The following is a 71,501-nucleotide window of genomic DNA, read 5'->3' as shown; positions in this document are numbered from 1 at the left end:
TTACTACCTGCCCTATCCTTTATATCTCCTAAATAACTAAGAGTTCTAAGGAACGAACTAGCATTCGGCCTTAGTATAGCGAGTAACTAGTAGAACGTTCTGCAGAGCTGCCTTATAGCTCTTTTATATACTATACCGATACCGAGGGAGGAGCCATCCTAGTACTTGATGTTGTCGAATAGTTCGGTAGGAAAGTATATAAACTTCTTAAGGAGGAGGACTTCTAGGGAAATCGATAAGTTCTACCTAGATCTAGATAAAGACATTCTACTAAGCAGTTAGGGAATTGAACCGTAAACGAAAGGATAAAATTCATACCTAAGGAGTGCAGTTTCCGAACTGAACTATAATGCCTTGTATATATGTGTATGTGCTTTTGATTGGTTAGTGCCCTTAGCTGATTGTCTATAGATTTAAGGTCATATAAGTACCTTTATACAACTACGTAGCCTGAGTAGGATTCGAAAATTCTATAAGTACTAAGGACTAAAAATGCCGGCCACGCTGCCGGCTACACTACTGAGTCTTACAAAGGGCTTGCTTAAAGCTACGTATACATTCGTACACTTCTTAAAAACCGATAAATTATATGGTTCGAACCAGCTACTTATATAGTTGCTTAGCAAACCAACCTAAACCAAACTAGAGTTTCGGCTTAGCAAACCAAACCAAACCAACCCGAACCACTGCGGGGTCTACGTAGGAATCCCTAGATAATATCGCGGATACTATAGCGCTAGACGATCTCGTAGCGAAATATAGACAAATCGAGACGAACGATAGACCTTTAGGAGACTAGAAGAAGAGAGGAAAGCGAAGAAAATAAGATAGTAACTTAGAGTTTTTCCGTAGAACGACGATTTTCGGTTTATAGATTTTACGGATTCTACTAACCTTTCGGGTTTTACTAACTTATTAGTTTCTAGGAATTGTTTTCGCTTACTTAAGGGATTTAGAAAGGACGATATAATTTAGGAGTAGAGAAAGATTTTATTTAGGTATATATAAGTATATATCGGGTCTTTACCCGAAAATAAGAAGTCCTCTTAGGATAGAAAAAAATAACACCTCCGAAACTATATAGAGCCTACTAGAAAACCTACGGAAACGTTTACTTAGTAGCTTATTATACTGCCGGACCGTTATAATAAGTTCCGAGCTTAAGAGCGGTAGGAACCCCTCTAAAAAAGAGGGTAGCGCGAGAAAACGGACGGAGAACTACGAATTACTTACGTCTAGGTCTACTAAGCTACGACAATAGCGGCTATATTCGTTACCTCCGTAGCTACCGCTCTAAAAGAAAAAGTTAGCGAGGGTTTTATCGCGGAAAAGGAAGAAAATATACCTAGATAACAAACCCTACGGCTAGAGAGACTTTAAGGCCTTCTATACCTTAAGAACCTTAAGGAGGTCGGCGTACTTCGCGGCGATATTACCGCGAGTCGCACGAGTATAGCTAGTATAGGCTACGTAGGCTATTTAAGGACTAAATAGTTAGCGAGGGTTTTAGTACGGGAATTAGAGAAACTTATAGTAGGACGTAAGCAATTCTTCTATAGGAACAATTAGTATAAGCCCTAAAGCCGGCAGGCTTAAAGAAGAGTTAGCGGATTCCGTACCGAATAAAGCGGATAGCTTATAGTTTAATAGGTATGATCCTCCCTAGAGTTATAGAAGCTAATATCGTAAATTCGACGAAAAGCTATCTAGAACAGTTAATTTTATAAAGGAAATCGCGGAAGAATAGGATAGTAACTTACTATAGTAGTAGTAGTAGTAGTAGTAGTAGTAGTAGTAGTAGTAGTAGTAGTAGTAGTAGTAGTAGTAGTAGTAGTAGTAGTAGTAGTTATTGTTATAGTAGTAGTAGTAGGGGTATATAAAGAAAAAGAAGGAAAAGGGGAAAATATTAATACCCCTAGAAAGCGATATAGAAGTAAAGATCGTATAAGCGAAGGAAGGCGCGACTATAAGTAAGGCGTTTAAAAAGCAGTTACGGCGCATTTTGGAAGGCGGTTAGCAGGTAAAATAGCGCGGCTTAGAAGTTGCGAAGAAAGTAATAGTCCCTAAAACCTAGGATAAGGCAACCCCGATCGGAAAGTAGTAGAAACCCTAGCCGCGCGGAAGGAAACTACGAGCGCGTTACTTTAGAAAGCTTAGATAAGTGCCGATCTAATATCTAAAGTAATAGCGCTAGAAATCACGAAGGGCGTTCTATCCCTATAAAGAAGAGAGAAGAGGACGGAGGTAATATAAAGGGCTACGCCCTAGGTAGAAGGTACTAGCCTTAGGCATTCGGCCTACGCGATTCTAACCTACTACTTAGCGCTTAGCGGACCGTATAAAACTATTCGGACTTACGTAGATAGACTTAGCTCTTTATTAAATATATTAAGTCTTATATCTAGTATCTACGTACGCGTTATTTACTCGTAATATAGACCTTCTTTCTAGATATTGGGAGCTATTAGTATATCCTAATAATATTCCTAAAATAGCTATAAATACTAGAGATAGGAAATAGGAAATGTTTAGTATACTATTTAGCCTAGCTAATATACTAGTAACGTTTTAAACAATAATAAATAATATTCTAGGAGATTTGCTCTAGAAGAATATTATTATATACCTTAATAACATTCTAATTTCTAGTAAAGATAAGGAGGAGTATACTAAATACCTAAACGAAGTATTCTAGAGACTAAGGGATAACGAGTTATTATACCCCCCTTAGAAGTATAAGATTAGTATTAAGTAGGTTAATTATATAGCTATATTGTTAAGTTCAATCTATATAGAATAAGGTCGAGATAGTTCCTAAGTAGCTAACTCTAATAATAGCTACCTAGGATCGAGAATTCCTCGGGCTAGTAAGCTACTACCGGAGATTTATTAAGGGGTTTGCTAAATTAGCTATACCCCTATTAGACCTACTAAAGGAGAGTAATACTCTTCTTAGAGTAAAGAATAGTAGGCCTGCTAAATAGAATGCCTAATATATAGTAGCATTTAAGGCCCTTAAGTTAAGACTATCTTCTTTACCTATCCTTATTAGGCTAAACTTTAGGAAACCCTTCTTTATTAAGACTAATATATCCGAATAGGCTATTAGTATAGCTCTATATTAGCCTAGTAAAAATAAACAACTCTACTCTATAGCCTTTAGTAGAAGGAAGTTATAAGGTACTAAGTTAAATTACCTAGCTTATAAAAAAGAAGGGCTTGCTTTTTAAGAAGCTCTTAAGGTATAGGATAACTATATTAGTAATAGCTAAGTTATTACTATCTATATAGATTATATAAACTTAAAATACTTAAACTATATAAAAGGATAAAGTAAAAGGATTGCTAGATAGGCTAAGGACTTCTAAGAATATAATCTACGTTACGAAAACTTAGGATCGTCGCGATCGGAAAAAAAGTTTTCGTAACTAGACCCCGCAGTAGTCCGGGTTGGGTTGGTTTGGTTTGCCAAGCCGAAATTCTGGTTTGGTTTAGTTTGGTTTGCTAAGAAACCGGTATACGGACCGGTTTGCCGGCTACGTGCCGGCTATAGACAAAAACCCGACCTAAAATACGCCGGAACACGTCTAAACAGCCTGAAACACAGATGCAACCGTGTAGCGTATACAATATAGGGCCCCCGGACCCGATCCGAGGTCGTCGCATGTCGTCGCATATCGTCGCAGTTTAGTCGGATTTCCTTAGAAACCGGCTTAGACTAGCGGGGTAAAAAACCAAACCGGAACCAAACCGGAGGGGTACCGCCAAGAAACCAAACTATATACGTTCTGTGGTTTGCAAACCGAACCACTACGGGGTCTATTCGTAACGTAGAAATTAGGTATAGGAAGGGGTCTAAAGCAATCGTTCCTAATAGTTTATTAAGAGGACTAGATTTTATAGGAACCGGGCTAGCTAATATTTCGTAGTAAGATAATAGTCCTACGATTAGTTAAAATAGGCTAGTAGCTTTAAGGATAAGTGCTAAAGAGGTTAAAGACTTCCCTAAAGCTATATTTGCTTTTTAAAAGCCTAGTAATCTACTAAAGAGTACCTACCTCTAGTCCTTATTTAAGGAAAGCAAAGACTAGTTTAAGATTCTCTATATTAACGGCTAAGAATATATTAGGTTTATCCTTCCTAATAATAAAGGTGCTATACTATACCTAGAGCTAAGCTAGAGAGTAAATTTTATAGAAACTATATATAAGAACTATAGCTATTTTAGACTCCGGGGTATTATAGGTTTCTATAAGACTAGGGTATAGTATCCTACTATAAAAAAAGATTTAAGGAGATATATTAAAGCTTGCTATTAATATTAGTCAACTTAGAATAAGAGTTTAGCCCCTAAGGAAATTTATTATACCTAAGTAGATATTAAGTTATAGCTACTCGAAAGGTAGGAAATTAATATAGTTAGGCTATTTCCTACCTTATCCTTTAGTAGAACCTTTATTATTACTACTATCGATATTACTACTAGTTAGCTAGTCGTAAGAGCTGTTCCCTTAGTAGACAGTAAAGAAACTGCTATATTTATATACGAGGATATATATTATTAATATAGGCCTATAAGGGAACTGCTTTTAGACAATAGTAAGAATTTCTTACTAAGAGTACTTATATACTTAAACAAGCTGCTTTAGATAGAATATAAGCTTGCTTTATTATACTATCCGATAGCAAATAGCAGAGTTAAGAACCTTAATAATATATTATGCAATATTTTAACTAAGATATATATAAGTTCTAAGGTTAGGCTATATAGGATACGAGATATAGACAATATTTAGTATACTAGTTTTTACCCTCCTACCTAGTATATAGCTAGTATCTAAGGATAGTAGTAGATAGGAACTAAATTAGACCTCTTAATACTAAGACTATATAGTCTAAATCTAGGATACTATAGGTTAAACATACTAGGCAGCTTAGAAACTAGCGACTACTTAAGAGGGCTATAGTAAGAAAGCTTATCTAACTAGAGAATCTAGCAGATAAAGCTCCTCGCCCTAAGGTTAAGACCCAGATATTATTACAAAATCCTAAACTAACTAAGCTCTAGCTAAAGTAGATTAGGCCCTACTAAATTAGGAAGGCTTATTAGCTTAGAACGTATATATTATAGATTCTAGAAGGGAGGACACTAAAGCATTTAATATATAGGAGCAGATTAGTTAAAGTATACTACTCGGATGCTACTTCTTCTTAGTATAAGTATCCTAATAGTAGGCTACTAGACGGAGAAGTTGCTATAGTATGAGATCCCTAGATTAAGTATATCCTTTCTTAGTAAGATATATCTTCTAGCTTTAAAGAGTTATTAACTATACTAAAAAGCGAATAGTTGAAACTTTAAGAGACCTAACTAAGTAGCTAACTTTATATAGATATAAGAAGGTTGTTAGTAAGGGAGGGATATTTAGTTATTAGATCTAAATAGGAAATAGTAGAGTAGGTTTTAAGAGATGGGAAAAACAAGCAAAGAAGAAAAAAGAAACAATCTAAGCTTGCCTAAGTCTAAAACTAGGTTAATTAGATATAGGCTAAGCTATAAAAAGAGGAGGATAAAGATATAGGGATTATAGAGGATTAGTTGGCTCCTGAACCTTTACTTCCTGATTCTTTGGACCTAATATGACTGGTGCTTAGGCCTTCTAAGATAGAAGCCGGGGAAACTAACTAATCTATAGATATTATAGATTCTAATCTATAGGAATAGGATACTTAGAATAAGAGACTAAAATCCTAGCTAACCCTAATACTAATATCTAAGGTTATTAAGAGTAGCTAGGAGGAAAGGCTTAGTAGTTAATAGAGTATATATAAGTAAGTATAGCTAGCTATAAAAATAAAAAGACAAGCCCTAGTAGTAGAGATCTTCTATAAGCTCGACTCGGAGTAAGGATCTTCTTTATCCGCTAAAGCTTAGCTCGTAGTTAGAGTAGTCTTAAGGTTTAACCGTTTTCTTAGTCCTATTCTTCTTTTAGCGATATCGCGGTCGAGTATAGTAACTATTATCCGAATACGGAGGCAGATTATATTTATGTCCCGAGCCGTAAAAGGTAAAAAAGAGCTTATAATACTAATAGTAATTCCTCTAACTCCTAGGATTCGAGTAAGTTTATATTATTACCTTAGCCGTAGTAGAATCTATAAATCGAGAACGGTCCTATACGAGGCAATTTCGAGAGTTCTAATACCTTATAGGAGTCTTCTCGAAGAATAGTATAAAGTTAGAATAGTTGTAATAATATATAGTAATACCCTTTATAGCGGCTAGCGCTAATACTAACTACTAGTAGTCTACGCCTTCGCTCTAATTCTATACCTAGTATCTCTAGTACTATTACTAAGCATTCTCTTAAGTTATTCCTAGTAACCTATATATTATATTCTCGTTTTCCTATCTTAGTATAGAGAGCTAGGTCTAACTATACGTAGACGCGTATAATTTCTTTTAATTATACTACTACCTACTCGGCAATTTAATAGTAGCTATATATATAACAAATATAGGCAGACCGTTACAAACTTCGAGGTTTAAGCTAATAGCCTCTATTTACCGCTAGCACTTCCTTTAGCGTCCGTATATAGGTAGATCTACCGAGTAGAGGTCTACGTATAACTACGCTATATCCTAGGAGACCTAGGGCCTATAGTAGCCGCTCTCCTACGAGGGTAGACTTCTCCCGATAGAGAACGATCGCTTAGCGCCGCCGTAAGCTCGAGGCTAACTATAAATACTATACGTAATTACCGGCGATAGGGTTATATTATTACTACGGATATTAGAAAGTAGATTCCCGCATTTATTACGTACGTACTACCTAGATCTCCTCGCCTAGAAGACTTACTTACTCTTACGATAATTCTATTAATATACTAATTTAGGCGGGAGATCTAGAATAAGAATAGCGCTTATTAATATCTTTAAGAGGCAATACGTTAAAAGTCTTTCTAAAGACTTAAAGAGGCTACTAATATAACTTGTCTACTAGTTTCTAGCTAGAAATCTATTAAACGATCTTAGCCGCTACTAGCCCGTCTAAATATAGAAAGCTTAATTTCCTCGATAGTAGTACGAGCGACTTCTACTATACTCTTATCGCTATCGTAGAGTCTCTAAATTATTACTCTTTATTTAAGATCTTTATATAAACTCGATTATTATAACGATATACGTATACCTACTTTAAGAATACTATTACCCTCTTACGTACCTAATAGGTATCTATACTAACCTTTCTATTATCTTTCATATCTTCCGGAGTCTAAACTTAGCTTAGAATTCCTTATTAACTATCTTCGGCCCTCCCTAAAGATACCTAACACCTATAGATTAATTTAGTAGACGTAGGTATTAATATACTAGTACGAGTTAAACTCTACTTCCCGCTTCCTACCGGTTTATATTAAGTTAGATTAGGAGTATCTAATACGTTTATACGTCCGCTTCTTAGTAAATTAGAGTATCTCGATATTATCTAGAGTCTCTAAGGCCTAGATTCTATACTCCTTATTAACTAGTATCGCTAAAGTATTAGATCTAAACTTTAGCCTTCTAGAGACTATTATTACTTCCCTCGCCTACTACTAACGTTAAAGAATCTACCGACTATTTCGACTTCTCCTAGTAGGAACTATATTAAAAAATATAACGACTTTACCTACTATAGGTTAGGTCGGGTTCCTACCTCCTTATTAACTAATACTACTATTTAGTTTGTCCTAGAGGCTACTAGCTCTTCTATCGTCTAGCGCTAATATTAAAGTATCCGCCGACTATTTCGATTTTATCTATATACTAGCCTTAATTATAGAACTAGGGATTTACGCTTCGAGGACTTTAGCTACTATAGAGTTAGTCTAATTATAGGCTTAGTATACTAGTAAGAATAGCAAATAAGGTAGATAGTATAGTAGCTTATATATTCTTATCTCTACTTAGTCTATCTTTATCTACTATAAGAATTAATATCGCTAAAGTACTAATCTATACTAGACTAATTATTAAACTTCGTAATTAAAGGGGTATCTAACGGAGGCTATATAGACTTCCTTACTACCTACGTAATAACTTTTAATTATACTTCTCTTTTATTATAAGGAGTAGAAAGTAGCTAGCGGTTACCGTCTACTTAGTAATTAGTAAAGTCTAGGGAGTAATCTACTATTTTAGAGACAATATTATATACTCTCTTTTAATTACGAAGCTTTAGTATACCTATACTAATACCGAATTATAAGAAGACTAAACTACGTTATACCGTAGATAGAGTAGTAAAGTACGTTTCTAGAAATGAGAGAAGAGTAGAAATCTCTATTTCTAATTTATAAGAAGAGCTAGTTTTTCGATTATATAAAGAGGACGGCGATAAGCGATTCGCCCTAGTAAGGTAGGTACTTTATAATCTTATAAACCTCTTTCGTTTTTATAGATAATAGAGGCGAGACGGTAGAAGAGAATAGATTCGTACTCGATAAGCTATATCTCTACTCTTAACGTACCCTTACTAGTAGTAAAAACCTCCCTTAATCTATAAGTTAGCGAATTAAGCCTTATCCTACAATCTCTACCCTAAAGATTCTCCCCTAGAGATAGCGTAACTCTAGTTCCGTTAACGAAAAAAGTCGTACTTTATCTATATATATAATAAAAAGCCGATACCTTATTAACGGCCCTAAATTAGAACCGCGCCTTATTTCGTAGATTATATAGGTCTAGAATCCTAATCTCCTCCCTAGCTAGATTAGCCCTATTAATTTAACGCTCGATTTCCGTACCTAGTCTTATAAGTAAGGTATCGAGATAAATACTTTACGCCGAGAAGGAGAAGGCCTTCGATTTAGATACTCTAAGTTCGTCTAAGGAGGATAGTAGCGTAGATAGAAGTAGGAGGAGCGGTAGTAGTTATATTAATACTATTATCTACGCTAGAAAAGAAACTACGTAATAGGATATAGTATTCCGTAATCGTACGAGAAAGTTTATAAAGGACCGTTATATTAGTATAATTAAGCAGGTATAAGATATAGGAGAGTTAAGCACGGAGGTATATATATATTTTAAAGAAGTCGCTCGATATATTATTTAGGTTATAGATTGCTCCGAGTAGATAGAAGGGAGGTTCTAAACCTATACGACGTAGTTCTAATAAAAGAGTTTGATTTATAGAAGAATTGCCTATAGGCTAGATCGAAGGAGAAAAGCAGGTCTATATACTCGTGTCCTAATTAGAAGCGACATAGCTATATGTAAGGACGTCGCTATTGTAGAATATAGCGCGTTAGTATATCGGAGTGAAAGTGTAGGGAATAGCCCCTGTTCCGCCGTACTGCCGCCTAAGGTTAGGAGCCTTCCGGTACTACTAATTGTAGTAATCTATACTAATTTAAGATGTCGCTGCCGAGGCTAATAAGGGAGGCTTAGCTATTAGTATCTACTATAGCCCTTGCCGACTAGCTAGCTTTAAATTACGTATAGACACTATTTAGGGCATAAAGATACCGTCTTTTAGTAGATTCAATAATATATCATTTATAAGCTTTTTACAATATTAAAGAAAGGAAGAAGGAGTGATTTAGAAGTAAGCTAAAGGTCGTTGTATAATTAGGAGTAGGTCTACGCTAGATTAAAGTATTCGAGAGTGTAATTGTAGAGGAGGCGCGGAGGAGCGGTCGGTAATAAATAGGTACTTTCGGTAGTAGATGTGTATATAGAGTCCCCTATTAAATAGTTAGCTTCTCTCTCGTTCTCTCACAATGCCGTACGCTTACTCCGACGAGTAGTACGCGCAATATAGCCGCCGAAGAGGTTGTTCTAGCGCTATTCGTACTCGAGGTGCGCTACCTCTTCGTAACTAACGACATACTAACCTTCTAGAGGTATACCGTCTACTAGACTAGCGCCGTCTAGTATTGCTTAAAGCCCTCGAGTAAGGCGAGGAATATAGAGCCTAGTTAAACCTACTTTCCGACCTTGCTAGTAACCGCGGAAGTCTAATACCTTCTATAATGCCCTTAGTCCGTTTAGTCAGTTTAACACTAGCCTTTAAACTAGCACTATTGCCTTATCGATCTAGATTACCTTTGTTGCCGCCGGCTCTATCGTAGGGTCGTCGTCGACTGCTAACTATTAATCTACCTACCCGATTTGCTCCCTATTATGTCTACTACCGCGATCGTACCCTATCGACTCTACCGCCGGTTTATAACCGTCCGCCGGAGTATAATAAATCGGAAATGTAGCTAGAAGAACAGCGGCAACTCGAAGACCAACTAAGAGGCTAAATACGTCGTATTAATATAGAAGTTATCGATTTAACTAAAGAAGAGTCTCGATCTTTAGATAATAACTTAGCCTCGGTTCGGATCACCCCGCGTGCCCGGCGATTCCTATTAGACCGGAGTTAAAGCTCCGAGGGCTTAGTAACGTTATCTAATACCTCTAGTTCCTCGACCGAGAATTTATCTTAATCGATACAATCTACTAATTTATTATACCTAATACTGCCTGCTATACTACTCGCAAATCGGCCTTCTAGATAGTTAATACTGCTATTACTCGCATCCCTTATTTTTAGGGATCTAGGTCTATTACTAACCTACGAAATCGCGACCTAACAAACTACCGAGTAGCGAATTCTCCGCCGAGCCGTCCTTCTATATAAACTACGCACTACTATTAAACAACTCTACCGTATAGCAAAATAGCCTCTTCTTCGGATCTTAGAATAGTCTCGGCGAGCGCTCTCGACTGTTTACAAGGTTGTAAATGAGCTATTTACACTATACCGTTATAGAGAGCGCCTAGGAATCGATAGCGAGGATTTAGTCTATATTCGAGAGCTTGTGCTTTACTACCTACTAACACTTCGAAGAGGCCGCAGGCTCTATATACTCGTATAGGAGCGCCAAATACTCTAATTCATTACTTAGAATGCTATTACTCGGCGAATAACTTATCGAGAAGTCCGTAACGCCCTCGGTTTAACGTATAGTCTATTAATAATCTCTCGAATCTATAGAAGGTACGGCTACCGCCGTTGTATCGCTCGCCCTCGTCCTTTTTATAACGACCGTACTCGACGATTGAGGCTCGAATAGGCTATCTTCTATATTAACTAGACACTCTCTAACTAGGCTAATATCCTTTAGAGTAACGAGTGTGCTGTCCGTAATAGCTTATACGAGAGAGTCTTCGTTACTCGCCGCCGTACTAAGCGCAACTAAGACGTGTGTTTAAGGCCTCGCTTCTAACGCCTTCTATACTAAATAATATAGGGCTATATAAGCGGTATAAGAGGCAAAGGACTATTGTTGCTATAGAATACAAAGGACTAGGGCAATATTAATAGGCTGAATTATTCTTCGAAGGTCCTTCCTATCGTTTAGGAAGAGATATCGAAGATGAATAGTCTAATCGCTAGCTAACAATACCCTCTTAGATACGAGCCTGCCTTAAACTAAAGAACCGCACTCTTCTAATAAGACTCGGCTCTAGTATATATAGCGGAATATATAGTCTATTAGCTACAGGCTCGCCGCATTCTTCTTATAGACAACTAGCCGCCTTCTTTACCTAATTTAAACCTAATTAAGAACCTCTAGCGCTGTCTTAAATAGGCGATTGAGCGCCGAAGAGACAGACTAACTAGTCGTGCCCTTAGCCTCGCTATTGTCGAAGAATACTATAAGATTTCTATAGAACAGGTCTAATAATAGGTTAATAGTATACTAGCTCGTTGCTAAGCAGTTATTAATGCCGACGGTAGACAGATAGCGTAGTAAACAGTATATTAGATAGCGCCTTCTTAGTTGTCTATAGTCTATAGTGCTTAGTCTTTAAACCTGCCTTCTATACGGCTCTTAAAACACCCTCCTTCTTAACTATAATCGTTACTGCCTCTAGCTAGAAGACTGAAGTTCCTAGCAATCGCACTAATGAGCCTTTGACACTAGCCGCCACTATACTTTGTATAGTAAGCGGTGCCGCTAAGCAAGGGCGTAGACACCCTAGAACGCATTAGCGCACTTTCACTCCGATGTGCCAATGCGCTGTAGTGCATAGCAAAAGCGGGATCCGGAAGTGGTAGCAGTCTTGCGAGGCTTCGCGATTTTCTGGTAGCACGAACGACATGCTGAGACTTCGAGTCAGCCACACTACGGTGGCGATAAAGATGCATGCCATAAACCATTGCACTGCCGTGCTCGTCAGTCTCGGGACTTGAATGCCCGCGCACCGTCGCACATTGGCGTGGGAAGGACCGCAAATGGCGAGAAGAAGCTCTGCTTGCGCCGGTAGGATCATGGCAGCATGCTGCACTGACTGGTTTGATCTCGTCTGACGACGTCGGCTTCGGCGTACTCTTCAACAGTGGAGGTGGTGGGAGGAGTTCTTCGTTCGCCATTGTAGGTGTTACACCAGATCGATCTTCATTCCGTAGTCACTGGGAGTTCCAGTGAGGGAAGTGTGCGGGCAAGCAAAAGTTGGAAAAAGGCTCGCACTTGGCTTGGTAATTTTATCGTCGGTCTATGGTTGATAGTCGGACGCCAATCAATAATGGAGTCGGAGAGTCGTCTGCTATCCAATGCAGGATTTGATGTCCTGCTTGATCTTTCGCTTTCCCCATACGCTGCCCCGGACACTTCATCGCGTCCTTTGAACCTCGGCGGCATTCAGACTGACCGCGGTCATCCATCTCACCAGTCATGGACTAGCAGCGGAACAGGTGCATTCCGCAACCTTGGCCTCGACAGAGATCTCGGTCGCATGTCGTCCAAGAACAACGTGACGAAATGATAAACTATGAAAGAAATTCCAAGAGCAGCAGAGGAACACCAAAGTACGAAGAGGAGAAACAGCAAAATGAAGGAGAGCAAGCGGGGGAGGGAGAGAGGAAAGTTGGGGAGAGAGAAGCGGAATCAGCGCAAGTCGAAGACTGGCAGGCCTGACATTGCCAGAGATGGAGAACGGCGAGGGCGAGAATGACAGGAGTACTATCACTCATCCATCCTTCTCGAACCTGTGCTCGTCCATTGCCATGCTCCCTTCCATTGGTGTCCAAGTGGTAGTACTTGCAACAAGCCACGCTGATGCAACAGGTGACATCCGATCCGCGATGGTTTGTGCAACCCCGAGGGTACTCACTGCACCCCAAATCAACGCCGACAGGAAGCTCGTAGGGTTTCATTGTCAAAGCGACCATAATGTTGGTGTTCCTCCTGGTACTCCATCCTGCAGCGCCGCCATTACCATCTCCACCTCGGCTATTGCTACCGGCGGAAGTGCAACGCGCTGCACCTCCTCGCACGGCACCGAAGGACTTCGCAGGCTTCGTGGCTCGGTTCGAAAAGGATAAGGAAAAGGGCTGGGAGTCGGTGCTAATGAACATGCTGCGCAGAGCCGTACGGCAAGGAATCTGCAGCCATGACAGTCGACATGTTCTCGAAGGCAGCAGCAACGGAGTGCGATCGCAAGGCATGTCGGATGGATGTGCGGCGCGGGCCGCGTATAAGCAGCGTCTGAATAAGCAGCGGGTAGGCTGCATAAAAGCGGCGTAGGCTGCGTATAAGCGGCGTGGGCTGCGTATAAGCGGCGTACAGGCTGCAAATAAGCGGCGTCTAGGCTGCATATAAGCGGCGTAGGCTGCAAATAAGCGGCGGACTGCAGTACTTGGACGCGTATGTTGCAGCGGTTCAGGGTAATGCGCGGCAGGGAGTTCTCGATCAGCACGGCGCAGGCAGGGAAGCGGTGAGAATGCTGACTGCTACGTTGTAGAGCGCAAAGGAACGCGCAACGGGCGCAAGATGCAGGCTTCTCGCAGAGGACATTGCGCGCTGGGTGGAAATCATAGAAGAGACGGAGTGGATGCTACTTGGCCGATAGCGTAGAAGTTGCGGCCCGCCCGAAATCCAAATCCGAGAAGTTTGTTCGGCTTCTTGCAAGAACACTTCAGCATTCTAAAGAAAGGTAGAAAACATCACTCTCGGTGTCTGTACTCGCCACTCATCATGCTGTTAGAGAATGAACAGCAAATTCTACCCTAGCGCCTCTCGGATTGTCTGCTCCCATTCGGACGTCTTACCGAATGATTGATCCTATGAGCTCCGATCAACACCATCGCCGCATCCGGTCCTTCGAGATCTCCCGTGCTACATGTACAACCCAAGGAAGAATCGCTCTCATCTCAGTGGCTGTCCCACGCATCAATCCTATGAAGAATCACTACCAAGACCATAAATGATCATGAGGGTTGAATAGTCATAAGGGCATTGACCATCCTCAGTGGCTAGTCGTGCTTTGGTCGGGTTCCTGCAGCTGTCGACACACTTCATCTCTGATCGACTGGCCATCACGCAAAGCATGTGTACAGTAAGTGACAGCAACGGCGATGCTCGACTTCGGCTAGCTTCGGCGGCTTGCTGCCTTTGCCTGCATAATGCCGAACCTGGACGACTTTCACCGACAGCTGATCACGAACTACTCGCCATTCTGGTCGATGTGCGACAACACTGACTTCCAGCATTCATCGCCAGCTGAGGCAAAGCTCGACTTTGGCCAGGTTTAGCGGGTGGTTGCTGTCGCTGAAGGACGGCCGACTACTATCGCCAGGCAATGCCGGCGGCACCGACTTGAAGTCGACAGTCGACAATGACCTGATCGCTAGTCGATGCGTGATCAAGCCCCGTTCAACATATATTACCATAGCCTGTGAACGAGAATCCAGGACCCAACACGATCAGCTTCTTTACAAAAGATCGTGGACCATTCTAAAAGACTCCTGTGAGCTCCACTTCTAAGTGCTGTCCCAATCTTCCCTTACCCGTCGCCCATTGGAGGATCTTCTACTATGGCATCAGACATCAACTACCTTCCGTACTTCGATTCACATCTGCAGGCTCCATGTTTCATGCGGCCGACCAGGCGGTACACGAAAAACCAAATTCAAAATGGACATGTCCTCCCTGGAACGACTTGCCAACGATTCCAACGATTCGATTGCGAGGGTACAGACGACAAGAAACTTCAGATCGGTCGTCTCAACCGCCTTATCACTGTCGAGAAGGCGGCGCAGAACAAGCTCGGGCTTTCGAAAGCCATCCTAGACTTGATGCAGGTCATGAGTTGCAGGTGTCACATCGCTGGCTTCTCTGCCGACACAGCCTTGGCCTGGTCACTCTCACTCGCCGACATGCTGTTGTCATGGAATGAAGTGCAGCCATCCCTGCCACCATCCTCGTTAGGCAAGCGTAAGCGGATAGAACTGCCACGTAGCGAGCCGGAAGAGCCATTGCCAAGGGTGAGCAAGAAGGGAAAGCATACGGAGGAAGCGAACTCCATTGAAACTTCCATTGTCGATGCTGACCTCCTATCACTCATGACCGCCACGGAAACACCGCCTCTTACCCAATATGGCCTGTCCGCTGTCCCGACACAGGCGTCTCTGGATTTCACTTCGCTGGACGGATCATCTCAGCTGCCTCAGCACGACAGCTTGCTTGTCCGATCAAGCACTCCACCGTCTGGGCTGGAATGGCTCAGCTTTTGCGTTTGGTGTATGGAACCCGAGTCTGAACACGCTGCCGACTGTTTTCTCGCCTTGCAGAGCACCAGTTCAGCAGGCGAAGGCTCCGCTGTCGGTCAAAGCAAAGAAGTCTCTGCACCCAGCACTAGCACAGCAGGCAAAGTCCAAGGCACCTCTGTCGGATCTCACAATAAAGAAGCTTTTGCATACAGCACCAGCACAACAGGCGAAGGCTCCTCTGTCGGATCTCACAGCACAGAAGCACTCGAGCTCCCCATCATCCCTATCAACTGTATTGAGTGTATGCAGCCTGTTGACGCACATGCGGCCGGCTGTACTTTCGACGTGTGTCTCTGGTGCAAGCAAAGCCTTCTCGAGCACGCGGCTGACTGTCGATTCGATGAATTCTTGGCCTCGATGGAACCCTTCCCAAATGCAACAGAATCCGAGCCCAAACTCCCCACTAACAACGTTGAAGCCAGGTAATGGGACACACAAGCTTTTCTTCACGCTGACGCGGACGACAACAACTTCTTCCAAGGCACATAGCCGACAGAAGGCCAGAGCGACGAGCGTGCTGAGCCCACGCCGTCTCCCGACACCATTCAGCCCGGTGCACAAGTTTGACTTGAAGAAGTGCTTGGGAGGGTGTGGGAAGTTGTTGGGAGTAGAATAAAAAGCAAGAAGGACATGCGAGACTCTCCAGAATTTTAACAATGATGTCCTTGTGCTTAGGTTGGATCTGTGCAACGCAGGGCAGTCGAAAAATTCGAACAAGCATAAATAATAACACTCACAAGCACAATGGCCGTCACTTATAACGATGGACGATGGACGATTGACGATGGACGATGGACAATTGACGATAGATTAGAGAAAAGAAAAGGAAATGAAAAAGGAAATCATTATACAATAAATAGCAAGGCAGCAAACTATACGACTTCAAAGCATCAATCAGCTGTGTTGTATGTCACGTCGCTTCTTTGGCCTTCTGTCGCTGTTATGATCCTAACCTTGTCTTGGGAAGCGGCACGAAGGAGTGTTTATGATGCTCCAAATGCAGTCATGATGTAGGGGGAGAGGTAGAAAGATGCAAAGTGACATTCTTAGCACTGCAGGTATTTGGCAAGCGAGTCTTGCTGCCTTGATGCCTCACCTTGCGGAAGAAGGGCTGACAAAAGACAGACACCCGCCTCGCTGTCTGCTGTGACATCGAGGACTGGATCTGCATCCTGTTATTACTAAACATGTATTGAAGAGCCCACTATCGCCGGCATTCGATACAGGTCCGCTTCGGAATTTGACAACGACAATAACTATCTCAGCCCTTACACTCTCGAACGGCGACTAATTAACTATCTTCGAACGCTCGCGCTCGACCCGCACTACAAGATCACTGTACCTACATCTCCGCCGGGCTCTAGTGCATGCTATGTATTAGTGCAAACGACGGACATAATCGAGTAGGATAACGGGGATTTCAGCTTAGGTATACGGCGACGTAACGAGCTACGATCTTAATTATAAATAAGGAAATTAAGGAGGATTTTAGCTTTATTATACGGAATAAGCTATAATTACAATTATAAATAAGCAATTATTAGGCTAGTATATAGTAACGATATTACGCTACTCGGTACCTTAAGCGTAAAGAAAGTTATCTAAGCAAAATACTAGTAATACTAATAGGAAGAGAGATTCGAGATATACGAGCTACGGTATTAGTACCGTACAAGGCTACTAGGATAAGGCTATTAAACTTCCCCTTAAGGACTAATCTATATAACTTCCTACTAGCCTTCTACCTCGGTATACGGAACGAGCTACGATCCTAATTACGAATAAGTAAATAATTTAGCTTATATACGGTAGTGCCGTACCTAAGGAGTAAAGAAAGGCATACCGGCAAATTATAAGAGATACGTATAAAATACTGCTAATACTAATACTAATACGAGCGGAGATTTGCTTCTATATCGAAATATACTAGGTACGGCCCTTAAAATCTCGAATAGGGCATAGTATAGCAGCGACTAATCGAGTATCCTCTAATATCTAACCCGGATAGGACGACAAGATTACCTTACCTATATTAAAGATTAAGTATATACTATATATTAATATAGATAGCGGGAAGAGGAGAACTTCTATTTCCGCTTTAGTATATAAAATGTGCTACGATCCTGATTACGAACAACTAAATCAATATCGAGAGCAAAGGTATCTAAGCAAATTATTTAAGATACGGACAAAATACTAGCAATGTTAATAGGAGGGAGGACTCGTACTATACGAGCTGTAGTATTATAGTCGTATAATAAAGGCTATTAAGCTTATATTAGGCTATCGAACTTCTCTTTAACGACGACTAAGCTATACTATTTTATAGTAGCCCTCCGCTTTAGTATACGGAACGAGTTGCGACCTAAATCGTAAACAAGCAAAGTAAATAGCCGTTATGTCGCTCCGTACCTTAAGAGCAAAGGCATATATAAGACTCGGATAATATATCGGCGATACTAATAGGAGATCTAATCCTACGAGCTGCCGTCTAAGGAAATTTAGTAAGCTAAGGCTAGGCGATCGAACTCCTCCTTTACGACGGGGACTAAGCTATTAAGTCTATCGTAAGCTAAGCCTATATAAGTTCCTACTAGCTACCCGAAATTTCACATCCTCCTACGCTCGCTCCTAAGCGCCTAACTAGGAGTAGAAGTCTTCTAGCCGTAACGCACGGTTAGCCTTAGCGCACGCTGTTTCCCTAGTTAACTCGCCAACTTCGCGAATCTATAACTTTATAGATAAAGCTAGCATAACCTTGAAACTTAATATAGTAAGAGTTTGTATAGTAAAGATAATGTATTATAGATATTATCTACAAATAGTCTCTGTATCTTATATAACATAGCTCTAAAGTTAGCAGAATTTAAAAAATCTCTTATATCTTTAATAAATAGACTAAAATAGAGATCATTATAATAAAATTTAGATATAATGTAGATTAAGTAGTATACTCTAAAGAAATTTATTTAAGAAATATAGTCTATATATAATTTCTATAGTAAAACTAATTTCAAGTATATTAATAATTTTACCTATAACTACTAATTATTCTAGTAGAAATAATATAGAACATGGTTAATATATCTTGTATATACTATTGAATACTATTAAAACTTTAATTTTTATTGCTGAAAATATAGTAAGGAAGAAATATAGTTTTCTTTTATTTTAAAATCTAGTACTAATTATTATAGGATTCTAGTAGATAATGTTAAGAAATTTAAGCTTACATAGCTTTCTAGAACCTCCTTAAATAGTAATATATAGTAGTAATAAGTGTTTCTCTATATAGTAGTTAAATAATTAGAGTTATATTAATTATTAAAATTTAGCTTAAATAACTATATTTTAGTATATATAAAAATATAATTCACTATTACTAGTGCCTAATAGAGTAATATATATCTAAATATAGTATATATAAATTTTTAAAGAAAAGTATAGTAGACTTATAGAGATATCTAGCTTTAAAGTTAAATTAACAAAAGTTAAAATATCTAGCTATTATTTTCTAACTACTAGTACTAGACCAATATTTTCTTTTATATTTTTCCACTTTATATGTTTGTATAAACCAACATTAAGTATAAATAAACAGCTATATTACTCCTTATTAACTACTATCTTTAAATAAGTAATATTTAGAAAAGTTAGAAAATATCTATAATTTAGCTTAGATATTAATTTTATTTTTTATTTTCTTAATGTTTATTCTTTTTTAGGGTTAAAACTTATACTATATAAATTTTCAAACTAATATAGTATAGCGTTATAAAGTTATACTAAAATCAAGGCGGATAGAAAGCGTATACTAAGGCTAACCGTACCTTATAGCTAGAAGACTTCTATCTAGTCTTATCGATCCCGTAAACTATCTACCTTTATCGAGGCTTGGCTTTATTAAGTCTTAACGAGCTTGCGTATATAGCCTATATATGCCTAAGATTCGTAATAGGAGTTGCCCGCTTTAGAACACGTTATACTTATTCTAGCTTATAAAAGGGTCTAGACTAAAATTCCGCTAGGATCGGGGACTACGTACCTATATAGAACTCTATATAACAACCTTATTATTATATGTTTAGATACGCGATTTTCGCGTAGAATGTATTATAATACTATCTCTAAGACTTAGTCCAACAGCAGAGATATTATTACTATAGAATCTAATAGTATACCTAGTAGCCCGCCCGTAGGTTCTTCGTAGCTACCTAAACCGCCCTAGTATATACAAATACCCGATTTCTAGTACGAGTCTCTACGGCAATATATATAGTATCTACCTAATACAATTCCTTTTAATAAACAAGTCTATCGTTAAGAAGTCTTTAGTCTATATACTTAAGAAGTCTTTAATAACCTATTTATATAAGACGACGGCGTACGATTTAGCTAATTCCTTCGTTCTTTATATAATAACGACGATAATAACGACAAAGATAAAGAAAATAGATTGCTAGGCGAAGAGATAAGGAATAAAGAGCCTATAATACGTACGAGATCGAAGGGTATAGCGGAAGCTATACCTCCTAATCTAGAAAGGCCTTTCTAAGAACCTCCTCCTCCTATTACTACTAAGGCCTCTATCCGTAGGAAGACGCGTTCGCCGAAACTAATAAATATACTAAAGCCCTTACTAAAAGTACGCCCTCGCGAAACTCGTATACCCGCTAAGAAGAGCTAGAGTAGTATACGATAGAGCATTAAGTAAGAGCCGGAAATCTTGGAGATATTAGCTATAGGCGCGAAGCTAGCTTCTATATAGAAGCGTAAATCGACGGAGGGTATAATACTACGAAAGAAGGTACGTAGCATATTATCTAAACGGTAGAATAATCGTACCGACCTATCTAATAAACCTTCCGTTTAGACTATATCGATATCTAATAGCGTTATTAAGAAATCGGGGTTAGAAGCTAGCTCGAAACGCCGGCTAACTTTACGTACGCCTACGTAACGATAAAAAAGCGACTAACTTCGAACGATAATAAGACAACGGCTATTGCTCTACTAGAGGTACTAGTCTATAAGTAGAATGAACCGACTAATACGGACTAAAAAAACTAAAAATTACTATAATATAACTACTACGAGTCGAGGTATAAAACGATAAAGACATCTACTACTAAGACGACTATCGGAGCGGTAAAGGGAGTTCCGTAACTTACTACCGAGAACTATACTATCTAGATCGATCTAATTTAGGACTATTTATCCGAATAAGGCCTTTAGAAGTGTATAAATAATATACCGGAATCTATAAGACGAGATACGACTAAGCTAAGAGAAGCTAAACAAGAAGATATAAAAGCTATTACGTTTATCAAGTCTACGGCTAGGGATAAGCGTATATACCTCCTAGGACTATATACGACTAGAGTGGTAATCGATAATATAAAGAAAGTAAGCGAGGTATAGGTAGGGGAACGGGTTCCGACGCTACTCTCCTATTTCTATTACTTTAAAGCCCTTAAGGATATCGATACTACGGCTTCGACCCCCACGTAGATCCAAACGGAGATAAAGGCCGCGGATAAAAATAAATCTCCGTTAGAGGCCCCTAAGAAGGCAGTCCTTTTATCGTCTTTAGAAGAAGAGTATTCGTCTACTATATTTGCCTTAAAGGCGGCCGGTTTATCTACTCTTTCCTACGAGAAACCAGTTTAACGACTTTAGGACGTTAGATCTACGATTACTACTTTAAAAGGAAAAGAAGTAGTAGCCTAATATACTACGGATTCGACGCGAAGGGCGTCGAAAGATAAGGCTTTTAATAATAGAAAGACGAAGATTAATATAGCGAATAAGTTTAAAAGAAAGACTTATTACTATTGCTAAAAGGATAGGCACTTAAAGAGGGACTATAGGAAGTATAAAGAGGACCTAAAGAATAGGAAAGTAAAAGAAGAAACTAGGGAGGAATCGAAGATCGCGGCTTAGATAGCTATCGACTCGATAGCTCTACTTTCGAATAAAGATTAGATTCTCGACTCCGGATATATAAGATATATATCTGACGATAAGAACTACTTTACGTGCTATAAGAAAGAAACCGGATACGTTACTCTAGTAGACGGTAAAAGGATAAAGGACGCGAAATCCGGCATAATCCTCGTCCGGTTTTAGGGAATTCCGCCTACGACTCCGGACGTTATATACGTTCCCGAGTAGACCCCGTAGTAGTTCGGGTTGGTTTGGTTTAGTTTGCTAAGCCGAAGATCTAGTTCAGTTCAGGTTAGTTTGCTAAGTAACTATAGGAGTAGCTAGTTCGAACTATAGAATTTATCGGTTTCTAAGAAGTATAAGAATACACACGTAACTCGAAGCAAGCCCTTTATAAGACACAAGAGTGTAGCCGGCAGCGTAGCCGGCATTTTTCAGTTATAGGAAGGTACTTACACAACCCTAAATCTACAGACAATTAGCCAAGGGTACTAACTAATCAAAAGTATATACACATACAAGCTATTACAGGTTAGTTTAGAAACTGTACTTATTAGATACAAATTTTATCCTTTCGCTCGCTATTTAATACTATAACTACTCGGTAGAATATTATTATCTAGATCTAGGTAGAACTTATCGATTTCCCTAGAAGCCCTCCTTAAGAAGTTCTAACACTTTCCTACTAGACTATTCTCTAATGTTAAGTACTAGGATAGCTCCTCCCTCGGTATTAGTATAGTATATAAAAGAGCTATAAAGCAGCTCTATATAACGTTCTACTAGTTACTCGCTATACTAAGGCCGAATACTAGTTCGTTCCTTAGAACTCTTAGTTATTTAGGAGATATAAAGGGTAGGGCAGGTAGTAACTTCGTATTATATAAGGAGGTAGAGGCTGCTATAGAGGAGTCCTTTAACCTATAGAAGATAGTAAAAGATATAGAGGTAGCTACAGGTCTAGGTACCTAGTTGAGTTTCTAGTAGGTAGAGTATAAGGGTATTTAGAGGGAGTATTAGGTAGAGTTACGAAGGCAGGTATATAATATAGTCTAGAAAATAGGGATAATGCCTATAACTATAAGTATTAGGCTCTTTAACCGTCCTTATTTTTCCCTATTTTCTTTTTTAAAAAATCTAAACTAATATAAATTAACTAGAATGTCTACCTTCTTTTAGTTCTTTAAAAGACCTAGTAGCGTAGCCGGTAGCGTAGCCGGCCTTTTTACTCCTTAGTACTAACGGGATCTTCGAAGACTTCTATTCCGTACGGCTAATAAAGTATACTATACTATATATATATACTTAGAGCCTATTTAGAGCGCGGTATATAGCGCCGTATAATAGCGGCTTCTTTTGTATATAGAAACGCTTATAGACGATACTACGAACATCCTTCCTACTAGAATATCTATCCTACCTAGCACTATCTCGAATATAGACATTCTAGCCTTTAAGGATCTAATCGAGGGCTTTAAAATCCTTATCTATAATCGTAATACGCTTCGCGTAGATAGCTATAAGGTTAACCGCTAAAATAGTATTAGTATAGTTCGAAAAGAGGTAGAAGAGAAATAAATATTTAAAGATACGAACTAGGTAGGCTTCTAAAGCCTCTTAAAGGGCGTCTAGTACGGAGGCTTAGAAGCGAAGGTTTAGTATACAATACTAGGCAATTTTGCGAATAAGTCGTCGGAAAGGAGCTCTATAGAGTAGGCGATTATAGTTCTTCTAATACTTCCGAATCTTACGAAGGGCTACGGCTAAAGAAGGATTAGTAAAAAGATAGTAAGAATGCCGGCTACGCTACCGGCTACGCTACCGGCTACAAATAAGACTTACTTCCTAGGCACTATCGACGCTTTATACGATTATTACTACTAGTAGTAGAAGCGCTAGTCGTCGTCTTACGTAGAGCCTTACCCGCCGTCGTCTTACGTAGAGCCTTACTCGCGACGCCCTTTCTAGTACTAGAGCTAGCGGTAGTAGTAGTAGCCTTTTTACGTTAATATACTATACTCGTTCTACTACTTCCGGTCTTATTACGACCCGTAGAAGTAGTAGCCTTTTTACGTTAATATACTATACTCGTTCTACTACTTCTAGTCTTATTACGACCCGTAGAAGTAGTAGGTCCCTTCTTACAAAGCGTCGTAACTTAGTTAAGTAGACTCGGTATTATAAAAGTCGTCGAATTAAGGAAAAAAGTACGTTACGAAGGTATACGAAGGCGCGCGCGGAGCGAGGGTATTACGGAGGTAGTAGATATAGAGCGTAGAGGTACAGGTATCGATACGAAGGTTAAATATAGCGAGAGAGGTAGTATCGCGGTATCGCTAGGTAATAGAGTAAGCGTCGCGTAAGCCTATACTATAGTAACGTTAGAGCAAGGAAAGAAGGCAAGTACGGCTAAAAAAGGCAGGTACGGCAAACTTTGAAATATAGCCGGTATATATAGCCGGTATAGTAATAGGCGAAAGACTCCTTTTAATAAATAGTCGGCGTAATAATATTATCCTACTATAGTATAGATATTTAATAGTAATTCCCTTACTAGCTATAGTAATCTTATAAGTAACCTAGGCCTATTACTAGGAAATATAAGAAATATTAGGTAGGCTATACTAAATAAGCTAGTTATTTAGTAGGAAAAGGCCTACTACCGTCTCTATATACCGGCTACGAGTGCCGGCTATCGCTCTAAATTCAACTCCGCCCTATCTCGGAGGCTAAGATACCGAGCGGAAACCCTTTAGCTTATATTTACTCGGTTGTCGCGGAGCGCTTATAGGTAAGGTATTAGAAAAGAGTATAAAAAGTACGAGAAGAGTATCCTAGGATAGTGGTAGTAAGTAAATAAGAGTAGTACGCCTAGTTATTTATATAGTACGGTACTCTATACGACTAAGAGCCTATATTATCTCGTACTTCGCTTATAAGACCTCGACTCTACTAATATACTATTAATCTCCTCCTCGGTCGCTATCTTAATTCTTTTTCGAGTTACCGGACTTAGTACGTATCTATCGCTATATAATAGCGCTACGTGTTATAGAGAATTAACTCCGCTATATCTCGAGGGCTAAGGTACCGAGCGGAAATCCTATAGCTTATATTTACTCGGTTATCGCGGAGCGATTATAGGTAAGGTATTAGAAAAGAGTATAAAAAGTACGAGAAGAGTATCCTAGGATATAGGTCGTAAGTAAAAAAGAGTAGTATGCCTAGTTATTTATATAGTACGTTACTCTAAATAACTAAGAGCCTATATTATCTCGTACTTCGCTTATAAGGCCTCGACTCTACTAGTATACTATCGATCTCCTCCTCGGTCGCTAATACGCTATCTTAATTCTTCTTCGAGTTACCGGACTTAGTACGTATCTATTACTATATAATAGCGCTATATATTATAGAGAATCTCTCGTTAAAGTTTCTCTCTAGTAGGCTTACTATCTACTTCGTAGTATAGAGGATTAAAGTACTAATACTAAAGAATCTCCTTATAGTTAGGATACTAGGGCTCCTTAGTACCTTTGTATTTTAGGTCTAAATAGAGACGTATTATAAACGTTCTATCGCCCTTTCGCTTACTATCCGCTAGGTCGCAATATACGAAGAAACTAATCTAAATATAGCTCGTCTCTATAATAGCCGGGTAAATATAGAGCGCTAGGTTTCTACTTCGTACCTTAGATTTAGGGACGGCGTAGAGATAAAATTAGCAATATAGCCGGTATCTATAGCCGGTAAAGGGATACGAAAATAGGCCTCCTCCTAGGTTAATTTAACGACTAAATACAAATTCTAATTAATCCGCTTTAAGCCGACGCCGAATTTTAGCTAGAAACTATATATCTTTATTTTAAAGAGTAACCCGCTTCGTATAGATAGTAAGGAGGTTTAAAAGCTTAAGCTCGGTTACGAGAAATGCTTCCGTAGCTTCCTACAGAGTACTAATTGCCTTAGTCGTAAATCGTATACTAGACCGAAAATCTAATATAATTTCTCGGACGAGTCGCTAGAAGGGAGTCTTAGAGATTAAAAGCTCGGTCCCTCTTTTGTTTTAGAATAGCCGGATTTAGCGAAGGGTAATAGTACCTAGTTTTAAGCGCCGCTTCTTTATCGTCGAGTCCTACCTTATACCCTTTTTTTTTAATAGAAAGATAACTTTTCTTTACGATAGCCTTCGTCCGCCTACTCTTTTTAGCCTTCTCCTATCTAGCTAAAGCCTTCTTATTTTTTAGTACTATTTTCCGAGGAACCCCCTTCCTTCGTATATACTACGGAGAGTATTACTCTTCTAATATCTCGTTCTCGCTACGGTCTCCCTATACTTAGCTTACTTTATCCTTACCCTTTAGGCTCTAAAGGTATCCTTATATACATTTAGGCGACGAGGGTATATCGCGAGGACCTAGAAAATTAATAAGCCTATAATCGTAAAGAGATATTTATACTTCTTACCTTCTAGATTAAATAGTCTTCTATTAAACCGTCTTAGTAGGTTATTGTTAGATTCGTATAAAGGATAGTAGCTTAAGGAAAGGGAGGCGGCCGGCTTAGGGAGGCTCGAAGAGCCGAATCCTTAAGGTATATTTATCTTTAAGAATATAGAGAAAGGGAAGAAGAGGAAGAGCGAATAGAGAATTACAAATAGTCCGTAGGTAAGCGGGTTAGGTTGCTATAGTAACTAGTCTATTTAGGTCCTAGGAATTCAAAATATATTAGGGATATATTCTAGCTATATATACCGGCTATATTACCTTCTACGTAAACGCTTCGTCTCCTTAAAGCTACTCTAAGCCTATATATATTTCCGCTTCTCGACCTAGTATCGCCTTCTATTTCCGCCCTCCTCCTCTTCGTTATCGCTATTCGTTATCGCTAATAAGGAGTTCGCTTAGACTAAATTTCGTATTCTCTTCGCGCTCCTAGGTTCCTTCGATCTTAAGGTTTTCTAATTCCTCGATTAAGTCCTTTAAGTATAATCTTTAGTATCCTACCTTAGCGACTCTAGTAGAGGAGATAGTATTAGAATACTATAATAGATTCGAAGGTAGTAGGCGAGTATATTCGATTAAAGCGGCCGTAGTAACGAGCGATACTAAAAGACCTCTTATAGCCTATACCTACGCTCGGTATAGCGAGGACGTCCCGAGCGAGGGACGCTATCGTTAGAAACCTAGGCTCTAACCGCTACTATATAGCGAGAATATCGTCTCTGAATTCGTCTAGAAGACTAGTAAGATCTAGAGATTATTAGCCCTCTTTCCGAGCCTACGCGTTTAGTACTTATTCGCGCGGCGATAGAGATTAAACTCTTCTTTCTTTACTTTAGTAGTTGCTTCTTCTTTAACCTCTACTTCCTATCTATAAAATAGGTATAATATCGGAGCCTTCTAAACCTTCGTTTTCTTTATAGGAGCTATATTAAGACTAGTTTCTTTCCGACGCTTATAGAATATCTTTTCTAGAATAGTCTAGTAATACTTAGGCTATCTCTCGTCCCCTTTCTATTCCGGCTTCTACTAGTATATATCCTTTTCTACCGGGTTAAGCAAGTACGTAACGCTATAGATATCCCCGAACGACTAAAAGGTAGCACTATAATATTTATATAACTTAGTATAGGAGATATCTATAGCCTTCGTTATAGCTACTTTCTAGGGAACGCTCTTCTTAGCTAGCTTAGCTACGGTCTCGTCGAGCTTATTAAAGAGCTAGTTATAGTACGTAAAGATAAGGTAGATCGTCGGTCCTTAGGTTCTTCTAATCGTAGTAGTAACCTTCGCGTAATACTTACTAATATCGACGAGATACTCTACTTATCGCTACTCGGCGGTAGTAAGCCCGAGCTACTTAATACCTTTAGAACTCTAATAGATCTCGAGAGCGGTATATAAAGTATATTCCCTCGTAACTATATAGGAAGTCGAATCGAACTAGGTCTTTACGTCTTAGGTAAAACGGAGTAGGCGCTAAGGAGGCCGCTTTTACTATCGCTTATTCTATACGATATTCTAGGTATTAGTTTTAGGGCGCTCGATTAGGTTCTTTTAAATAGCCTCGAATCGGTTATATCTCTTTAAGCTCGAGTTCGTATATATTACTAGACGGCGAAGCTAGAGAAAAGGAGTTAGAACTATACTAGGTTACCGGCTATAGGTGCCGGCTACGGATAAAAGTTATACCTTATATAAAACGAGAGCGAGGCTCTCTACCCTCCCGTCGTATTACTATAACGAGTTTCTCGACTTTCGACTTTGCTTTATCCTTATTTAGGATCTTCTATTAGTCGTCGTTTAATAGTACAATTAAAGTATCTTAAAGAGGGCTCGGATCGCGATTTGAACTACACAAGCGAGGCAGGGAAATTTCTACAGGGATTTAACTAGCAACGACGTCGGCTCCGATTTAATAGGGCTAGGGCCATTACTAGGCTCCTCTTTATCGTTATTATCGTACGTATTATCGTACGTATCCGGAATCGTAGCGAGCTTAATATTCCAAATACTAAGCTAGATTATAGACCTTGTAATCTCCTCTACGTGCTCGACCCTATCGATACAATTAGTAATTTTAAAGATATATATAAGTAAATTGTATATATAACGCCTTATATAAAATTCGATTATTACTAGTATTATCCGTAGTAATCGAGATTAGTTTCGTTATTACGCTAACCCTATCTATTATCGCATAGATAAGCTTAGCTATATCCTTACTAGTATAGGAGCCTAGAATTTTAGGGAATCCGATTATAAGTTCCTAGAGTTTCTAATCCGAATTAATAAAGTATAGTATAATCGAGAGGAAGGAGGCTCTTATAGTCCGGCTCAACTAGCTATCGATAGTAATAGCTACTCGGCGAGTATTACGGAGGATCCCCCGAATATCGTCTAACGTAGCCTCTTTATTCTTTTCGAATATAATACGCTAGGTTATTACGCCGAGAAATAAGGGGGGATAGTTTATAGGATATAGGTATATCTTCTATATAGACTCCCTTTTACAGAAGTCTTCCGGAAGACCGTTAGTATTTCGTTTGCTAGTTACTTTAAGTCTTTAGGGGAGAAATCGGTAGCCTTTAATCCTAGAGCTTCCTTAGGCGTAGCCTATAATAATTAGCTAGATCTCTACGGTTAATTAAAGTAGCCGGTAGCTATAGCCGGTAGCTATAGCCGGCATTTTAGAAAACGTACCTCTTTCTAGATCGTTATATCTATATTAACCCTCCTCTCTCTTTAAGATTCCCGATACCGTTTAGAATAGAGATAGTTAGTAGGCGATAAGTTCCTATCCCCTAGTTTCGGATATTTTAAGATTAAACCGTAGAAGTTATAGACAATTACTAGTTAACCTTCAACTCGAGAAGTCGTATAACGGTATAATGCCCCCTCTATAAAGAACTTCTAGAACGTATCCGTTCGCTCCTTACTACCCTATCGTATCGAGTACTTCTAGAGTTTATACTCCTTCGAACGTAAGTATAAAGGGAACTATATCTTATAGACCTATTAATTAAACTGCTCTATATACTCGGGTTTCTAAAGATACGCATAGCTAGTCTTTTCGAATATTTCCGGGTTAATACTCGATATTCTTATATCTCCGAATAACCTTCTACTTAGACTCTATAAAGGTAAGGACTAGGTAGTAGTACCCTATAATAAATTCCTACTACTAGGATTCGGAGAGGATAAATCTAGCCCTAATCGTCGTCTAGGACTTTATAGGCTCGAAAGTAAGTATACGACCTCCTCTAGACGTTATCGTAATCTCGCTCGTATACTAGACTATTTCGACTATCGTCTCGTTATTACCCTTCCTAGTATAGCGCCTAGTATATATATAATATCGGTCGGTATGTTTTAAAGTTTCGTCCGGTAAGGTAAGGACTTAGGAGTAGTAGATATATACTAGTAGCTATAGGGAAACACCCTTTCTTTTATAGTATCGTATCGTTAGGAATAGCTAGGTAGTAAATAGCTAGCTACCTTTTTTTTTTGTTTCCTAGCTACCTAACTACTAGATTTTTTTTCCTAGCTACCCTAGCTAGCCTAACTACTAGAATTTCCTTCCTAGCTACCCTAACTACCTAAATTTTGCCTTCTATACGGCGGCTCTCTCCTACTAACGGAACCGAGCTACTATACCTAACGAATCTAAGCTCGGTTTTAGCCTTTATCTATCCTCTTTCGGTCTAAGATACTCGATAAGTAAATACTTAGGCCGAGTCTAACTACGAAACCTAAGACTAACTAATAGCTCTATTAACTAATCCTAATCCTCGAACTCCTTCCGCTTCTTAGTAAAGACCTTAAAGAGCGCTCGAGCTTCGTTAGATATCTACGGAGTAGTCGAGATAAAGCCGTATCGCTAAAATAGGTAATCTTTTAGAGGCTTATATAGAGATTTAGAGAACTCTAACGCTAACCTATCCTACTAGTAACTTAGATTCCGGATATAAGCCCTCTCTACCTTAGTAAAGATTTTATATAGTAGTAGTACTCTACCCTCGAGAAACGCTTTCTATTTAACTATTAGTATCTACTAGCTACGAACGCTAGGTATATAAACCGAGTATAGAATAATTACCTATACCCCTTCTTCCTTTAGTAACTCTTCTACCGTCCCTAGATACCTAGCCCCGATCGTATTAATCGTAAGCTACTTTGCCTTTATAGACGGAAAGGCTTCGCTCTAATACTAATAAAGAAATTTCTACTCTATATCGAGGATATAAAGACAACTAGTCTCGATTCCAATCCTTACTAGCTTTTCGTAGTAGCTAGGACTATAATTTTCTAGATTAATAGGACTTATACCTTAGCCCTTTACTAGTATCTCGTCTCTTTAACTATACTCGATCTACTTCTAGCGCTTATCGTCTATAGCGTTAGGCCCTAAGACTATATCTATTACTAGATCGACGTATAGTATTACCTCGCTTTTATTAGTCCCTTTATTCGTAGTGTTAAGCTCTTTCGCGGCATCCTAAACTCTAGTATCGTTGTTCTCGGCTATCTAAATATCTCCGTTACTATAGGTCGTATCGATAGAGGTAGCGACTATAGGTCTAAATACTATTAGTTAACGTCTTAAAGAAAAATATATAGGCTATAGCTACTAGCTACGGCCGTTAGCTAGATTAACTTACGCTACTAGAACCTTACACTTAAAAACTAGCCGTAATTCTTCCCTCCTCGTAGCCTTCTCTTACGTTGTCTTTTTATTCTAACCTTTACTTTTTTTTATAGGCGCTAGTTATCGATAGAATGCCTTATTACGCGCCTTTCTTCTTTTATCCTTAGATTTTTTATTCTTATCTATCTTCTCCTTTCTCTCGTAGTCTCGTACGGAATTCTTCTTCGTAGAGTACTCCTCTTTAGTCTTACGCTTTTTTACTAGATACTTAGGCAAAATAAACTCGCAGTCTTTAGTTCTATCTTCTATTTAGCGCGCGGCGCGCTTCTCTCTTACTACTATAAGGAAAGGGGCAGGGACGTATAGTAGTTATTATAGGTATAGGTATAGAGGAAGAAGTTAAGACGTATAAGAATATCGCGAAGCCCTAATTATTGCCGCCTACGTAACGTTATATAGGTAAGCTTTCGCAACTACGGTAACTACGCCCTAGTAACGGTAACTACGCCTTAGTAACGGTAACTACGCCCTAGCAACGGCAATAGAGCGTAGTAAATATAACCTAGTTACTATTATAGCCGGCTATCGTAGCTAGTAGTCGAATAAGAGTATCCTTATAGTAAAACTAATATAGTCTCTAGTTTTAACTAGGAATCTATATAGTTCGAAAAAACTAAACCGGAACTAGGGAGCTAGTTCGCCGCTAAGAAACTTAACTATATACGTTTAGTAGTTCGGAAACCGAACTACTACGGGGTCTATTACTAAGAAACCGATATACGGACTAGTTTGCTAGCTACGTACTAGCTACGGATAAAACCCCGACCTTAAATACGCTAGAATACGTCTAAACAGCCCGGAATATAGGTATAATCGTATAGTATATACAATATAGGGCCCTATCGTACTCTAGGCTCGATCCGAGGTCGTCGTAGTTTAGTTAGATTTTCTTAGAAACTAGTTTAGACTAGCGGGGTAGCAAACTAAACTAGAACTAAGCCGGAGGGGTACCGCTTAGAAACTAAACTATATACGTTTTATAGTTCGCAAACTAAATTACTATAGGGTCTAATACGACCTCTACGCTATACCTACGGGTTAATTAGTCTTTGTTAATAGCGACTTAACGCTAATAGTCTCGTTATAGGTCGACGAACTTATTATACTAGCGAAGATAGAAGCAGAGGTTAAACTATAAAGGACGGCCTTATAAAGAGGTTTAAAATAAAGGATCTAGGTCCTACTAAGTTTATACTAGGCGTATAAATCGAGAGAGAAGCTAAGGGGTCTATACTACTAGATCAAAGGTACTATATTAAAAATACGCTTAGAGAGGAGGGCTTAGATCTAGACGAAATCTTTCGAGTATCGACTCCGGCGAATAGATACGTAAATCTACTACCTATTATAAAGGACGAGGAGGTAGTAGATATCCGGAAATACTAACGACTTATCGGAAAACTAAATTAGACCGTACGAGCTACTAGGCCGGATATATCTTTTCTAACGTAATAACTAAGCTAATCCTCGGTAAATCCGGCTACGAGACGTTACGAAAGAGGTATCTACGGCCCTAGATAACTAGGAAACACTCGGGACTACTATATAAAGTATAGTCCTATCCCTAAGAATGAAAACTATATAAGTACTTTAGTTACTCGTCTACCGGTTATCTATACCGATTCGGACTATATAGTAGACTCGACTAGGAAGTTAACGATAGAATATATATCTCTATGAGCCTACGGATCTATATCTTAGTCTACTATACTATAAAGGTCCGTTACGACTAGTATAAGGAAAGCCGAATACTTAGCGCTATCCTACGCCCTAAAAGAAGCTATTTAGACCCGGAATTTCTTCGAGCAAGTCGTATACCTTATAGAAGACAACTATAAAGAACCTACGACTATCTACGGGGATAATAAGGCGGCTAACGCTTTAGTACGAAATCCGGAATTTTATTCTAGAACGAAATATATCGAGGTAGCGGTATACTACGTATAGGAACTAGTCGAGGACAAACAAGTCGCTATAAAGTATATTCGGACTAAAGACTAACTAGCGAACTTCCTTACTAAATCCCTAATAAAAGGGGAGTTTAAAGAAGACGTAAAGAGAGTCCTAGAGACAAGAACGATTAAGAATAATTAGGACTTAGCTACTTAGTTTACGACTAGATAGCTAAGTAGAGGGAGTATTAGAATACTCGAGAATATACGAGATTAATTAGATATATAAGTAAGAGAAGGAAAAGGGGGCTAAAAGATTGTTTACTTACGGCTTAGTAGTGCCTTATACTTCCTAGCGCTAGGGTATATAACTAGCTAGTAAATCCTTTATTTAAATAGTAAGTAATACTATCGGTTTATAGCTTATCTATAATATTAACTACTAGTATAATTACCGACGAAAGGACCTCTATTAGTAAGATCCTAAAAGTTACTAGTATCGTTATACTATTAAGTAGCTAGCCTAGACCGTACGAGGGTAAACGCCTATTGCCTCTACTATAGAGGAAGAGAACGAAGAAAGCTACTAGAGTAGTAGAGGTTAACTACGTATAGGTTACGAAATAGAATAATACTTATAAATTCGAGTATAAGTCGGGCGAAGTATATAATAATAAATTAACTAATTTAGAAGGTAAGATATAATAAATTAAGCTTTTAGTCTACCGACTAAAGACTAGAAGGGTAGGGTATAGAAGTTATTAACGATAGCGCTTTAGTATCTCTAGGAACGAAAAGTTCTACTAGGCTACTATCCGCGGCTTAGTAGAGTCACACGCCGCTTACTTCGTAAGCGGTCTATACCTATCTGCAAAATAGCCTTAGCAACTAACACCTATCTGTAATAGCATATGTAGACCATTTTATTTAATTATTTAATACTATTACAATGCTATTAGGAAAGCGGAAGTCGAAGAAACACGTACGGAAGGCCGTCTATAAATCCACGGCTACAAACCTTACTAAAGATGCTCGAGTAGCTACTTAGATAGCGGCAATTCGCGAGTTTGAACACATACACTACCGCCTAGTTAACCTACGACGATAGTGTAACGAACACTACTATAATAACATCTATTATCGATTATATCGACGATATAATAGCAATACGAGCCGTACCGACCGTAAATCGTCGCATTCTCGCCTCTTCGAAGCCTAATCTATCGCCCTTGTCGAGTACTATAGATCTCGAGAATTAATAGACCTGTCGCTGCTAACGTTACTTATTCTCGCTACGGCTAAGTTGATATTGAAGCGGTTACTTCCGGAAGGTGAAATACTAGCACTATTAAGTAGTAAGTAGCATAAGAGGTAGATAAAGAAGTATAATATTAAAGAGATTAAAAGGAAGCCTATCGAGTTAGCAAGGAAGGAAGCACACGACCCTTAGTTTATCGGCTCGTAGTTTAATAAGCTATGCGAGTTAATACAGGTCTATAAGATTAGCCTTAAGAACTGCTAGAATATAGATAAGACAGGTTTCCGGATTAGTATTAGAGGCGCCGAATAGGTAGTTACAATAGATCTAAAGAGGCGGTTATAGGCGGCAACTAATACTAATAGGAAGCATATAACCTCGGTAGAAGCAGTAAATGCCTACGGAGCCTTCATTGAGCTAATACTGCTAGTATAAGGCAAGGTCCGTCTTAAACACTAGTTTAACAAGTTGCTAGTACACTATCTTATTAGTGTAACAGATAGTAGCTATTTGAACGACGAGTTTGCCTTCTACTAGATTAAGCACTTCGAGAGGTTAATAAGGCCTACTAATAAAGGCCAATATCGGCTTCTAATAATAGACAACTTTAGAAGCTACGAGTTCTTTAAGTTTATTAACTTCGCTCGGAAACACCGCATTCTAATCTTTACCCTTCTACTATACACCTTATACTTCCTATAGCTACTAGATATAGTCTTATTCTAGGTCTATAAGCACTACTACCGCTAGGCAGTAATACAATACACTAGGCTCGGCACAGGCGAATTTAGGGTAACTTAGTTTATAGACGCTATTAACACTATCCGGCGGAAGACCTTTAAAAGCGACAATATTCGCTCGGCCTTCCGGAAGACTAGAATTGCCCCTATAAGCGCTTAACGAGCGCTCGACTTCCTCCGAGACGAGTACGGCACGTATACAGTCGCCTATACAAAGCGTAAAATTAACGAGAAGGCGGACCTCTTAGTATAGGACCTAGATAGGCTCTGCGAGGCCTACGAAACAGGCAAGCTGTTCGAGGTCTTATACCTACTAGATTTGCCGCCTCTAGTAGATACAAGCCTATTTAATCTAGCCTTAACTATCCGCACTACAAAGCGACAGGTTAACGCACTTAACGAGCGATTAAACAGGCATAGACCGCCATCGTTACTAATACAAGGTCTTCTCGAAGGCGTAACGTCTTCGGTGCTATTCTATACTAATACTAGAGTACAAGCCCTTTACGACCTCTTAGAGATAGAGATAGCTGCTAAGGTACGCAAGGTACGGAAAGCTAACACCGGCAAACAGTAGAAGATTAGAATAGCCTATGCTTATAAGGTCTAGTCGCGGATAGCTTACCGCGAGTTGTTAGCTATTAAGAAGGCTTAGAAGTTAGTTAATAGCAAGGCGGCGAAGACAAGGAAGCAGTAGAAGGTCTATTGTAAGCGCTAGCGGAAGATAATCGGCACTATAGTAACTAGAAGAGGCCGTAATAAGGATAAGAAGAAGCCCCTTCTTAGGCGTACCTTATAGTTACTACTTGAGCTATTTCTACCGTTGCTTCTAGGTAGTGTCTATAAGACCGGACCGCTTACTAGTTATTATAAACAAGGTCCGATTAAGAAGGTCTTCTAACCTAAGAGGCGCGAGTTGAGGCTAGTTAAATATAGCGCTAGTGCTAGCCGCTATTTGCCTAACAACTTAGAAGACAAGGCTCTATTAAAAGTGTTTAAATTAGCCAATTTAATAGGTAGCAACGAGTCTATTAGTAATCTATATCCTCACTTCGCTACTACTATACCTTCGAAGCTACTACGCCGGAAGAAGGCCGCTCGGTTTAGACTAGTAGATACGTTGCTATTAGACCAACGAGTATTGCTAGAAGATAGCAATTAGGCTTAGTTATCTACAAAGGACAAGGGTATAGAAGAAGCTACTTTTAATAGAAGTTGTCGCTATAGCTAGTAGTTGTCCTTCTTCGAGAACAACGACTCGCTAATTAGTATAGAAGTAGACGACCGAGCGCTATCTAATAAGGAAGACTTATTAGACTCGTAGCACTACAGGTCCTTATTTCTATTAAGAATAAGGCTAAAGGACCTTGCCTTGCTTACTAAGGAGATATAGAGGCAACGCACGGCCGAAGACCTTGTTAAAGAAGAGTCTAATAGCGATAATAAGGTGTTGTATATACAGTCTGTAGGTCTTAGCTCTTAGTCGCAGCTATACGAGATAGAAGGGGAGATAGGGTTAGGTTAGGTACTAGATCTATTACTCGAGGAGGATACGGAGCTGCCGGAAGTGTTAGATAATAATTGATAGGCCTTATAACCACGTTATTTGATGCTTCTTAACATATAGATACACTACTAGAACGAGCTAATCTCTCGTGTTAGCACAGGAAGTAGAAAGTAGTAGATTTATGCCTGCTACGCCCGCTAAAGCCGCATATACCGACTTTCTACGCATCTACTAAACACTAGCTATATTAACACTATATAGATATATACGATACACAGTCTCAATCTACTTACTCCGGGCTTTTATATAATATAAAAATCATATGTATACGATATGTGGTTGTCTTATAAATAGGGGGTAAAGGGTCGACTCGGTAGGCTATAAAGCCGACCTAAAAGCGACTTCATACTACTATATAATAACACCCTTACTATATATAATTATAGAACGCTCTAGCACCGTTAGAATAACCTAGAATCGGGCAGATACCAAGATAACTATGTAAAATAACTGCCTACACGATCTGTAGGCATTTTGCAGATAGGTGTTAGTTCTAGGGCTAGTTTTACAGATAGGTATAGACTACTTACGGAGTGAGCGGCGTTTGCCTCTAATTCAGCTACGGATATAGCTTAAGGCTCCGGTAGAGGTCTAAAGTCGGGAGTCCTTACTAAGTTATATATAAACGGTATCTATAATAGCTAGTTACTAATATATAGGAAGTAGATATTTCGGTAGATACTATTTTACTAGAAAAGGCGAGAAGTAATATAATTATCGATAAAAGATATAGGTAGAAGCTTACTGCCTAGTCGATATCTAGTATTAAGTAACTTAGTCCTAGAGGTAATTTAAGAGAAAGAAAGTTCCTATCTCTACACTAAAAAAGGCTCTTAGGCCTTAAAGAATCGGATAAGGCTACCCTACTACGCTCTTATATACGAATAAAGCGAGGATTTTACGAGCATTCTAGACCTCGTTATATCTAGACTATAGTTCTAAGGCTATTAGTTGCTATTAAACATTTTTACGCGCCTAATAATCTTACCGGAGTACTAGAATTAGTTTAGTAAAAGCAGATAGTAACCTCGTAGTAACGCTATCGGTATACTTATCTTCTCCTAAAGTAGGCGTACGTTAAAGTCTATAAGTCTTATTAGTTATTGTCCTAGGTATCGCGATACTAGAGCTAGATACTTGTTCTCGTAGTCTTTAGGTGCCGACTTTAGCAACTTATAGCTTTTATCGAGGTAGTAGTATCGATATATAGACATGCACGTTCCCTGCACTACTAAGTATTCTTACTTGTTACTAGACAGACAAGCACCTACAGTCTTCGCAATTTGTAAGAGGTTGTTCTCTACGGCTTCTCAGATAACAAGACCTAAGGAGGTCACTTCGAACATTGTTCCGCAACTATTATAACGTCGTCGGAGCTCATTAGGTTCACGGTTTCCTCTACGTACAGTCGGGCACGAGGCGCACTTCCTAGCAATCTCGAATTTTTGCGAATGTAAGATAGCGGAGTGATCACTGCTGTGTGCATCACTCCCGAGTCCTTGTGTCTAATGCTCGGACGTGCCAGGCCTGGAAAATTCTAGCGACTGACAGTTGCATACTCACTGCTGTTTGGTCTCTAAACGGGATTGAGGTCCCGACAGCAGCGGCACACTGCCACTCACTGTCTCCATACCACACATAAGCTGTCGTCTCTGAGGACGACGACCGAAAATCGTATGCACTTTCTCCTACCGGGTATTTGCGTGAAAGTATTTGCGTGGAACAGAACTGGTATGAAAGCTGGTTGCGAAGCTCTATACTCTGTAAGCCGGCAGTGGAGAGAACTGTCGTGGAACAATACCTCCAATTTCACCGTCACATTGCCTAGCTTTGTGCATCGAGACAAGGCCGTGGGAAGGGTTGTCGGGGGATTGACGACTCAAATGCTGCATTCATCGTAAAGTCAAGTATTTTCGCTAGCTCTGGCCGGGTGTAGTACATAGGCGTGAACGCATTCGAGCCTATTATTAGCTCGACGTCAGCGAGTTGATCTGGTCACAATCTCTTCCCCTCTCACAATCTCCCGGTTCATTCGGTCACGGTCTCTTGCCCTTCCACAATGGCTTTGTTCATTTGTTCACAATCCTTTGCCAACCCACATTCTCTGGGTTCATTTGATTACAACGTATCGCCCTCAGTCATCCTCTCCGTCATCCTTCAAAACCCCAGACACAACATCCACGGCTTGCCTCAACTCCTTCAGCACCAAACCCAGAGGCCCGCTCTCAATGTTCTGACCAATGCTTCCCAAAAGCTGCTCAAAGTGGTGGTGGTCGGGCGTGTTAGCTTGGTCTTTGATCTGCTTGAACAGGAGAATTTCATCTACTTGGTGGTAGATGAGACGACGAAGGAGGGAAGCGAATGGGGTCGAGGCGGGTTTGGAGGGCGGGGAGAAGGGAAGAGAGCGGGAGGAAGAAGCGGCCGCCCATGTCGTCTGCGTGTTTGCTTTGATTCGTGAGACTGTTCGTGACGGGAGTTTCTTCGAGCTGTTGGCCCTGGACCTCTTTGCCGCCAATGTCCGGTTCGAGCTGCTGAAGCTGGAGCTCTTTGTTTATTGTGTCTTCATCAAGCTGGCGGGTATGCGATTCATCGTTACAGATGTTCTGTGCGAGCTGTACATACTGCGACTCTTTCTTGCTTATGAGTTTGTCAGCATCCTGGGTACGATGACTCTTGCTGGCAATGTCCTTTTCAAGCTTCTCGGTATGGCGACTCTTTTCGGCGATGTCTTTCTGGAGCTTCTCGAGCTTCTCGGCAGCGCGACGGTTCCTGTTGACGATGTCTTTCTCGAGCTTCTCGGCAGCGCGACGGTTTCTGTTGACGATTTCTTTGTCGAGCTTCTCGGCGGCGCGACGATTCTTGTCGGCGATGTCGTTCGCGAGGCTCTCGGCATGACGATTCTTGTTGGTGATGTGTCTCTCGAGATCTTTGATACGCCGGACTTTGGCGTCAACCTGGTCGTCAAGCTCTGCAATGCGAGTCTCAAGAGATCGCAGACGACGCTGCCCCTCGTCCACCTGGCCTTGGACTTCTTCACAGAAGTAACGCAGTTGATCGGCCAGTTTCTCCGGTTCTTCTTGGAGCGCTGACTAATCCCGCTGCCAAGACTCCTGCTGAGGTTCGAGCGAAACGCGGGCAGCTTCGAGTCGCGTTATTCCACCGAGGCGATACTGCTACCATCGGCATCGTCATTCATTCTGGCATCTTCGCCAACGCCATTCACGCCGGGACTCCCAACACCGCTACCGCCACCCGCGCTCTTTCTGCCGCCGCCCCCACGGCCGTTCTCTCCACCGCTGTCGGTATCAGCTTCACGAGTGCCACCTCTCATGAGCCCGTCCATCTCTGGCGAAGATGGGGTCTGCTCTGCACCCGCGCCCGCGAGGAACTGATCCGCAGCCTCGTCGATGAGTGTCTTATCGAAGGCCACCCGATGCCTACGCTCAATGGCGCCAGGCAAGTTCCCGTGGCGACGCGCCTGCTCATCGCGCTGTCCTGGGCCTGCGGCATTGTCAAAAAGCGCGATACCATACAACGCATTCAGGACGCTTTGGGTCAAAAAGATGGGGAGGATCGCGCTGTTCATGAACTCCGCGAGCGCCTTGCGATTGCAGGGAGCAGGTGGTTTGCGAGCGCGCAGAGCCATTCTGGAGAGCAGCCACATGTGCTGCAGGTAAGATAAGGCGAGATGGCCGTGACGGTGGTCTCAAGAACGTGGAATTGTCGAGATCTTCTCGTGCTTGATATATGCTTGCCTGGGGCTGTACGACAAGTATGGCAACGACATTATTGAACGCTCATCATCAACCATCATGCATTGCCTGCGTCCGACATTTTTGACCATTTACCGCCATGCATCGTCTGCGGGCGACATAATCATCGGCGCTGTGGGTGCTTCCAACAACACCTGCATACGAGAACGGTACTTTGGCGTCCATCTACGGTATTGTACAGTTTCGGCCTTGACACACATCTCTATTACACCATTCTTTCTCGAATCTCATCCTTCATGCACTTCACAAGCACCTTTCTCAGCCTCCTGGATAGTCCCGGTCCATCTCCGGTCTCCAAAGCAAACACAACCTACCCGCTATGCCGCCGGCCTCCTCTTCTCCTCGTGGCTAAGCTGCAAACCATATAGCCGCCTCCGAAGAAGACTATCTTCAGCACGAAAACGTCTTTCAGAACCTGACCATTGATGAACTCACCAGCGCCACTGAACGCATCGTGTGCTCTCCTGACGCTCTTCGTACCATCTATCGCTTCTGCCCCCAACACCAAGTCTCCGCTCGCAACCTCCCAACGGCAGACGCACTGGCCTCTCTCCTCGACTAACTCAAGGCTCCCAAGGTCCCAGTCAAGCATACGAGAACGCCGCTACTCGCACCCTCTCGGCTCTTCATTCACGTGTCTCTGACTACAAGGGCATGGTTGCTCTTCGTGAAAGACGCTCCGGCAATGAATGGGTCTGCGCATGAACTCGCTGGAGTGAGCGCTGGCTCAGGAATCCGAACTGGGATGGCGAAATCTCTATCCCAGAAGATGTGACTCCTTGGGAGCGTAACATGCGTCCCATGCGTGCCAAATATCGTCATCTCGGGACGACTTTGCTGGTACGCCAACACGATGACCATGATGCGAGGCGTCTCAAGTGCAAGATCCAAGGCATAGCGGCTGCATGTGGAGAGTTGTCTTCTTCTTCTCGGCCAAAAGAACAGCTGCTTCCAGCTTTGGAAAAGCAAGTCGATGCCGGAATTGCAGCCCAGGGCAAGCCATGGAGAAGAAACTCCAGCAGGATCTCACTACACAGTCCGACGCTCTAGAACTTCGGGCTCACGAATTCGAAGCTCAATCCAAAGCCGTCGAAGTTCGGGCAGCTCAGATCGAGAAAGATCTCTCGGATCATGTCGATGCGTAGGAATCTCGTGCCCAAGCCTTCGAGAAAGCTCTGGAATCCCAAGTGTCGAAGCGCCTCACCTTCCTCGTAGCCGAATTTGCAACATCGCGGAGATGCTTTCAAAGGGCAGTTCAGAACTGGTTTCTCGAACTGACAAAGCTGAAGGTTCTGGATCTGGCAATCCAATTGGACATGGAGATGAAGAAGCACCTAAATGGTCTGGTGGGTGGTGGTAGTCGCCGCAGCAGCCGTCGTGGTAAGAATCGCGAAAAGGGTGGTAGCTACAGTGGTGACAGAGGCGCGCCTGAGGATTGCAGTAGCCTCAGTGGCAAAGGCATGAGGTATCATAGTCTCGGAGGTGGGATTGGGAATGGCAGCAAGGACAAGACGAGGATGGTGGAGGAGGAAGGAGAGATGGGTTGTGGAGTAGGCCTGGACGAGGATGATCTGGATGCAGCTTTGGGATTCGAGAACGCTCGCGGAGTTGGAAGAATCGACGAAATGGAGAGAAAGAAATGCTGCTATCGTTGAGCTTAATTCCCGATATGCAGCAGCGATAGCATGGTTCAGCGTAGCTAAATAGCAGAGGGGGTTGTTATCGGATGAAGGTATAGCTTTCTTGGGCAAGAATCAGAAGTTGTTTAGTATCGATAATTATTAGTCTTTATAAAGGCATAGCTTAGGGCGGTTTCATTAAGCAGGTCTTTGCCTATCTCCGTTTCAGCCCCTTCCTAATTGAACGTAAGTAGCAGAGGTAGGCATAATACGCACCTTCTACTATCGGACTTTTAACTAATGCTACCTACTTACTACTCCTTATATTAGTAAGGGTCTAAGGACTAAAGTCAACTAATGCAAGTAGACATCCTTACAGATTCAAGAAGCTACACAACTAGCGGGAGATAATCCTTTAGATTAAAAGTCGAAACACGATAGTATAACACAAGATATATTCAACTTAAAGTAAGAAAATTAAAGAGGTAGATCGAGAGGGATTCAAGTTATAAGCTAGCGGTCTATCGTATCCAAATTGCGCCCGGGTCTCTTTTTAAGCCAACAGCTAGCTAACTAGCTTATTAGCCCTACTAGCCTATAATATTACTAATATCTACGTCTACTATCTAGTAATACTTAGAGCTATCTATATCGGTATTTCTTATAGTCCTCGGATAGTTAGAAGCCTTCTAGGGATATAGTATTACTGCCCTTTATAGGCAATCTAGACGCTATTCGTACAGCGTTTCTTACGAAGGAGTGTTTTATAATTTTCATTTGAATCATTTCTATATCTTTAATAATACGCTTAATAATATATAGAGGCTTTGTTTCTTTAAAACGATATCTAGGATCAATTCTAATATAACTTTTAACGATAATGCGTAGTTAGTCTGCTATTTAGTATAGACTATATCCTTATAAGGATAGAATAGCCGCTTTGCGACATTTGTCCTTAGGCTCTTTATAGAAGACTTCTTCTAGCCGCTAAACTAGATATAGAAGAAAGTGATAGCAACTAAGATAACGTAGAAGGTACACATAGAGCGGAAGAAGTTACTATAAAGAGCCTAAGAAGGAGGTAGGTCTTTACCCGTAGGTACTAGGTCTAACTAAGAACATAAGTACAAGCTGAAGTGGATGTCACTCCTTACTTCTTGGAGCTAAGCTGGCTCACGACTTCGAAGTCACAATTGAATCGTGAACACTGCCACAAGGCGAGATGTTGGGGAATGGGATGGCATGGCTAACACTTTGGCGAATGAAAGAAACATACTACTGACTTCAGCACATTTCTCGGCTCATCGGCGCGGCCCGGGCCAGCAAATCTTGATGTTTCCTCGTCCGAGTCGTCCCTCGTCACTCCGACAGTCGAAGTCCATACCGACTCCACCTCGCGCGCGCTCTTGCCGCACTCTTTCAAGGCATACGCTTCACGGCATGAGCTCATGGGATTCCTCGAGGCACGTAAACCTGACCATCGTCTAGGTTTGGTCGTGGTATGGGACCATTCGGCTTCGTCGTAAGGCGCAGGAGGTGAGCGCGCGGAGGTCAACATGGAAATACTCTCATTTGCATACAGTTACCAATCAAGCATCATTTGTTCGCGTGCGACACCGCTGCAGGATCGCGTCCAGCCACCATCGAAGCACTTGCACGCATTTCCCGATCACGGCTTGGGAACAAACGCTGCACCAGAAGAACACGCGATGTCGAGAAGAGAGTGTCGAAAAAATTGGGCAGTGCTGGAAATCCGCACACGAAAGACTCGTTACACAGCTCCGTCGAGACAATAGGCTGGCATGGCCATGCTGAAAAGCAGCATCTTCAATTTCCGTTAAGAAGTTCAGACATCAACAAGAAAACAACAAGCTTGCTCCGGAATCGGGCGTCCGACATACTGCGTCTGTCAGACTTCACGTCGACTTGACCTTCTCCAGACTCCGGGCGATCGGGAATCCGCATATGCATATGCGAACGCTCTCATGCTTGGTGGGAGTCAGCTTCAGTTGCTTCTGGACAAGCTTCGTGCGTATACCCGACTGCACGAGGATAAGTAGTTGTGTTCATCATGATTGATCCTGACCATTCAGGTTCTAGAGTTTGCATGCACAAGCCCACTTTGATGCACTCTTTCGCTTCCGATGAAGTCCCATCATCACGCATCCAGCTTCGGGAGTCCGCATAGACCTGCATCGAAGATGATCGGGCCTCCGACGAAAGTCGATCAACGGTACTCTCTCGCCGAGCTTCAGACGCACTGCCTTCGCCGTACATAAAGCGTGACATTTTTCCGGACCTGATTTCTTTCATCATTAGCAAGTCTTTGCAACACATACCTCCATCCTTCTACTTTTCCCTCCCTCCAGCAGTCATCATGCCTGTCACCTACGCTCTTCAAACCCAATTGGACCAGTGCCCAAATTGCAAAATCAAACACGCCCATCCCATCGCCGAACCACGAAAAGTCCCATGCCAGATATTCTTGACCCAAGCAGCCTACAACCCAAACATCACCATCAAGAAGCTGAAGGAAGGTTTCTTGCGCGTCTGGAATACTCTCGCTTGCGATAGGTGCCATGGGGTGGAGGCATTGAAGCAAGCCATGCTGGGCTTGTGGGTCACGAGGACTCTTGTGGGGCATGGCAGGGTGCCAGTATGCCATGCCATCTGACTACCTTTGTGACTGACGATCGTGGACTGACAAAGCCTTCATCAGACCCAAAACTCAACCGTTATCGACCTCACAACCGACAACAAAGAAAACGAAGAAGAAGACCTCCCATCCTGCGGCGTCTGCTTCGACCTACTGGCTACCGAGCCCTCAGTCGTCAACTGCCACCAATGCAGACAAGGCCTCCATCTCTCCTGCTTCGCCGAATTCGCAACCAATAAGACCCACAACATCACCGCCGAAGATCTGGTCGATGCGGACGTGACGCTCGTCGATCCCGAGACTGGCGAGATTCAGGATCTGGCCTACAAGATCACTTGTCCGTATTGTCGCGCGTCGATGTGTCGGGTCCAGGTTCCGAGGGGTATTGTGGAGGGGTTGGTACGGGAGCAGTTGACTGAGGAGGAGTTGCTGAGAGCTCAGAATGAGGATCAGGCGACGGAGCATGGGACGGATCATGGGGAGGAGGATTTTGATATGTGAGTCGAGATGGTTTGGGGGTTGGGGTTGGGGTCATGGGATGAATGATTTGGGAAGGCGATGGGAGAGATGTCATGGGGACCAGAGGAGACACGCCGGCTTTGAGATGTTGGCTTTGAGATGTCGGCTTTGGGATGGAAGCCTCGCACGAGATTGATTTGGTGGGTTGTGGTCATGGAATGAATGCTTTGGCATGGGCATGGGAGATATCATAAGGATCATTTCAGAGAGCATCGTCATGGAGAGGCCGGCTTTGAGATGCAAGCCGAGATGACATAGCAGGCTGTGTTCATGAAAAGCCTTCGTACGAATTGGATGTGATGTGACGTAGCAGCAGATGCAAAAAAAAATGTGAAAGTTTATGCCAGTTGGTTGTCTCATACTTCTCAGCTACAGTAGGCTGCGGAGCGTTGAAGTTATGCGAACTTCCAATCAATTCGCATCGTTTCATACCAGGGGAATGAGTGGCGGTTGCTTTTCCGTGGCAGAAGAGAGAAATACTGTTGGGCTTATCCGAAATGGTGAGATCTGCCCAATCATTATCTGCCACACCATCGTTATTGTCGTCTTGGCCTTCGAAGGTGTTGTAGTAGTCGCGAGGAGTGATGTATTCCTGAGGTCCGTTTGTAGTTCGCTTGAGTCTGCCCTCATTATCGAGCTTGGTCTCTGTAGCCCACATGCCCAGGAGGGGTTTCATGAGGTAGTATTGTAGCTACGAAGCGTATGCGAGTTCAAAATGCCGTGCACTGTGCGTTGCCTGCCAACACTGATCGACGAAGAACCTATGAATATCTGTCACATATCCTTCGGCGACGAGCTCCTCCTCCTACGGCTCGAGAGCTTGACGCCCTTGCAGTGTGGTCGTGCAGCTGCTTGGCCCCCGAGAAAAACAGACCTCCGGCAAGTTCCAAGTCGGAGGGAAGTACTGTCGCACTCATGCTCCAAATGTACATTGCCCGAATATGCCGGCACCAACTTCAGAGTTCAGCTCTGCTGTGTGTGATGAAAGCCTTGGAGAGTCACGCGAGTATCTTCAATGTGAGTTGGCCTGCACCTCTCGCATGGGCAGCGCCATATTCTCGTTACCACGGCGCTTTGATCTTGTGGTTGAGCCGTAGAAGTCCGGGAAACAGCTCATTGGGCGGCACCTGCGGACGGAGGCAGTATTCAACACCTGATGAGGGACACAGGTCATGGTATAAAGTATCGTTCAAGCCCTGTAGTGCTTGTCCTATTCGAGCGGAGCGACGGCGTAGAGCTCGAGAACAAAGTGGACTTCGGCCTACGCGTGTCGGAAGCGTGCATTTGGCGCATTCGGAAGCGTGTATTTGGCGCGTGCGGAAGCGTGTATTTGGCGTGCAATATTGTAACAATAGCTATTGTTGTTGTGGTTGTTAGTAACGTAAAGCAGAAGGAATGGCCTCAGGCTCGATACACGTAATTGCGATTCGAATTGTTGACCAATCACATCGCGCGCTCTGTTTTGCGGGCGCATCTTTCAAATTCAGCCTCCTTCTATACGTTGTGTAGCACTAATCTGATTTGTTCTCGAGCTCTACGCCAGATTCACTAGACACCTTCCACAACCATTCACTCGCTTCGCTCGCTCAGGTTGCTCTAGGTGCCTGTTGAATCTGTCGCTCCGCTCGAATCAGGATTGACGGAGCAGAACCAGCGAGTACTGTCCAGAGTCAAACTTGTTGGGCACCGACGTCCATTGACCAAGCGTGAGCGATATCATCCACGTCTCAACGAAGCGTCAAAGAGAGAGAGAGCGCGCGACAACCGACCTTGTTGCATCAGTCATTCGCATCGGACGATGTGTCTGCCGCGGAGGAAGCCTGGGAGTGAACGGATCGGCAATGAAGTAGGCGTTATGCCTGGGATCGCATTTGGATCTCCAGTATGCACACCCGTATAGGCGGTATAGTACAGGCTGGGATCAGCGCTTCGTCTTACCAGCGTTGAGCATCATGTTGACCGAAGTAGATGGATCTGCTCAGTACCTAGGCAGCTTCGGGTGCATAATGCAGATTGCGTAGAACCCCCTCTTTGAGCATGCTAGGCGATGATTGTATTTGCATTCAATGGCATTTTGCCCCGTGAGACGTAAAGCGTTTGAATTTCGTGAAAGTGTGGCTGTATGTCGATTGGCCTTCCACACATTCAGCATGAAGTCTCGGCTCATTGGCGACTCCTTTTGTGGCACGATGCGAAGCAGGTACATGCCAGCAGACGACTCTGGTTCAGATCCGCACGACCTGCTTGACTTCTTCCTGCAAGGCCAGGTGCAATCCCGGCCGCCAGATGAGTGGCCCAGACACTGTGGTCTCCACTGCGTTGTTTCTGATGAGTCAGGCCCGGGAAGCTCGTTTTGATTCCTCACCATACCATAGCCATGCTGAAAAGTATTCGATGTACCAAGTTGGCCGATCGCTTGCGGTGATTGACAAATGATTCCTAGATGCAGAGGGACTCCCATGCGGCCTGCCTTCGATTTGACACTCAGTGACGAATTAAGCAGAGTTCGCCCTTCAATTCTGCAGTCGTTTCGTGCATCTGCTTCGAATGGAAAGACTTTGCAAGCTGTGGTACCCCATCTCACAGGAAGGAGCCACGGTTCGGAAACTTGGCTGAAGTTAAGGCGGGCTTCTATCTCCATCGTGGACCGATCGCCGTGTCATGACGAAGCTGGATAGGCATGGTCCGGATTTCTGGTGGTGGTAAGGCTGGGAAAGGGTTCGTTTGGATGGGTGTAATGGGCGGTCGTAGATTGAAGTTGAGAGGAAACCCGCACATCAGAGTGTTTGACATAAGGCGTCATCTTGGTGTTTCTTCTGCATCGCGGTAGTGAAGTCCATAGAAGCCTCCGCGACATTGCAGACAGCATCGTGAGTGCACCCGCCAGGTCTGTGAGATGGAGTCTTCCACGCATTTTGCTCACCAGATACGGGGACGAGCCCGGTTCGAACGTTCTACGAGAGCCGCTGAAGGGTATGAGAATATACAGCGATGGAAGTGGGGTATAACAAGAGCCTTCTCATTGATTTGATCAGGTATCGCAATGGGCGTTCTACATGATTCTGGTCCGGCTTGAGACCGCCTCACCTGAACTGCGTCTCGCCATCATTCTCGAGCTTGCTCTTTCCCACTGAAGCTGCGGTAGTCCCTGTCGTGGCTTGCGCGTTCTGTTCGTAGGCGGAGGGCGTGGAGGTCGATGTACGATGAACAGCTTCTGCTGTCTGGCGCCGTCGTCGGCCTCGCTCGCGAAAGATGCGGCGGGGAGAGTGCGATTGGGGAGCGGTGCGAAGTGAGCTGATACCTGCTGGCGGCCACACGAGCAGCATTTCATTCGCGATGTCGTGCTGTAATCATGAAGACTCGAGCTTTGGCTTTGTCGCGGTTGCGCGAGTCGTGAAAGCGGAAAGCAGCGAGATGCCGTGCCGTCCCGAAAGCTCGGGAGGCAAGCCCCGCGGGGTCGGCCCTATCTCCGGTCCTCAGCGAAAAGGTTCGCTATTGTTGAACTTTCTCGCCGCAAAACACGCAAACTGAATCCTCGAGAAGACACCCTCCATCAACGACCGTCATTGTTCATGACTGTTGAGATTATTACAACATCACACTTATCGTATGCTTCATCCAAGACAAGTTCAACTCACAGCAAATGACCCGATCCTCACTCAATCGCATCTGGGATGGAAGGCCACAGGGATGCAGAGATGAGCTGTGGAATCAACCTTCTCACCACAGTGGATCCGGTTCAGAGCTTCTCCTCCGTCACGTCGTTCAAATTTGCACCATCTGTGAAGTCGCTATCCTCGGAATCGCCGCCAAGAGAGCCGTCCAGTGCATGAAGCGCTACGTCTGCGACATGTGGCCGGCTTTGGAGAAGGTGGAGTAGGAAGGCGGGATATGGAAGTCGTAGCTCGAGGGCAGTTGAGATAGCGATCTCACACCCCCAGAAGACGAAGATGCATGCACTGCGAGACCTGTCGTCGGGACAAGTCACGACGTGGGACCTACACCTCTCACCAAGGCTGCAATAAGCTCTCGAGCCGCCAACCCGAAGGAAATCATTGCTGGTGATGTGGGCGTGCAAGAGGGCGTGGAAGAGACTGCATAAGAGATTGTGGGAGAGAATTTGAAGCGAAACACCGCGGAAAGAAGCGACATAGAGAACGTCAGCGCGAACAAGGACGCTGGGATCTGAGAGGCTTCCAGAATTGAGGAGGCTACCGATATCAGTTACGGACACTCGGCAGATGTACGACCATGACAGCTCCGCATTCCGCAAGCTCGCTGGGCGCTGATGCTCTCGTGCGCAAGTGTCCGCGGACATGCAGACTCCAGCATACAACATGAAAGGGAAGATCGACGAGTTTCACAGCGCAGCGAGTATCATCTGTAGCGGAAGCCCAAGCAATTGCACTACGATTTCAAGTCTCAGAAGACATCGCCGAAAAACGACGCGGAGCCCCAGTCAATGCATTTTTAGACTCGATGTGATTCCACGACTCGTTCTTACTGGATCGAGCACACCTGTGGGGTAACGCGGAAATGTAGAGGCAGGGCTATCATCTGCCCCAATGCAGCTTCGGAGGGTTGACCACGCCATAACGCCATGCCACAATCTATCATGATACATCACGGAAAGTTTTTGAATGATAGGACTCGATGCGGCGGTTTCTGTGATGCAAAAACCAATTCTTCCTCCGCGAAGAAACCCAACAAGCTGAACCTCTTTGCCCCATGGACAGGGATCTTCCGCAACATTCCCAGAGACATGGCAAGCAGCATCCTCTGCTGGATACAACACTCTCTATCATTCGAGAATGCACATACTTTAAGGCTTGAAAAAGCTTTCTCTCCTCTCACTGGCTGTCAAACACAGGCCAGGCGTGCAGCAGGCGACCTCGAAGCGAAGCGAAGCTGCAGAAAACTCAAACAGCAATGCCCACCCTACCTTCATCCCGAGAATGGGCGAGAACCATGCAATCGCGGAGTCGGCGATTTCGAGAGAATGCGGATGGTAAGGCTTGGGCATAGCGCAAGATTGGGAGGAGTGGATCAGGTCTTGAACGCTGATCACGAAGAGATTTTGGACGAAGTGGAAGATCCGAGCCAATCCCGAGCAAACATCAAGGAGACGGAGACTCGGAGAAGCAAGCGCACACGAAGGAGTCTAGGAGTGGGGAAATTCAACGACACTGAGTTGAAGGCCGGAAATCCCATCAAGCTTGGTGAATTGTCGCAGCGAACGGGCGCTCGAAGGGATTGTAGCAACACATCCGATCAGCAGCGCATATGAAGTGCTCTTCAAAGCAGACAGTGTAGTGTCTCGCCGAGCACGCGCGCGCGACAACAATACCAAGGTAGCAAACCCTATCCATCCCCAGCACCATCAATCTGGTAGCAAAAATACTGACAACGTGCTGCCGCCTCCCGCCAACCGCCGAGCGCCTCTTGCAAACAGAACTCGTCGAGAATCCTCTGCATCTGCTGGAAAGCTGTGTAGCATTGTGCTTGAAGGTCTTGCTCGCGTCGGCGTGAACAGTCGAGGTAGCCTGCGTTTTCGAGACTGCAGTAGCGACGTTGGGGGAAGTACTCAATGAACCTGTCCACGCCACTCCCGTTGTACACAGTAAATTATCAAACGAGGGATGGAAGGTCTCCTGTGTTGACGTGAAGTTTGGCATGCCGAGCGTGACGTGAGAGCGACCAACAAGATCAAGAAATCCCAAGAGCTTCACCCGAAGTCTCTCAGATGCGTCCAGAAAGCACCCTCGCACAACAACAGTCTTGCGCGTCAATATGCACCGAGACCCATAACGCATTCGTTGAAGTGGGACTGCTAATGGACGCCAAAATAGAGCCCTGCGAATTTCAAGCAAGCCGCACGAGAGTGAGAGGCATTGAAGGAGTGGCAGGCGACGCAGCAGTGGCAGGCGGCATATGGGTGGCAGGTGACGGAAAGTTCACCACGAACGAGGGCGAAGTGGCCGAGCGGGAGAAGTGGCTGGCAAAAAGGCCTCAGACGTGCGAGGCGGATGAAGAGCGGCGGAGCCAGATAAAGGCCCAGTGAGAACAACACCTAATGGAAGTTGGGTTGACCTGCTGTCGACAGCGGTGCGGTGTGGAGGGAGTCGCCGGGACTGACTACAGCTATGGGGGTGGAGTGCGGAGCTTCGAATCGAGACCTGCTCCTGCGCCGAAGAGGGAGCTGCTCGCATGTCCCAGAAACCACTCGCACGCAAGGCGGCGATGACATTGTTGATCGCAGCTACATGCCACTGTTGATCTCTGGTGGGCTCTCAGGCCCTCCGGAATTCGTGCGAGGAGCTGGACTATGCCACTCGCGAGCGTACAAATTCCAGTAGACCTCGCCATCGCATACCTGGATTGCATTGGGAAGTAGTTTCGACGAGGTATCGTCGCGAATGAAGCGGGAGAAGCGATTGAGTGGGAGGCGGTGGACGTCCAAGTCATACTTGAATTGGTACGATTTCGAGCAGCTTGTGGACTTGAGCAGGCGAGATGAAGATGTCGTCGCGAATATTGTGCCTTGAGCAAGCAACGGTGATCTGTATAGATTGAAACCCTCGGTGTTAGGCATGCCAGAGTGTGAATGATGAAATCATTTGCCAGTACCCAACTTGGATTGTAGGTTGTCGAACAGATTCTGGTGGTCACCGTTTCGGACGACCCAAGCATCTTTCCCGGAGCGAGAAGGTTGATCTGCGAGCTGCTGTCTGGATGTGGGAAGCTGGGACTGTGAGCGTGAGTGAGTGAGTTGGTAGGCACAAGCGCAAAAGGTGTGGTATAGTAATTGCTCGACAATGGGGTACTTGAACCACATGCTCAACTCTAGGCGGATGACTGCCAAACGAGGCAGATCTTGTCTCTACGAACCGATCACCAGCTACCCTATATAGCATCTTTTCAAGGCACCGATGCCCTCTTCGCGGAGAACCAGCTCACCTTCCCCGAGGGCATCTGCTGTGCGTACCCTTCCATGGCCTCCACCGTTACTCCATCTGTGGCTTATACAGCTTATGTCTCTCTCGGTTCTAGGGGTTCTTCTTGTGAGCTGTCGCGAAGCTCCGCAGACGATTGGTAGGACGAAACATGAACGGCGTGAGACTGAGATGCCTGGGCGCTGTTAGATTGCTCCCACCTCTCCTAAAGAAAGGTGAAATGGGATGGATGCGGTGGTGGTGACGAGGACGAGGACGAGGAATGACGGTCGATTCGCAAACCCCTGGTTTCTGCTGCCGGCGCTGGCGAGTGTCGAGCTCCTACACTTGATCTGCAAGTCTAAGGTCACGGACTGCCTAGGAGCCCTCGAGCTCTGTACTGCTTGCACAACCGCCTTGTTTTGGGTGGGAAGCGGGAAAGGATGCTGAGGAAAATGAGAAGGCAGTTCTGGCTTTTGCGGCAAAAGGTGTTGGTGTTGTAAAGCATCTGCTATTACTCCGACAAGCTACGAACTCGAGAGGCATTCCGAAGCGCGTAAGAGACGATTTGCACTATTAGAAATTGCCGGCTCGCATCAACGTATCGGATTCCAGAGCGCCCGTCCTATTACGAACATACACTACCGCGTTGCATCGCCTATAGAACTTCTGCAAGTCTGCAAGTTTCTCGGACGCTTGAGAAGGACGGCGGACAAAACAGCGAATAGCATACGGATTTGCAAGAAGAGCAGGGGACGGGCAATTCACTAAGACTGCTCATAAATAATCTTTCCTAGTTGTACGCATATCTAGCGGCTACTAGCGAAATTTGAGACTCGACGCCAAACTTGAAAGACTTGAGCAGTTCTGCCTTCCGAGTAGAAGACAGAGCTCTATACACACTAGATTGTTAATAAAGAATTCACAACGCAATCTTTGCCCCTACAAGTTCTTTTTAATATATCTTTTTATCTAGAGGAGTTATAGCTTAATAATATCGGACAAAGATACTCTAACCCATGTACACTACCAGAAAATATTAAAATTTCTAGTCGTTGCCTCCTAAATTAATAAGCTATATAGCTTAAAATTCTAGGTTATAGATTTTAGAATTTTATCGTTTTCTTAAGTCTTAATATACTATTTTTAGTAATTCAAAAGCTAGGCCTTATAGTTTTACCTAATAAAAATTTATTTTGAGATTTCTCTCGTAATATAGCTGCTGTTAGTTATACAATCTAGAACTTAAAACTTAAATTCTTCTTAGGTTCCCTTTCGTATATCTTTTTCTTTAGACGAGTTATAGCTTAGTAATATAAGACAAGATACTCTAGTTTTAATCTAGTATTAAAAATTACTAAAATTGTTATAGCTATCTACTAGGATTAGCCTAAAATTCTAGAATAAAGATTTTAAGACTTTTGCTTTTTTTAAGCCTTAGTATACTATTTTTAGTAATCTAAAACCTAACCCTAATAGTTTTATATAGTAGGAATCTATATAAGAGCTTTTATTTGAAATAAGCTATAAATAGTCTTATAACTTAGAAAAGAATATTCTTAAGAATTATAAACTTTAAATTGCGAAGCCTACAATTATTAAGAATATTCGCTTTAGGATCTCAAGACTAATAGTAAGTATATTAAAATAAGGATCTCAAACTATATTTATATTAGGTAAAACTTTTAGGTCTAGGTTTTAGATTACTAAAAATACTATACTAAGGCTTAATAAATACTAAAATCTTAAAATCTTTACCTAAGAGTTTTAGGCTAATCTTAGTAGATAGCTATAATAGTTTTAGTTATTTTCTAAAAATATATAAGAGTTGAAGTATATTTGTCTTATATTACTAAGCTACAACTCTTCTAAATAAAAAGATAAACTAACGAGAATATAGTAAGAAAACAATATTCCTTTCTAGATTGTATTACTAATAGTTGCTATACTAATATTTAAACTTAGACTTAGATTTTTATAAGGTAAGACTATAAGATCTAGATTTTAGATTACTAAAAATAGTATGCTAAGGCCTTAAGAATGCTAAAATTGTTAAACTTCTAAGTTGAAATTTTAGGCTATATAGCCTATAAATTTAATAGGTAACAACTAGGAATTTTATTATTCTCTAAAACTAGATACTAATTAGAGTATCTTTGTTCTATATTATTAAGCTATCACTCCTCTATATAAAAAGATATATTAAAAAGAACTTAAAGGGGCAAAGATTGCGTTATTGTCGATATAATTAGAAGTGCTATATTAACAATCTAGTACGTATAGGCCTCTCTAATAGAAGCTTTGTACGCCGGTAGCATTTAAGAAGCGGAATTTTTCCGGATTGAGGAGTACTAACCTATCTTATAACGAATTAACCCTCGAATAATTAATATAGCTAGGTAGCTCTATTTAGACTTCTTCGAACCCGAGATAACTTTAAGTACGAGCTCTAGCTAGGTCTTTAGAAGCCGATGCCTCGAACCGAAACGGTTACGACTTCAGCGTTACTATATACTATATAAAGATCTAGTTAGGGGAAATCTTAAGGCAGCTAGCTAGGTAGCAGGTACTATCGCTAACATTAGGCATATCTAGGAAGATTTCTAGTATACGATATAACTAGACTTCCCCTAGTTTGTATTAGAATACTAGATACTCTACGCTAGATTACTCGTTAAGACTTAGACTACGCCGGAGTAACGCTACGGCTAATGTCTATTAGCTATTCGTAGGTAAATAACTAAGGAAATACGTTCGATATTTCTAAAGATAGTCCCGTTGCTAGTACTAGTAAATGCGAAATTTCTTATAAGCTCCCTAAAAACCTCTACGTTATAGGCAATCCTAAAAATTCGTTCGTAATATAGTAAGTCTTGCTATACCTTACGGAAATCTAGTTATACTATTCGTTAGTTTACTTAATATCTAATTGCTTTATAGGGATATATAATAGCTAATATAAAGAGAGACGACTATAGAGAGAACTACTACTACCCTTAAGGTTTTCGTTAGCGAAATAACGGTAGGACTACGGAACTACGTAGTATTACTTAAGACGTATAGCGACGCAGCTATAACGAGGCTACCTTCTTTAGAGCTAGCTACCTTCTTAATTAATCTTTACGTCTATCGTCTGTCTATTAAGCCCTAACTTATTCTATTATATAGTACTAGCCTCGTAACGGTTCTTAAAGTAGTCTACTTAACGAGGTAACGATCTCGTCGATATTAGCGAGCTTAGTAGGACTTAGCATTCCTTTATAATTCGAGAATCTATACTAGATAAGACGAAAATCTCTACGATAGCTAGAAAGAAATAGTATCGGCTTAGGAAGGTCTTCTAAACGTAAGACTATAAAGAGCTATAGTATCTATAAGAACCTAAGATTGTTTCTATTAGGTTAGAGGTTTCTAGTAAGATCTTATAAAGGCTTCGTTCGTATACTCGCCGGTAGATTAGGGCCTACGGAACTTAAGCCTAGGCTAAGTTACGTAAACCTATAGGATTTAATAACTAACTCTTTATATCTTCTATATTATAATACCTTATCCTTACTTAATACCTCTATAAACACGATATAAAAGCCGCCTTATACCGGCTATAGATCTCTATAGATAAAATTCCTTAACTTATAGCCTTCCTTCGCTAAGCGATAGAAAATTACGTCTTATTATAACTAGCGCACTTAGTATACCTTGCTAACTAGGTGCTACCTAATCTAATCTAGGCCTACGCTTGCCTCGCCTTAGCTTTAGACGTAGACCTTCGGCTTTAGGAATTACCCTAAGAAAACTTTCTATAAAACGCTAACTTACTTCTTCCTAATTATTAGGGCAGCTATATACTAACGCTGCTATCCCGAGAGCCCGCGCTTCGGTAACTAAAGTTTACGTCGCGAACGATATACGACTAGATCCCTACTCTCCCGAACGTCGAACGAGAATTCCGTTATATCTAGGGCAATAAGCGTAACCGAAGCTACTATATAAATATAGTAGAAGAATAGTAGTAATTTGTCGGAATAGCCTTATTACTATTATAAGGACACTAATCGGGGTTAGAAAAGCAGAGATAGATATAGAGGTAATAGCGAAGACGTAAAAATATATCTAAGTAAGCTCCGCGTATAGGAGAACTATAATATCGCTACCCTCCGGTATTATTATATAATAATTCTTTATTCTCTATAGAGTTAAGCTATATTCTCGACTCTTTAAGGCCTACGAAGAGCGTATAGGTCTTATAATTTTAGTTAAGTAGATATATATATTATTCGTAGATAGGGTTAGGGGTAATATAGAGATAGCCGCTATAGTCGAATTAAATATCTAGGTAGGGGAGGTAGATAGCTATATTCTTTAATAGGTAGGAAAGTCGAGTAGGCTTTAAGAATTTTTATATACGATATTCGAGGGAATATAGATATTTAATAAGACTTCGTAAAGTAGGTTTTTAGCGCAATATTTGCCTCCGAGGCGTGTTTTATAGATAGTAGATACTCCCGAAAATATTAAGGAGAAAGTACTAAGATAGGACCTAGATTTAGAGCTCGCTATCGATACGCTAATATACCGCGCTTAGTTAGAAAATCTCGACTTGCGGAGCATTTACTATTAGCCGTCGCGAAGTATAAACTATATAATATCGCTAAGACGGCGCCGACGCTCGAAGCGGCTATAGCAAATATAAACGTAGTTAACGAGGAAGAAAGAGAAATAATAAGAGACTAGCGTAGAAGTCGCTCTTAATACGACGATATACCTTCTCCCTCGTAATAGCTAGGCCGCTCCTTTTATAGATATAATCGTTAAAACGCTTCTACTTAGAACGGCGAGCTTACGCTCTTTATACGGATACCGGATTAAAGCACTCGTATACTCGCTATATAATAGCCCTTATATATCTTAAACAATATAATACTCTCGAAGCTATCTATCGGCTATAAGCCTATTAGAAAATTAGAAACTAATAGCTAAAATACCGCGGTATACTTCTACTTCTTCCTATTACCCTTACTTCCTATATAGCGGAAACCTAGTATTCTTACAATATCGACTATAATCGATCCCCTATTGTATTTATAAGCCTAATAACTAGGAAATACTAGCGATCCCTTCGAGTCTTCCTATATAGTACCTAGGGCCGTTTATACTAGTCTACGATTAATTAAACATTTTCTCTAGAACTAAATACTTTAGAAACGTCTTAAACCTCCTACTATCGGACCTTTAGCTAAGCTTAGAAGTATTAATTCGAAATATAAAACTAAAAGTTCTAATAATATAGACCGGTATTATTCGAAGTACTAGTAAATACTAACTACTACTATACTTATTTTCTATAAGGCTTCTATATTAACTTAAATTTACAAACTTGCGTAATATAGTTAACTTCTACTAAAACTAGACTACTTAGCTTATCTTCCGCGAGGCGTTAGTATTAAGTAGAGTTATTAAGTTTGCGCAATCTACCTAGCCTACTAAAAGTATATAGAGAACTTCCGTCGCGTCTTTTATTATCCTAACCTACTATCTTTATCTACCCGAACGAGCTACTAGTAAGTACTAAAGTAATAAGAGAAATACGGTCTCGAGAACGAGGAAGACTTTCTATTATAAGTAAGTATAGGGAGGCTCTAATCTAAGCTTTTAGGTAGCGATAGAGGCGTTTAGGCGTTAGTAATAGAGGCTAGATACGCTATATAGATAAAATGCTCGTAGTAACTTAAACTTCAACAAGTTACGTAACGCCTTATTACCCTAATAAGTCTAACTAATGTCCGCGAGGTTATTAATATATATAGTATTTAGCTCGGGCGACGAATATTAAGAATACCTACGATTCTAAGGAGTTATCGTCGCGCCTAACGTAATCGTAGTCCTTAGATAGACTAGAGAGCGTTAGCGAACTTACTAACTAAGAGCCGCGGTTTTTTTAATTAGATATAGAGGTATCTATTAGTCCCTAATACTACGTAATACTTTAGAAGCCGAGTTCTAATTGCCGTCTACTCTATAAAGCTATAGCTTACCTAGAGAAATTTCGCGGTAAAAGCGTCGTAGAATATACCTAACTATCGAGTATAATTTTTAAGCTAAACCGCTAAGTCCGAGTAGACGACGAAAGAGGCAAATTAAGCTAGCTAGATAAAGGTTATATTATACGTAGGTATAAGTAAAGCTATAACGATCTAAGGAGGAGCTAGCTAAATAGGTTATACTACTACGACTTCCAATCGACGTATTCGGCCCTATATCGCTCCTACTTCTACTTCTACTCGTAGGTTACCTACTAGTACTATACTAGCTTAGAGAAGCTCCTATATCTAGCCCTTATAGCCTTTCGCCGTATATGCTACTATAAGCCGACTTATCCGTTCGTCCTTATACTAGCTAAGATTAGGCTAGACTTACCTACAAAAATATACTTACTATAAAGATCGAGTAGGCTTAATATAGGTATAGGGTAGGCTAGAGTAGCTTTTTAGTTATCTCTTCGTAAACGAGACCTCTACTAGTAAATGTCCTAGTTCCTCCGGTATCTTTAATAACGATAAAATCTAGCTATAGCTAGCTTTCTAGCAATTCTAGGTTGTTTTGTAGTTTCGGGGATAATTACTATCGTTACGGTACGTTAAACTCGGGAAATGCAATTGCTATTCCTATTAGCGAGAGAATCCCTAAAAGCGTACGGAGATAACGTTGCCTAAGACTTAGATTACGCTAGTATAGAACTAGATTGTATCGTATAATTAAATCTCCTTACGATATCTTATTACTCTTCTAATTACTTATCCTATATTAACTAACTAGAGACTAACGAGAGCGACTAGAGCTATAGAGTATTAAAGAGTAGTAATTCGTATTCTTAATTAATTAGCTAGTATAGGTCTCTAGAGTAAGAAATAAGCTATACGCGAGACCTAGCGCTAATAGTATTCCGTTTTCGATCTTATAATAGCTTCTAGGACTAGATAGCCTCGTCCTCTCTATCGGAAATACGAATACTTACCCGTTCTCTACTAAATCTTCTCTAAGCTCCGCCCTATCTCGGTATAAATATCTATATAAGAGTCTCTATAATAGCTATAGCTACTTAGTATTATAGAGATAGTAGAAACAAATATATATAGTCTCTCTAGGAAAGAAAGGAAGGCGAAGGCTAAGTTAGTTATATATACTAAAGTAACCTTCTCTATATCTACTCTAGAATCTATATCGCGCCTATCGCTCGCTTCTATTACTATAGACTAGCTAGTTAGTATCTTTACTAAGAAGACCCGGTCTACGAGACTAGCTATATTAGCCGAGTATATCCTAATATAGGCGATCCTTAGTCCTTTACTATACCTACTAAATTAAAGTAGCGTAGCAATCGGGGAGAACGCTTATAGACGATAGGTAGTTGCGGTACGAGTATTGCGATATTTTAGTTACTTAAGCTATAGACGGTAATTAGTATCGTTAGCCTAGTAGTACGAGTAAAAATATATATATTCTTATTACGGTTAAGATCGATAATAAGTTAGGTATAACAAATCTAGTAGGAAGTTTAATAGATAATCCTCGCGAGCTTAGCTTTATATTAAACTACTTAGGTATCGCCTTTACTAACGAAGGTTCCTATATATTGCGTCGTCCGAGGTATAATAGCTTAGTATCTCCTTACGGTAGGAGTATTATTGCTAGAATTACCGTTTTTAACCTATCTTCTTAGAGCCGGACTTCTAGACCGAGTTTTAGACATAGTAGTAATAGAGCTATTATAGTATTAATTCCTACTATCTATAGGGACTCTTAGCTATTTATACGGTCGTCTCTACCTTCTTCTACTACTTTGTCTTATCTCTATACTCCGAGTATCGAGAGTATAAGTAGAAAGAGACGTAATAGTTTTAGCTAATAGTATTGTAACTAGAAATAATAGACTAGAGAAACGCTTAATTATAATTGTATTTTAGACGTATCTTCTAAATATACTACCGACCTAGGTTACTTCTTCCTCGAGATTTCGCCGATATATACGGCTAGTTTACCTACGTAGGAGCATTTTATAGTTAGTAGCTTTAAATCTATTAGTCTTATACTCTCGATAACCCTCTCTAATCCTAGAGAGTCCGTAAGCTATAATAATAGCATTACTAATACCTAGATAGAGACTCGTAATTAGTAGTATTCTCTTAAAGCTCCTATATATTATACTCGCGTTATATCGAGGCTAGACGCTATAGCGTTAACTAGGACCTTATCTAAAGGCGAACTATTATTATTACGGTAAAGAAGCTAAAACTACTTACTTGTATAGTAGAGACGCTCTAAATACCGTCTTATACTAATAGCTTAATATAGACCGTATAGAACGAGCCTAGCTAAAGTATTTAAAACGAATTCTTTATATTTAGAGGTAGAGTATATACTCGGGTCCGCTATAGACTATTCTCCTTCTAGGACTATAGTAGTAGGAACGCCTTATCTAGGACCTATAGTAAGGCGCTTTTTCTTACGCCTTAGCCGACTACTAGCTATTATCTTTTACTAGTCTATTTAGTATATCCTTTTATACTAGCTACCTTACTTCTATTCCTAACGTATATTAGGAAATTTTAATATAATAGTAGCGTTCGCCTACCGAGTAGCCTATATACTGTTTTTTATAGTAAAAATAAGGAAAGAAATAATAGCGACTCCTAAAGCCTTTATATAGTGCGTTAACTAGCGCTACCGGTTTAGACCTACTAGCGACTATAGTAAGCGGGTATACCTCGATAGTGCCTATAGTACTCGACTAGTACCTCCTCGCCCTATTACTAGTATCCTTATAGCCCGGAGCTTTAGTAGAAATAGCGACTATACTTAGCTATCTATCTTCCTAGATACTCGAGCTACTAATAACTAGAAATACACTAGAACTAGCTATAATAGCCTCCGGCTCTATAAGAATACTATAGACGTTCTAGCTATATAATATTAGAATACTCGAGAATATACGAGGCTAGTTAGATTTATAAGTAAGATAAGGAGAAGGAAGTTAAAAGATTATTTACTTACGGCCTAGTAATAGCTTATAATTCTTAGCGCTAGGGTATATAAGTAGCTAGTAAGTCCTTTATTTAAATAGTAAGCAATTCTATCGGTTTACCGCTTATCTATAATAGTTATAAGCCCGAAGCGTAAGTAAAGAAACGAGAAAGTTCGAGGAATTACCCGATTAGGCATTCCGCTTACGTAAGCTCAAACATTATCCTACGTCACTCCGTAAATCGAAAAAAGCGACTTACTTCGAACGATAATAAGATAATAGTTATTACTCTACTATAGACGCTAGTCTCTAGGTAAAAAGAACCGATTAATATAAACTAAACGATCGATAAATATTAACGATACGACTAGTACGAGCCGAGAATTCTAACGATAAAGGTATCTAGTACTAAAGCGACTATCGGCGTAGTAAAAGGAATTCCGTAGCTTACTACTAAGAACTATACTATCTAGATCGATCTAATTTAAGATTATTTATCTAGATAAGGCCTTTAGAAGTATAGAAACGGTATACTAGAATCTATAAGCTAAGATTCGGCTAAGGTAAGAGAGGCTAAAGAAGAAGACGTAAAAGCGGTTACGTTTATTAAGTCTACGGCCGGGGATAAGCGTATATACCTCCTAGGACTACGTACGACTAAGAAGGTAATCGATAAGATAAAGGAAGTTAGCGAGATATCGATAAAGGAACGGGTTTCGACGCTACTCTCTCGTTTCTATTTTTTTAAAGCTCTTAAGGATATCGATACTACAGCTTTAGCTCTTACGTAAATCTAATCCGAGATTAAGGCCGCGGACGAAGACGAAGCTCCTTCGGAGGCCTCTAATAAGGTAGTCCTTATATCGTCTTTAGGAGAAAAGTATTCGTCTACTATATTCGCCTTAAAGGCGGCCGGTTTATCTACTCGTTCCTACGAGAAACTAGTTTAGCGACTATAGGACGTTAAATTTACTTTTACTACTTCTAAAAGCGATAAAGTAGTAGCCTAATATACTAAGGAAGCGGCGAAAGATAAGGCCGGTAACGGAAAGAGGGGCAATACGCCTAATACGCCTAATAAAGCTAAAAGAAAGACGTATTACTATTACTAAAACTTCGGGCACTTTAAACGGGACTATAGGAAGTATAAATAGGACTAAAAGAACGGAAAAATCTAAGAAAATAATAAGAAGGAATCTAAGATCGCGGCTTAGATAGCTATCGATTCTACGACTCGACTATCTAATAAAGGGGATTAGATCCTAAACTCTAGGTATACTAGATATATATCTAATAATAAGAACCACTTTACGGACTATAAGGAAATAACCGGAAGAGTTGCTCTAGCGAGCGGTAAAATAATAAAGGTTATAGAGTCCGGTATAACCCTCGTCTAGTTTAAGGGAAGTTCGACTACGATTCCGGATATTATATACGTACTAGAGATTAGTTATAACCTGCTTTCGATAAGCTAACTCTCGAAATAAGGGATTACAACTCTATTTACTAAAGAAGAGGCTATACTTCGAAGAGGAAACGAAGAACTAGTAAAAGGAGTACGCGTCGGAAGGTACTATATTCTAAAAGAATCTGGATCTATTAGGACTCCGAGAGTAGCTACTACTACGACTAAAGGTACTACGCTACTTTAGTATCGACGCCGAGGATATCTAGGAGACGAAAAACAACGAAAAATATAGAAAGTACTACTAGGAGTCCTAGAGCTTTTAACGTTAAATAAGTATTACGAGACTTATATTACTATAAACTCCGATAGACGATAAAGTCGAGAAGAACCTAAAAAGGTAGATTATTACCTAGATAGGGTATATATTAATTTTTAGGGTCTGTATAAGTATAGTACCTTAGAGAGAAATAGGTATATACGAATAATTACGGACGACGCTACGAGACGGCTAGATATCCGTCTTACTCGCTATAGAAGCAACGTATACGAAGCCCTTAAGTCTTAGAAAGACGAGGCCGAACTTAAAACTAGGAGGAAACTAAAGGCCGTAAGAATCGATAATACTTAGGAGCTTATTAAAGCTCTTAAGGCCTATCTAGGACTACGAATCGAAATAACGGTACCCTATACTCTAGAATAAAACGGAGTAGTAGAGAGACAAAACCGTACTATTATAAGTAAGGTATAGGCGGCTTTAGAAGTATCCGGATTCCCTAAACGATTTTAGGGCGAAGCGGCCTATACGGTTACCTATTTATATAATAGGCTATCTATTAAAGGGAGAGATATAACTCCTAAGGAGCTCTATACTAGAAGAAAGCCTAGCGAAGAACATTTATAGGTATTCGGCTATCTAGCCTATCCGTTTATTCCTAAGGAGAAAAGGAAAGATAAGCTAGAAAAGACAGTATTCCTAGGAATCTTTATCGGATATACGAAGCCTACGAAATAGTATAGGATCTATAATCCTAAGACAAACGCTATCGGGATCTATACTAGCGTTAAATTCGACAAATTAACTAAGGGAAGTAGCCTACTATCCGGAGAAGAGCTACCTACTCTACGGCCTATTACGGATAACGACGACAACGATATCGATCTCCTAGATAAAGGAGAATCTAAAGAAATAGAGAGAGATTCCGAGACCGAAGACAATACTCTAGAACCGTAAGACGAAAAAGATAGTTTAAAAAACATCGACGAAAGATCTACTACTCCTACGGCTTCTACTACTCCTACGGATATAAACGAAGGAGGACTACGAAGGACTATAAGGGTCCCTAAAGCACCTAAGAGACTAAGGGACGAGATAGGGCTAGTAGCCCTAAAAGTCGACTATCGAAAGGCTTTCTAAATACCTATCCCCGAGACCCAGATAGAAGCTATTAGCGGCCCTTACTCCCGGTAATAGAAAGACGCTATTAAAGAATATATCGAGTCCTTAACGGCTAATAATACCTACGAGATTGTCGACTATTCTAAGGCAAAGGACGGAGAAGTATAAATAAACGTTATTACTCCGAAGTAGGTTTTTAAAGGGAAAATACTACCGAATAGATAAATTAATAAATTTAAGGCGAGATTAGTAGGAAAGAGATTTACGTAACGCTACCGAATCGATTACTTTTAGACGTTCTCTCCGGTAATACAACTCGAAAGCCTACGCCTTCTCCTAACTATCGCCGCTATTAAAGGACTTAATACATTCTAAATATACGTAGTAAGTGCCTACCTACTCGGAGAACTAATAAAGGAAGTCTACCTAGCTATCCCGGGAGGCCTAGATATTCCCGAAACTAATAAAATACTTAAACTCCTAAAAAGAGTACTAGAACTAAAACAATCCGGACGAGTTTAGAACAAAACCATTACGGTGTTACTGTCTGTTCGTATTTAATTAAATCTCGATCTCTTTAACTAAAAACGCACTCTTCGTCGGCGTTATTTAATCAAATAAGGCCTTCTTTATTAGACTCTTAAATTTAATTAAATAGGGCGTATTTAGTCTAATTCTAGGTATTGTTTAGTTAAGTTTATATAAAAACCGGATTGTAAGATAAGTCTACTAAGCTATAGGAGGTAGATCCTAGCTAAATTCAATCTCTCTTTATAATACATCTACGTAGCATTATTATTATACCGGAGTAATAATAGTAATACTCTACGTATCTATTCGAGTCGTTTGCGGTATTTAGCGTAGTATAAGGATATAGTGTTATATTGCTATAGAGTCCGAAAGCTATTAGCTAAGATCGTATTCCCTTAGTAATTACTAATAAAGCGGGCGCTTACCTTAGAAATCTTTTCTTATTAACTTAATACTGCCTCTAGCCTCTCCTTTTAACTAATATCGCTAATAAGTATACGATTAAATATCTAACTATAGCTTAATATACCTATACGCCCTTCCGCGTAACTATATCCCCTTTCGACCGTCGTTATACCTAGTTTTAATAGCTAGAATGCCGAATAACGCGTTAACCCTTCCCCTTTATTAGCGTATACCGCTTTTAACGAATACCGTAAAGATAAGAAGCTAAAGGGTTACGACAAGATACTAATAACTTAAGAGGGTTACCTTCGTATTATTTTATAGGTTATAGTTAATAATACTACGCCTAGTTATATAGAATATAATATACTTAGCAAAGCCGATTATAATAAGAAGATCTAGGCTCTATATCGCCTCTCGTAGAATAAGGAAGAATAGCGTATATATACGAAGGAAGAAAATAAGAAGGTAATACGTAAATACGAGATCTTCTATATTCTATCGACTAAATACTATTACTTCGGATACGCTCGGCGTAGAGCGATCTAGTACTTAGTAAACGAGAAACTCTATAGTATCACGAAGAAGGATATTATAGAGGTTCTTAGGTACTATTAGGTCTATAGTTCAATTAATTGTCGCCCTATAATACCTAAAGGTAGCCCTCTATAATATATTATTGCTAAGAAGACTCTATCTCGAGTTTAAATAGACCTAGTACGTATCTATTAAGAATAGCTCAAATATAGCTAACTTCTAGTATAGATTAACTTCTTAAACGACCCCGACGGCCCTTATCTCTATCTCCTATACCTAAAGGACTATAAGACTAAATTCTACCGCGTTTGCGCCCTTACTTCGAAATAGAGCGCCGAGATTGCCTTCTATATATAGGACTTCGCCTACTTTGTTAGTATTACGGTATTATATTAGATAGATAATAGTAAAGAGTTTGTAGGCGTAGTTAAGAAGTTATTAAAGTCGTACGGTACGAAGATCGCTTATAGTACGCCGTACTACCTATAATCGTAAGGTACGTACGAAGAGAGGTATAGAAGGATTAAATATATACTAACAACTATTAATAAGGCCTCGTTAAATAAGCTAATAGTATCCTTAAGCGCCGAATTGTCGCTATTAAGCTATAACTTAGCCTTAGAGGTTAGGTTATAGCGGCGTACGAGGCGGCTCGAATTTATAATAATACGTAGTACTCGGCGATTAATATAATACCCTTTAAGGCCTTCTTTAACCGTAACCCTCTAACGCAACCTCGCGTTATTATAGAAGAAGTTATAGCGGTAGTAACTAAAGGAGATACGGACCTGCTATTTAAACCTAATAAACTATACGCTATCGACGAGATATTAGACGATACTAAGTGTATAGCGACTAAAGAAGCCGACGGATACAACACTTAATAGGTTAACGATAGGCCTTAATTTAAGGAAGAAGATATACCTATAAAGCTACCTACAAACGATAACCGTTACGGCAATAGTAATATCTCTATAATACCCCTTTATAATGCCCGCTATTAGCGACGTACGATCTATACCTCTAGCGCTAGCATATCTTCCGCTATAGACTATAATTAGAATATACTTATAGATTATATAGTAGCCGCTTAAGAAGCCGCTAATTTAAGAGCCGATAAGGTACGTAAGTATAAGAATCTACGGACCTTCGAGATTAGCGATATTATCGGCTTATAGATCCCTAAATAGTACAAAGTGCCTAATAGTCTAAGGCTTATTATATGCTAGGTTATAGAGTAGTTTAAAGACGACAATACAGTTACTAAACTACTGTTTAAATTGCTATCTCCTTAGGGCCTAATTAAATACTACTAGTATACTCGATACCTCGTTAAAGGCGACTGCTTCTTCTTTACTAACTTCTCGGTCTATGCTAGCTATAAGAACAAGGAGATAATACTCTCTAAAGCCGCTAATTGTAGGCTTGTATACTATTAACTTTATATAGAGCCTGCCGTTATATTAAGAGCCGTTATCGCTCTATACTTTATAGCTATTACAAGGTAGGCAAACTATACTTAATCGCTTACTACGGATAAGGCAATACCTACGAGAAGATAGAAGACTACGGATACGCTACTAACGAGTCTATTGCCGGAGATAGTATTAACGATAACCTCCTTAATTCTAGAAATATTAACGGCGACAATAACGTCGTTAGTACTTAAGTTATCGACCTCGGAAGCGATAGTAGTATAGAGCTATAGGCATAGAGCGATAACGACCCTACGCCGAGAGCTAGTAAGGCGCTAACAACTTCTTAACCGTTAGCTTCTTCTACTGCTGCTATAGAGCCTTCTAGTAACGCTATTCTACTTAGCGGTAACGGGTCGATAACCCCTTCTTAAGTTAATAACCGTCCGTAGCGATAACCGAAGCTAACTAAGAAGATACGGCTTGCTAATAAGACCGATAACAAGCGTTAATTAAAGGGTTATAAGGTGCCTATTAGCGTATAGAAGCGACATAATACGAGAGCCTTATTGCGTAGTACTTAATAGGCCGTTAGAGGTACGGCGGAGCCTATAGAGGTAGCGGAGATCGAAGATAGTAATATTAGGAGGACCGTAGCGTTTAAACGGAGGGTTTAGGGCTGTTTCTACTAGTAATATTAGTCTAATCGTCCTCTTCTAAACTATTCTATTATCCATAAGATATACTATCGGCTACGGAAGTCTCTAACTTATAGTTATTATCCTCTTTCGAATTTAGATATATACCTCCTACTTATACATTTATAGTAAGAAAACCCGTATACCGCTTTCTATACCTATTCTTTACTAGGAAATAAGTTAATTGTTATCTCCGGATATGATAGTAAGCGTATAGTAGTATACTAAGTATACTAAGCTTATAGGAGGGCGAATTTAAAGAGGGCTGTTTTAGTAAAATACTAAGGAAGCGCTTATTTAGTTAAATTCCAAATAAAATCTTATTAAATAGGCGCTATTTAAGTAAAGCGGTAGCCTAACGAAACGGCGCTAACAACGGCTTTCTTTAAAGAATACGACCTATACGCTATACCTACGGATTAATCGGTCTTTATTAATAGCGACTATACGCTAATAGTCGCGTTATACGTCGACGATCTTATTATACTAGCAAAGATAGAAGTAGAGATTAAACCGCTAAAGGACGGGCTTATATAGAGGTTTAAAATAAATAATCTAGGTCCCGCTAAGTTTATACTAGGCGTACGAAGCGAGATAGAGGCCGACGGGTCTATACTACTAGATTAAAGGCACTATATCGAAAATACGCTTAGAGAAGAGGGCTTAGATCTAGACGAAACCTTCCGAGTATCGACTCTAGTAAACGGATATACGAATCTACTATCTATTATAAAGGACGAAGACGTAGTAGACGTCCGAAAATACTAACGACTTATCGGAAGACTAAATTAGACCGTACGAGCTACTAGGCCGGATATATCTTTTCTAATATAAAGACTAAGCTAATCTACGGTAAATCCGGCTAAGAGATATTAAGGCGGAGGTATCTACGGCCTTAGATACCTAGGAAATACTCGGGACTACTATAGAAAGTATAGTCCTATCCCGAAGAACGAAAACGATACGAGTACTTTACTTACACGTCTACTAGTTATCTATACCGATTCGGACTACGCGGCGGACTTAACTAGGAAGTTAACGATAGGATATATATCCCTACTAGCCGGAGGACCTATATCTTAGTCTACTAAACTATAAAGGTCTATAACGACTAGTACTACGGAAGCCGAATACTTAGCGCTATCCTACGCCGTAAAAGAAGCTATTTAGATCCGAAATTTCCTCGAGCAGGTCGTATACCTTACGGAAGACGACTATAAAGAACCTACGATTATCTACGGGAATAATAAGGCGGCTATCGCTTTAGTACGAAATCCGGAATTTTATTCTAGAACGAAATATATTAACGTAGCGGTATATTACGTACGGGAACTAGTTAAAGATAAGCTAGTCGATATAAAGTATATTCTAATAAAGGACTAACTCGCGGACTTCCTTACTAAGCCCCTAACGAAAGGGAAGTTCGAAGAAGACGTAAAAAGAATCCTAGGGATAAAAACGATTAAGAAGGATTAGGATATAGCTATTTAATTTATAGCTAGATAGCTAAGTAGAGGGAGTATTAGAATACTCGAGATTATACGAGGCTAGTTAGATTTATAGTTAAGAGAGGGAGAAGGAAGTTAAAAGATTATTTACTTACGGCCTAGTAATAGCTTGTAATTCTTAGCCCTAGGGTATATAAGTAGCTAGTAAGTCTTTTGTTTAAGTAGTAAGCAATTCTATCGGTTTACCGCTTATCTATAATATATATATAGTAGATCTAGATATTGCGCGCTATAGCTCTTAGACGTAGACCTCTAATTTTCTAAGGGAGGATAATAGTATCTCCCTAAGCTAGGGTATACTAGTATAAGGATTGTTAATTAACCGCTTTACTGTCTAGCCTATTATTGTTTTGCCCGCTTTTCGTACGCTAATTACCGCTATTTATCTCGCAATACGGTATAAGAAAAGTGTAATAACGAAGGCCTTAACTATAGGCTTGTTAATATACTAATAAATTGTCGCTATTAAGCTCGCAATATAGTAAAGGAAAGGTATAATATCGGAGGCCTTAAAAAGCTGCTTAACTATAGCTAAGATTGCAGTAGATCTTTCTTATAGTTTGCGTCCGAGTAGAGATATTGGATGTTGCTGCCTTGTAGGCAGGAATGATACTGTGGAATGGGAATAAGTACAACTCGGCATCCACCCTCCCTGATTCCAGGCCTTAAAAACTCATTCAGCCAAGGGGCTTCATCTTCGCGAGCGGCATTTCGTGCTCTGGTGGTCACCGACAACTCCCCAATCTTGATGCGCTGCTCAGAAGGTTTCATTCCAAGCCCTGTCATCCTACCAATGAGGCTTTCTATGAAGTTGTTGAGCTTCCAGTCGCATCTGGGCCAATCTCGAGTCGTCTCCGCCGATATCATGATCATCGCATGGGCAGTGTGTCTTCAAGAATCGCGATGATCTTTGAGAAGGTCTCCTGCTTTTAGGGTGAGTCGTGTGGTTAGGGATATCAGTCTGGCAATATAGAGAACGGCAGAGTCCATTTGCGTGGACCACGTTTAGCTCTTGCTCGAGCTCCGACCCGCTTTGCACCTTGCAGCCATGCATCTTGCGTATTTCATTTTGGCCCAGAAGTCGGTCCCCAGTGATGTCTGCTATCACCCCCATGAGGGATGCTATGCGCGTGTTTTTGAAAGTTTACAGGCTCCTCAACTGAGAGCGAGAGCGTATTGCGCCAGTTACCAGAGATTTGGTGCGAATTGTCGAGAGTTCTGCCTGAAATTGCGGCATCACAGCTCTACCGCTGCAGGGGGCGCAGATCTGCGAGGTCGCATTGCTCAGATGCAAAAGGTGGCTTTGAGCCCTTCTATCCGACGCCTGCCAAAGGAGAATGCAGCGCTGGCGAGATATGCCTGCCCCTCGCAATACCGGTACTCAAAGTCGGCGCCCATGGCAGGATACGAGCAGTCGAGGACCATGCGGTGGTGTCAAGGAGCCTGCGCCAGCTGTCCGACACGCGAATCCGTCGTCTGCAGCGTACGTATCCTCATTTTTGGCTTCGTGACCGTTTTCGCCCTCCTCATCTTTGGCTTGGTAATAGTTCTTATCCTCCTTGTCCGCTTTCGGCTTTCGTCATCGCTAGCGACCCAGTAACATGCGCCAGCGTGGCCCACGCGCGAGTCCGTCGTCTGCATCGTACGCATCCTCATCTTGGGCTTCGTGTTAGCTGTTGCCCTCCCCATCTTGGACTTCGTAACAGCTTCCGCCCTCCTCGTCCGCTTTCGGCTTTCGTCGTGTTGCCGATCGAAGGACCTGCGCCAGCGTGGCCGACTCACAAATCCATCGTCTGCATCGTACGCATCCTCATCTCGGGCTTCACTTCCGTTATCGTGAGCTTTCGTCATCCTCGCGAATCCTTCGTCTTCATCGTATGCATCCTCATCTTGGGCTTAATGAGCTTTCGTCATTATTATGAATCCTTCGTCTTCATCGTATGCATCCTCATCTTGGGCTCCATGAGCTTTCGTTATCATCGTGAATCCTCCGTCTTTCTCGTACGCATCCTCATCTTGGGCTCCATAAGCTTTCGTCATCATCGCGAATCCTTCGTCTTCATCGTGCGCATCTTCATCGTGCGCACCTTCATCGTGCGCACCTTCATCTTGGGCTTCGTGATAGCTTTTGTCCTCCTTGTCCGCTTTCGTACGCAACTCATCTTGGGCTTGGTAATAGCTTTTGCCCTCCTCGTGCGATTTCGTGCCCATCTCATTTTAGGCTTCGTGATAGCGTTGGTCATTCTCGTCCGCTCTCTTGTGCACCTTCATCCTGGGCTTTGTGACGGGTTTCTGTACGCATCCTGATCTCGGGCTTCGGGTTATCTTTTTCGTACGCCTCGTCCGCATCCTTATCTTGGACCTTCGTCGCCCGCATTCGAACGCATGCTCATCTTGGGCTTCGTGATAGCTTTGTCCTCCACGTGCGCTTTCGTATGCATCCCTACTCTGGGCGCCGTGATAGCTTTTGTCATCCTCATCTTGGGCATCGTGACAGCTTTCGTCTTCCTAGTCCGCTTTCGGCTTTCGTCGACAGGCGAATTCGTCGTCTTCATCGTACGCATCCTCACCCTCGGCTTCGTGGTGGCCTTCGTCATCCTCGTTCCCTTTCGGCTTTCGCGTGCTCGATCGATGAGTTGGGCGGAATCTCCTACAGGTCCCTCAAAGTATGTCGCGGCAGACGCGTGCGTCTCGGCTTGGGTCGTACGCATCCACATCTTGGGCTTCGTGGTGGCTTTCGTCCTCTTCATTCGCTTTCGGCTTTCGTCGTGCTGGCGATGGTGAGTTGGGCGGCAGTCTGCTACAGGTTCCTCAAAGTATGTCGCGGCAGAAGCGTGCCTCTCGGCGTGCCTCTCGGCATGCTTCGCATCAACCTTGTC

At 41.5% G+C, this 71,501-nt stretch overlaps 8 protein-coding genes across 8 annotated transcripts in view; 5 read left to right on the top strand and 3 right to left on the bottom strand.

Annotated features, from left to right (window-relative positions):
• Nucleotides 1-12,058: 12,058 nt before the first annotated feature.
• Nucleotides 12,059-16,407, top strand: MYCFIDRAFT_180172 (uncharacterized protein; the record flags this gene model as incomplete). Its single annotated transcript, XM_007934107.1, has 25 exons — nt 12,059-12,068; nt 12,096-12,129; nt 12,160-12,173; nt 12,224-12,467; nt 12,496-12,796; nt 12,832-12,939; nt 12,972-13,293; nt 13,340-13,386; nt 13,412-13,528; nt 13,570-13,605; nt 13,634-13,759; nt 13,787-13,872; nt 13,903-13,933; nt 13,983-14,024; nt 14,056-14,086; nt 14,114-14,198; nt 14,229-14,260; nt 14,295-14,503; nt 14,532-14,570; nt 14,599-14,682; nt 14,717-14,768; nt 14,797-16,004; nt 16,033-16,193; nt 16,231-16,277; nt 16,334-16,407. The coding sequence occupies 25 exons, from the start codon at nt 12,059-12,061 to the stop codon at nt 16,405-16,407; spliced, it is 3,540 nt and encodes a 1,179-aa protein (XP_007932298.1).
• Nucleotides 16,408-16,483: 76 nt separating this feature from the next.
• MYCFIDRAFT_180171 (uncharacterized protein) lies at nt 16,484-21,970 on the bottom strand (the record flags this gene model as incomplete). Its single annotated transcript, XM_007934106.1, has 5 exons — nt 16,484-16,541; nt 16,567-16,584; nt 16,647-16,752; nt 16,781-16,824; nt 21,942-21,970. 5 exons carry the CDS (start codon nt 21,968-21,970, stop codon nt 16,484-16,486), a joined length of 255 nt encoding a protein of 84 aa, XP_007932297.1.
• Nucleotides 21,971-27,894: 5,924 nt separating this feature from the next.
• Nucleotides 27,895-39,870, bottom strand: MYCFIDRAFT_180170 (uncharacterized protein; the record flags this gene model as incomplete). Its single annotated transcript, XM_007934105.1, has 12 exons — nt 27,895-27,919; nt 37,544-37,743; nt 37,770-37,858; nt 37,889-37,990; nt 38,020-38,084; nt 38,184-38,218; nt 38,247-38,310; nt 38,332-38,339; nt 38,371-38,498; nt 38,533-39,291; nt 39,315-39,345; nt 39,367-39,870. 12 exons carry the CDS (start codon nt 39,868-39,870, stop codon nt 27,895-27,897), a joined length of 2,010 nt encoding a protein of 669 aa, XP_007932296.1.
• A 24-nt stretch (nt 39,871-39,894) lies between these two features.
• On the top strand, nt 39,895-41,686 carry MYCFIDRAFT_180169 (uncharacterized protein; the record flags this gene model as incomplete). The annotated part of the gene is made up of 10 exons (XM_007934104.1): nt 39,895-39,906; nt 39,935-40,323; nt 40,348-40,382; nt 40,418-40,487; nt 40,516-40,672; nt 40,700-40,886; nt 40,925-40,948; nt 40,973-41,112; nt 41,149-41,629; nt 41,664-41,686. The coding sequence occupies 10 exons, from the start codon at nt 39,895-39,897 to the stop codon at nt 41,684-41,686; spliced, it is 1,518 nt and encodes a 505-aa protein (XP_007932295.1).
• A 2,289-nt stretch (nt 41,687-43,975) lies between these two features.
• MYCFIDRAFT_84283 (uncharacterized protein) lies at nt 43,976-44,755 on the top strand (the record flags this gene model as incomplete). Its single annotated transcript, XM_007934103.1, has 2 exons — nt 43,976-44,254; nt 44,318-44,755. The coding sequence occupies 2 exons, from the start codon at nt 43,976-43,978 to the stop codon at nt 44,753-44,755; spliced, it is 717 nt and encodes a 238-aa protein (XP_007932294.1).
• Nucleotides 44,756-48,333: 3,578 nt separating this feature from the next.
• Nucleotides 48,334-49,117, bottom strand: MYCFIDRAFT_212712 (uncharacterized protein). Its single transcript, XM_007934102.1, has one exon. The coding sequence runs from the start codon at nt 49,110-49,112 to the stop codon at nt 48,513-48,515; it is 600 nt and encodes a 199-aa protein (XP_007932293.1). The 5' UTR covers nt 49,113-49,117; the 3' UTR covers nt 48,334-48,512.
• Nucleotides 49,118-49,621: 504 nt separating this feature from the next.
• MYCFIDRAFT_212711 (uncharacterized protein) lies at nt 49,622-50,377 on the top strand. Its single transcript, XM_007934101.1, has one exon. It carries the CDS (start codon nt 49,773-49,775, stop codon nt 50,058-50,060), a length of 288 nt encoding a protein of 95 aa, XP_007932292.1. The 5' UTR covers nt 49,622-49,772; the 3' UTR covers nt 50,061-50,377.
• Nucleotides 50,378-71,007: 20,630 nt separating this feature from the next.
• The window catches only part of MYCFIDRAFT_180165 (uncharacterized protein), a gene marked incomplete at both ends in the record, with an annotated part of 5,629 nt that continues 5,135 nt past the window's right edge, over nt 71,008-71,501 (top strand). Inside the window, 2 exons of the mRNA XM_007934100.1 lie at nt 71,008-71,402; nt 71,429-71,501. The exon at nt 71,429-71,501 is cut by the window's right edge and continues 253 nt beyond it. Of these exons, the coding sequence (XP_007932291.1) occupies nt 71,008-71,402; nt 71,429-71,501 (468 nt within the window). The remainder of the gene's footprint in view (nt 71,403-71,428) is intronic.

This window comes from Pseudocercospora fijiensis, assembly GCF_000340215.1.
Source record: "Pseudocercospora fijiensis CIRAD86 unplaced genomic scaffold MYCFIscaffold_14, whole genome shotgun sequence".
Taxonomy (NCBI): domain Eukaryota; kingdom Fungi; phylum Ascomycota; class Dothideomycetes; order Mycosphaerellales; family Mycosphaerellaceae; genus Pseudocercospora; species Pseudocercospora fijiensis.
The sequence above is the reverse complement of the archived record's forward strand: the minus strand, read 5'-3'. Positions and strand labels throughout refer to the sequence as shown.

Coding starts and splice junctions, on each gene's coding strand:
- MYCFIDRAFT_212712 (XM_007934102.1), bottom strand. CDS start 49,112: ATGTTGTATGCTGGAGTCTGCATGTCCGCGGACACTTGCGCACGAGAG.
- MYCFIDRAFT_212711 (XM_007934101.1), top strand. CDS start 49,773: ATGCGGATGGTAAGGCTTGGGCATAGCGCAAGATTGGGAGGAGTGGAT.